The sequence below is a fragment of the Olea europaea genome, unplaced genomic scaffold, assembly GCF_002742605.1.
Source record: "Olea europaea var. sylvestris unplaced genomic scaffold, O_europaea_v1 scaffold1054, whole genome shotgun sequence".
Classification (NCBI taxonomy): domain Eukaryota; kingdom Viridiplantae; phylum Streptophyta; class Magnoliopsida; order Lamiales; family Oleaceae; genus Olea; species Olea europaea.
Genome location: NW_019227883.1, coordinates 77,907 through 149,995, shown reverse-complemented (window position 1 = coordinate 149,995; position 72,089 = coordinate 77,907). Strand labels below are relative to the sequence as shown.

General features: G+C 32.6%; 1 protein-coding gene across 1 annotated transcript; it reads left to right on the top strand.

Annotated features, from left to right (window-relative positions):
* The first annotated feature begins 40,946 nt into the window (after nt 1-40,946).
* LOC111372939 (cysteine-rich receptor-like protein kinase 8) lies at nt 40,947-41,439 on the top strand. Its single transcript, XM_022995367.1, has 2 exons — nt 40,947-41,072; nt 41,155-41,439. The coding sequence occupies exons 1-2, from the start codon at nt 40,947-40,949 to the stop codon at nt 41,437-41,439; spliced, it is 411 nt and encodes a 136-aa protein (XP_022851135.1).
* The last annotated feature ends 30,650 nt before the right edge of the window (nt 41,440-72,089 follow it).

Below are 72,089 nucleotides of genomic sequence, written 5' to 3'. Positions count from 1 at the left end.
GTCGAATTCATGAAAAAAAAATATCAATCAAACGACACAAAAGTAAGAATTTATTAAAATGCTTTGACAGGCTAGCTTGATCGTGACCTCGGCACAGGCAACATACACACATACTCTCACATCCTAGGAATAGCTTGCGGAGAATTACGCATATTTCCCTATAATTTTCTAACAACAGGCCAACAAAAAGCAGAATACTGATTTTAGCTTTAACTCAAAATCATCATTAACTCATTTAATTAAACCAAATACCAACAATTTAGAGCACACATTTCGTATTAGAGAACTAAACTTGAAATCAAGGAAAAAGTTTAATCAAGAAATCTTTAATGCAAAAAACAAAGAACAAAAAACCAACTACTTTCAAATTTCTAAAAAACCACGCAAAAGTTACACCTTTAAGTGAGAAATTGAACAATCAAAAGCAAAAAAAAAAAAAAAAAAAAAAATGAGCTTAAAGCTCACACCTCTTGAGACATGTTTTCTCCAAATGACTTGTAGACATTCCTACATTCAATAAGCACGTCTGACTCATTCTCAAGCTCCTTTCCCACACTCATTGAGCAAAATATTGTTGGATCTACCACATCTAGCACATAATCTTGCAAAATATGAGTAAACGAAAAGGTGGACAAAAGGGGACGGGAAAGAAGACAAAATAATATTTTATAAAACAAGTAGTGCGAAGATTTATGCAACCCCTATATCTAAAGAAGTGATTGTGGCAGCCAATATAAAACAGAAAGCACAAGATGGAAAGTGACACTTATGGATGGAAACCACATATGCCACAAATATATAAAAAATTTGACATCACTTGCAACGGCTTTACCGCAACACATTGTCTGAATTATTGCACCTGGTCCTCCCAAAAGATGTACAACCAATTAATTACCAAGTCTACACAGGCACCAAAGAAAGGGGTGGGAATGAGTTGAGAAAATTAACCTTATATCATAACCATTTTGTAAAAGATGGTGCTTTGCATATAGAAATAAATGGTACACTGATTCAACAGTTACACTTACAAACATAGTTGATGACCATGCGCAAATTCAATAGCTTCTGAATAAGCATTCCACAGGACAAATCCAAGGAAATTTCTTTCAAAATTTGAGATAGATCGCTGAATCTATGAGAAATCCGTCGAGAGATTTGAAGGAAAACTTAAGTAGACAAGAAAACCAAAAGATGTTAAGAATGTCCTAGACATGGCGTACGATCACAACCAAACCTAAGAGAATCCAATCGAAGCCAAAAACCATTCAAATCTGTCGAGATTTCTTGCCACTCACAAAATAATTGAGGGCTATATTAAATCTAAGAAAAAAAGAGCAAAACATAAATGATGAATCACATGGATACAATAAAAAGATTAAAGATGAAGCATCTCCGCTGAGTTTTAATTCTCTTGACATGCATCCTATATCAGCATAATAGGAACACTTCTCCGTCTGACCTACCCAATCCAAAGAAAATGGTGAAAACTTTGTCCAATCAAGTTGTTCAGTATGATGAACGAGATTTGGTTTCATAATGATAATATATCTTTTAAAATGTTTATAGAGAGTACACTAAAAATGAAGTACATATTAATTGTGCATTCATGCATATCATTGCTTAGGTTTCTTGGTTCTGTACAATAGTCATTTCCGTGAGCTTGAATTTACGGATCATGAGTTTTAACTTCTATTTTATGCATGACTAATTGATTATGTTATGTCTGTGCTTTAATAATCAATAAGCACCATGTGTGGTAAAATATTTGAGCGCAGATCCACTATCTCAAGATGGCAAGGACCTGGGGGACAAAATATGATGGAAAAGCTAGAAATTTCAAATCAAGGAGCTTTTAACCGGGTAGAGTACCTGGATTCAATTCTCATAATGATCACTCAACTCCATAAACAAATTACTCGCCAAAATCAACATATCAGTCAATGGACCTCACAAATTACACAGTTCAAGCAATATGGTATGAGAAGGAACCCCTGAGAGCATATCCTAGTTCGTTAATGTTTACAGGGCTGATTATTAATTGAATTCTCTCAAGAGTCTGAAAGAGTAACAACTATGAACTGGATAGATTTAAGGAGATCTTCTCAAACAAGTAACTACTTCAACCCATATTCTGAAAAATATATTATATCATTTTGCTCATCACCTTGTTGGTACAGTTCTGTACAACTCAAGGTGCTTGAAATCAGACAGATTTCTAGAGAAATTGAGACTTGATACTGTCAAGTAAGAGGTGTTCTGAATCAATCAATGAAGTTCATTTCTCATCAGAAAATGTTTTTTGAAACAGTTGAGTATCCCTATCAATAATTATCTAGGAAAGAGTGATATTCTATATATGAAAAAACTCCCGATGGGGAGTTGGATCGAGATGTGATGATATCAGAGGCTTGTGAACTTTCTTAAGCTCAAATTATGGAGAAGGCTTTAGCAGCTCATCAGTTGGAGTAATAAATTGTTAATGCACAATAAATCGATGCCTACTGAAACACAGTCAAGCAAGGACCAAAGTCAAGAATGGAACTTGGATCGGATGATCAAAAATAAACTTTAACATCTCAAAGATTTGATCATAGTTCAAGACAGCATCATTTGAACACTAGGTAGAGAATAAGTATGCCTGTCTTCTGCAAATTTTAATGGTTGATTTTTGTAAGCCTTGGAAACTAATGTCACTGATGTCTGGTGGCTATTACAGGAGATCATAGGCATACAATAGTAATAATTTGGGCTGGAATAATAACTTGGGTATGAGAAAATAAGGATATTCCTTTTCTTTGATAGGATTATTGAAGCCAGAAATATTAATCCAAGATATGTTCAATTTATACAACCAAAACCATACATAGTAGATTTACAGAAAACCTAAACCACAGGATCAAGATTTAGATCTTTATTTAGGCTCAGACCATATACCATTTTGAACCATCACTGAGCCACCAAACTCAGAAACACGAGCCCTCACAACCCCAAACACCAAGTCGCTTCACTGGAATCGAAAATGGACAGACAACTTCCAACAGTTTACTCACATAAAGGAGACTAACACAAGGACACGATTATCACAAAGATAATCAACAGAAAATCTCACACAGAGAAGAAGAAAGAGTCACAAAGACGAAGCCCTTGAAGGTTCCAGAAGACGTAGAGAAAAACAGAGAGCAGAAAATGACCATCCGACTCCCAAACAAAGCATAAGGGTTGTATTTATAGTAAAACCCATCCACCGTTGATTAAGCGGGTTAATCCAACGGTCCAAGAGTGACTAGGATATATGGGCTGAATATTGGGCTCGGTTTAAGTAGGCCTTCTAGGTATATTAATAATGGACCATCTATTGATTCCATATTGGGCCTTTTTTCATCACTGCCTATTAGTTGGATTGATCAAATGGCATCACAGCCCAACAGATCTCCACCTTGATGCCAGTGATCATACAAGAAGCCTAATAAATGCAAAACGCAATTTAAATGTCCTTCTCAAGAAGACAACTTCCCAGTATTCTCAACAAGCATCAACCTTAGTACCTGTACAGAACAAAACACTTAACCAGCATCAATGTTCAAAATTTGTAAACAAGACTTAAACTTGTTTAAAGGTATTACCTTAGTACCTACATCAGCTGGATTAAATTGAGTTGCAATTTTCTCAAGTAAAATAAGTTCTTTAAAAACAACATCTCTAATAAAATGCAACTTAACATCAATGTGTTTGGTTCTTTCATGAAAAATAGGGTTTTTACATAGGTGAATTGTACTTTGACTATCTGAATATAAGACAACAGGGTTACTCAATTCATTTATTTCAGATAACAAGCCTTAAGCCATAAGGCTTCTTTTATTGCTTCAGTTGTAGCAACATACTCAGCTTCAGTAGTAGATAAAGCAACAATAGGTTGAAGTTGAGATTTCCAACTAATACATGTATTACACAAAGTAAACATATAAGAAGTAGTAGATTTCCTATTGTCTCTATCTCCGACAAAATCTGAATCTACAAAACCTTTAAGCACAACACCTTCATTACAGGCACTAAAAATCAAACCAACATGTGAAGATCCTTTTAAGTATCTCAACAGCCATTTTAGAGCAACCCAATGGTCAGGTCCTGGATTGGCCATAAATCTACTAAGTGTGCTAATGGAATGAGCTACATCAGGCCTAGTACATACCATAGTGTACATAACAGAACCTACAGCATTAGCATAGGGTACATTTTCCATTTGTCTAATGTCAAATTCATCTACAGGACATTGCTCCTTACTAAGTTTAAAATGGCTGGCCAATGGAAGTGAAATAGATTTAGAGTTATGCATGGCAAACTTAGTCAACATTTTTTCAATATATGCAGTTTGCTTCAAGTACAGTAACTTATGGTGCCTTTTCCTAGTGATTTCCATACCTAGAATTCTCTTTCCATGTCCTAGGTCTTTCATTTCAAATTCAGCACTTAAAGACCGTTTTATCTGATTAATAACATGCATATTCTGACCAATCAGCAACATATCATCTACATAAAGAAGTATAAAAGCAACAATAGCATTTTCATCATTTCTTTTAAAATAAAGACAATGATCATATTCACTTCTTATGAAACCAATAGCAGATACAAAATTATCAAACCTTTTAAACCATTGTCGTGGAGATTGCTTTAAACCATATAATGATCTCTTTAACAAACACACATGATCAGAATTAGTTTCATCAATAAAACCAGGTGGCTGCTCATATAAATCACTTCATCAAGGTCACCATGTAAGAAAGCAATTTTCACGTCCATTTGTTCAAGTTAAAGATCATAATGAGCAATAAGAGCAAGCATAACTCTAATAGTTGTATACTTTATCACAGGTGAAAATATCTAATTATAATCTATGACCTCTTTTTACGTAAATCCTTTTGCTACAAGTCTAGCCTTAAATCTTATGGGCATCTTTTCAGTAATTCCCTCCTTAACACTAAACATCCACTTGCAATCAACAAGGGTCTTACCTGCAGGTTTAGGAACTAAAGTCCAAGTCTCATTTTTCATTAAGGAGTCCATCTCATCTATCATAGCAGCATGCCATTTCTCAGACTGCTTGCTTCTCATTGCCTCTTCATAAGATTTTGATTCTTTAAACACTAAGTCTTGATAGGACAAAACAGCAAGTGAAAGGTAATCCCCATACCTAACAGGCTCTCTTACTTCTCTCCTAGTCCTATCTCTAGCTAATTGGTAATCTCCCAATTCATCAGGCTGACTTTCCAGATTTTCTTGAACACTTTCCTCTTCATTTTCTAGAGGACCACAAGCTATTTCAGCTTCTTTATCCACCTATTCATCACTAACAGGTTCAGTAGGTAAGCCAAGCTCCACCTGCAGCTTGGTATTATCACCCCTTTCATCACCTGATAGCCCTTTTGGCTCCTTATTTTCCAAACAAGGCATTTTTGACTCATCAAAAATAACATCTCTGCTGGTGATTATTCTAAAGCTTTTTACCTCTTTGCTCCATAGCCTATAACCTTTAACCCCATCGGGATATCCCAAGAAAACACATTTCTGGGCCCTAGGTTCAAGTTTTCCTATACTCTGATGGGAATAGGCGGCACAACCAAAGATTCTTAAATGAGAATAATTAGGAACATGTCCTGTCCATAGCTCTTCTGGGGTTTTATCACCTAGAGCACTTGAGGGGGTCCTATTAACAATATATGAAGCTGTCATTATAGCTTCACCCCATAATACCTTAGGGACACCTGAGCCTATCAACATGCACCTAACCTTATCTAGCAAGGTTCTATTCATCCTCTCAGCCACTCCATTCTGCTGAGGCGTATAAGGTACTATTTTATGCCTTTTAATGCCAGATTCTTTGCACAACTGATCAAATTCAGCATTGCAAAACTCAAGGCCATTATCTGTCCTAAGGATCTTAATTTCTTCCCAATCTCATTTTCAACCAGAATCTTCCAAGTTCTAAATTTCTTAATGGTTTCAGATTTGTGTTTCAATAAATAAACCCAAACCTTCCTAGAATAGTCATCAATCAAGGACAAGAAATATCTATTTCCTCCTTGAGTGATAGTGGATGAAGGACCTCATAAATCAGCATGTATATACTCAAGGATAGAGGTGGTTCTATGTTTTCCTGTGTTAAAATACAGCCTATGCTGCTTTCCTAAAGTGCAGTTTTCACAAAAAGATACCTTAGATATAGAGTCCTTCCCAAACACACCTTCCTTATAAAGGATGTGTAGGCCCTTTTCATCGACATGGGCCAATCTCTTGTGCCACTTTAAGGTAGCATCAACTTCTACACTAGAAGACTCACCTATGTGATCAAACACTGTACTAGCTTTGGTCACATAAATCTCATTTCTTTTAACACCTTTAAAAATAACAAGTGATCCTTTTATCACTTTTAAGAAACCATATCCTATTTTTCCTTGCAATCCCATATCATCTAGATTTTCCATGGAAATTCGATTCCTATTTAATTCAGGAACATACCTCACCCTTTTAAGAGTGTAAATGTATCCATTATCGAATTTCAAAGTGACATTCCTAACTCCCTCAACTCTGCAGGCTACATTATTGCCCATAACCACTTATCCTCCATCAATTTTCTTAAAATTGTCTAAATACTTCTTAAAGGTAATATGGAAGGTACAACCAGAATCCAAGATCCATTCTTGGTTCTGATTCTCATCAACAACATTTGCAGAGCTAGGTAAATTTTCAATCACAGCATATACATCAACTGTGGCAGGACCTTCAGATTCTACCACATTACCTTCATCAACACCCTTAAGTTTCTGTTCATTTTTCTTCTTATAACAGTCTTTAATAAAATGTCCAGATTTCCCACACCCATAACACTTTTTAGTCCTAGTCCTTGACTTAGACCTGCCTCTACTTTTAAACTTTCTCCTACTATTGTTTTCCTGATTATTATGGCTTTCCTGAGTACCACTAGGCCTACTTAAAGTCCTCCCTCTAGCAAATAAGTTTTCATGGCCACCATTACCTCTCTCAGACTTAAGTTCAAGTTCCTTACTCCTTAAAGAGTCTATGACAATATCAGGTGTAAGAGTATCTCTACCATACTTTATGGTGGCTTTAACCTCTTTGTAGGCTTCAGGTATAGCATTAAGTAGTACTACAGCCTTATACTCATCAGAAGCTTTCTCACCTGTATTAATAATGTCTTGAACTAACTTATTAAAAATGTCTAAGCTGTCTTCTAAATCTCTAGTTGGATCTATCCTAAAGTTGAAAAATTTCTCTAACAGAAACAACTTATTAGGCAAAGACTTAGGTAGGTAAAGTTTCTCTAATTCATCCCATAGGGCTTAGCAGTATCATGTTTGCCTACTTTTCTTAAAACTTGATCAGGCAAATGCAAAATAATAGAGGTATAAGCAAGTTCATCAGATTCTTCCTTTTGATCATCTGTTACGGTATCAGAAAATTCATCTGTTATTGCTTTAGAAACTTTTTGCTGAACTAAAACACCTCGCATTTTTTGTTGCCAAATGGGAAAATCCCATTTTTCATCAAAAACACCAAGTTCAAAAGATTTTGTCATGTTTTATTGTGAAAAACTAACATAGTATTTTTTTTCACAAATTAAAACAGAACAGATGATCAACTTTTGAAAAAATCAGTTGAATTTGACCTTCACAAAAAATTTATGTTTTATGTTACAAAAAAAAAATGCAGTCAAATGAATGAGCCACAATTATTTTTAATCACAAATAATTTCAATCAACAACAAGATCAGTAGATATTCTAATGTAAACACCACAAGAACCAGAAAATACAACAATGCAAGCAAGAACCATATCTTAGCATTAAGAATCAATATTTGCAGGACCTAGGGTTGATCAAATTCACCAGGATTCCGTGAGAATCAAGTTCTCACGTCAACGCTCAATTTGAATCACCCAAACTTTAACGATCACAGGCAAATACAACGAGATATCACTAACTAATGTAACAAGTTACAATATACAGCAATTAAACATATCAACATAGAGGCATATACTCATAAATGCAGTGTTAAGTGTGTGCGTAGTCGTGTAGGTTTCAAGAAGTGCAAACCGAGGGTGGTTAAATAGTTAACCACCAGCTGAAATCAGGAATAGGTTATCGCAGCAGTTGATAAGTGCTCTGCAGGTCACCAAATTACAAGTCAAGCCCTTACAGCTTCGAGTTCTTCCAATCAATTTCGAAGTTAGGGTTCTAGCTCAAGAACGAACCCACAGGAACTCATTTTTTAAGGTTCTTTCATAGATCAAGGCGAGGAGTCACAGAAACTCTCTCATATTTCACATTCCAGTAATGAATCAGCTCCACAGGCCACTAGGTCGACTCAAATCAAAACCTAGGGTTTCGCGATCTACAGTCGAACACCTAGAAATTAATTTTCCAGTGTTCAAACCTTTGATCGAAGACTTAAGAATGAACATACAAAGCTCTGATACCACTATTAATCCAAGATCTGTTCAATTTATACAACCAAAACCATACACAGTAGATTTACAGAAAACCTAAACCACTGGATCAAGATTTAGATCTTTATTTAGGCTCAGACCATACGCCCTTTTGAACCATCACTGAGGCACCGAACTCAGAAACACGAGCCCTCACAACCCCAAACACCAAGTCGCTTCACTGGAATCGAAAATGGACAGACCACTTCCAATAGTTTACTCACACAAAGGAGACTAACACAAGGACACGATTATCACAAAGATAATCAACAGAAAATCTCACACAGAGAAGAAGAAAGAGTCACAAAGACGAAGCCCTTGAAGGTTCCAGAAGACGTAGAGAAAAATAGAGAACAAAAAATGACCATCCGACTCCCAAACAAAGCATAAGGGTTGTATTTATAGTAAAACCCATCCACCGTTGATTAAGCGGGTTAATCCAATGGTCCAAGAGCGACTAGGATATATGGGCTGAATATTGGGCTCGGTTTAAGTAGGCCTTCTAGGTATATTAATAATGGACCATCTATTGATTCCATATTGGGCCTTTTTTCATCACTGCCTATTAGTTGGACTGATCAAATGGCATCACAGCCCAACATATCTCAACTGGGATAAGCTGAGCATGTCACTAATGAGGTTCAGTTCGATGGATAGGTCATTATTTCAACTGGGATGAGATGTAATTAATGAGGAGACCATATGTGAGGAATTATGATTATGTGGCCTGCATACACAAAGCATGACATTCTATGTGAAGAATAATACATTGGTAAATGATATCGATTCGTTCATGGCACGTTCATGCATTTACATGATTCAGAAACAGCAGCATAATAAAGCTCAAGTAATGTATTAATATATATATATATGAGAAATGTTCTTATTCCCTTCACTATAGCACCCTTAAGGCACAATGAAATGCATGTGACATGTTATAATGTGATCGTAGAGGGTGGAGGGGAAATTTTCTTGTGAGGAAGTTGATTGGAGAGACTATATGGTGATGCTGGAATTTCATACAGTACAACAATAGAGACTCTTTATGAACAATATAACGTGGGTAGAGTACTTGATAGATTACAGAGGTGATATAGGAGGCTCTATGGTGATATCAGGGATTGATGGTTGATTAAGCACTCGAGTAGGACCAATTGTGATAAAGATAAGATGGTTCATAATTCTAATTCATAAAGAGTGGAAGAGTAAATGAGGCCTAAAAGAAAGAGATGATACCATCAAGCTGTTAGATATAATGAACAAGATATTATTCATAGAAACGAGATAAATACCTTTTTAAGGTTTTAGGATGTACATTAGAGATCATTCATATGCATGCATGCATGCCTTTGCTTATTGAATCATTAGCTCACTTAGTCTCATATAGGTTAATACGTACACCTTGCAAGCCAAGGGCTCCAAAAAACTTGGTTATTTGTGATAGTCGAACTCCCAAGGATCTCAAAGCTTTGTGTACACAAGAATATGCTTGAAGTTCTTTGTTGTCCTATTTTAGGTTCTGTAACTCTGTTCTGAAAACATAATTCAGCTTAACTGTCTTGATGCTGGAAGCCTAACATTTCATGCGATGGGTATAATCTTTCAAAATGCAAGGTACTTTGAGCTATCTTTAGCTGGAGAGTAAATTGCATCAACAAAGATAGCCGCATGACTTGCATCTATAATTAGGATTTTATGTTTCAAAATCTGTTTAAACTCCATACACATTTGAAGCACAATGTAGCTTTAGGCAAGTCTTTAGCAACAAAGGATAAAAATCATTAACTAAAGTAAAACTGTGTACGTAATTTCACTTAAACTTTCTTAGACGCTGTTCATTGCCAGAAAAATGTACAACCATCAAAGCACAAAGTGCAAAAGCAAGTCTTTAGCAGCAAGAGAAGAAAAAAATAACCAAAGTAGAACTACCCAGGCAATTTCACTTGAACTTTCTCAAACACTAAATTTTCGGATCAAGGTACAACCATCAAGCACGAGGTACAATGGCACATGTTTTTCAGCCATTAAAAGTACAAAAAATTTAAAAGAAAATACAACTAGGTTCCGAGTATATACATGAGGAAGTGGAGAGGAGAAGAGTGAGAAATATGGAGAATGGAAGGGGCATTGAAAAGATGCTTAAAATCGGGGAAATTACAGAATGGATAAAAGAGGGGTCGAATGAATTTGGTGGAGGAGACGACTATTGAGAATAGAAAAAGAATTGGCATCGAAGATTTGGAATGTAATGAAGAGTGGTCATTGATCGAAATCTAGAGCACAATCTCTGCATCTCGTAGTCTTCGTGAAAGAGAGTGGGTCGAAAGTGGTCGGGGGTCTCCTTGATTGTTTGTGATTTAGAAACCCTATAATATGAGACTGATGATACACCACTTTTGATTTTACTAGTGTGGAACTGTGGATAACATGCGTTGCACGATTGGTTAATGTTGAAAACAAATGCACGTAAATTTTGGAGAAATTCATTCAAAAATATGAAATCTAATCATGAATTAATTCAAATAAATTTACTTGTAATCTATTTTCTTTGTCTATTTTCTATTCTTCATTTGAACATTTACTATTAATTTTATTGGATTTTTTATCATGAATGTATTCTTAACTAAATCTAAGCAATCAATTGATGATTACCTATCATTCCACAATGGCAAAGTGTTGTTAGTCAACAATTCTTTCTCAAAATTCTTCTCATAGTTCTGCAGGCCAAAGATGCTCAGCGTGGATCTTGTTTTCAAATAGTTCATATATTCATTTGGTGGTTGTGGGAACTTTTATCCTAGCTGCAACAACCAATAAATTTTCGGAACATTTGAAAATAGAGATATTCAAAAGAAATATATATTATTGCGATCATCTGCAAAAAAATCCACTATCCTTCTCAAGATCTTATTTCCATGTCAAAAGTTGGTACAAGATCATTGAACAGAAATTTTCAAAATGAAGCAATTTTTTTTTACAAGATTTAGCATGTTTTCACCCTAGATTATATTTAGCAAATTTTGGGGGGCATAATTTCAATTAAAAGTGAGGATGTCCTCCACTTAACAATCACCTGGAAAAGTCCGCATTGAACGTGTACAAAGAAAAGATTAGAAGTAACAGCATTTGTTGCCTCATTTGGCCCCCGCAAGAACTTCTAACTTACACTTTGCTGGATGAAATGCTAGAAAACATCTCTTCAAATTTTACTCTAAATCTCCATTGAACTATCACTCTCCTCAAACTACGTCACAGTACATAAAATTGAAAAATCAAGCGAGAACATGCTATTAAATTATGAATTTAACCCCTCTTCAATACCTAGGCTGGTGGTGATTTTATAAGGAGATAGTAAGTATTAATTGGAAACCATGTTACCAATGTTACAGGAAACTGCTTTTTGTATGGAAATTTGATTGGATATAGAATCGTGAAAACCTATAAAGTAAAATTCACTAAATGGGACCATGTATTGCTGAGATCTCTTCTAGTTAATGTTATTGTTGGTAGATTTTAAGAATCTAAGGTGTTCATCAGATTATACATAATATAAACATGAATACTATCTGCAGTTAGTGTATATCAAAAGAACTCTATGGCCATTAGGAGATAGAAAGGTTGAAATGAAGAAAATGAAACACTTACAAGTATGTCACCCCAACCCAAAGTGAAAAATAATACGAAGTGATACAATTGAAACTTAAATAAGTAAAATTGTAATGCATCTTTGCTTTGAAAAGGTTGCAAAGAGCCAAAGGATATCTAACCAGGTAGAAGAAAGTGCTAAATTAATTGAATCATGTGTTCGAAAAAATGAAATAAGTTCAAATATAATGTATTCTTGAGTTTTCCTAGTTAATATTGACAATAGGTACATGTAAAGCATATTCAATGTAGAAAAAGGATTTTCAAATAGCCCATATAATAAACAGCAGGCACAAAGGAATTTAAACAAAATCACTTTAAAAACTTTGGTTTGTAATAAGATACTAACCATAGAAATATCCTTTTCCACATTTTCTTTGTTACATCCCCAATTGTCCTTTCAGCATTCTAATGCATCCCTAAGCTTCTTCAAAAAAACATGTCCCTCCAATGAAGGCATCTCTCTCAGTTTTGCCTAAAGTAAAGAATCTAACAACTCATCGAATCATCAATTCTCATCCAACAAGAAATGAAATGATAGAAGAAACAGAAACTGAGTTCCTATCTATTTAGCAACTATCTAGATTAAACGATTATATAGACAACGACATTTAGCAGCTAAAAGGAACTGATTTTTGCATATGTGATTTTAGAACTTCAATAACAATATAAATAAAAAATAAAAATTCTTTAAAACCTCTACAGGCAATTTTGCAGTAAAAGATAAATTCTTGTCGAATTTGCTCGTCATGTCGCGAACTGAAAGCCTCTTCCATTGCTCCATTAGTTGGTTCATTTCTTCAACCACCACCTTGTTCGAGCTGAATTGCTGTGATGTAAAGGAGCTCCTTGTATTCAAAGGGAAAAATGAGTCCACTTATTTTAAAAAGGATCCAAAAGAATATACAGCGTAAAAAACAAAATAATGAATGCTTTGATAAAACGACAAATAAGCCATAATAATACTGGAAGGATACATAATTACTTTTATTCTTCCTCTTTGCTCATAAAAATTCCATCAAAATTTGGGTAAAAATCTCAAGATTACTTCCCTAAAATTAAAAAGAAAAGAAAAGAATTCATACTGTAAAAAATTGGAAATTCTTGCCCCTCTTGAACATGCAAACAACCATATGATATTGGAAAAATAAATTAAATACATTTTAGCCAGAAGAACATAATATTTACCTCAATTTCGATCTCAATTGTTGAACTATCATTTCCTCTATATTCTTGAAATCATCACCAAGAAGCCCACTCTCCTTAACAATGTCCTATATTCCAAGGAAAACCCATCATGTACAATATAATAATTTCTCACAACCATTCTAACCAAACCAACGCAACAATGCCAAAATAAGGGGAAAAATAGTCTTTTGGATTTTGATGCAACAATATTTAAATGATTACTCACAGCTAATTGTAAGAAAATTGACCAGGATCTTTAAGAACCCATTAATTCTAATTTCACAGAAAATGGACCTTTAAATTTCAAGCTGCTATAATTTCCTACACAAAAGCTATGACAATCAAAATTATATTCACAAAATATGAGCCTTGACCATCAATATCAACTGTATTAACGTTAAAAATATATTCACAAAATAATTATAACACTCACCAAACGAATGTCATGGCTTAACGAAGGTGTGATAACTCGAAAGAAATGGTGTGGTAGATCGATTTCGCACAACATAATATTTCTACTACAACAGTAAATGTATTTATTAAACTCTTAGAAGAAATTGTAAATTAATTTTTTCCATATTAATCATTGTCTAAAAATGTAAAATCACATTGTAAAGTAACGTAGTTCGAGAGAATAAAACTCAAATGGCTTAACTAACTGAAATTTGTTAGGCATATAGATATTTGGTAGCTAAAAATTAAGTCTCCGAAATTTGTTAGGCATATAATTAAATGTATTATACTTGATCTAGAAATGTAGATATCAAAATTTTCATAATTGCAGAAATCTTAAAATAATAAAAAATTCCAATACAAATTCTTAAGATATCCAAAAATTGAAAAAAATAATAAAGAGCAAATTCTATACACATGACAAATAATAATAATAATAATAATAATAATAATAATAATAATAATAATAATAATAACAACAAAAATTAGCAAAACACAAAGCTTGCAAATGGGAAAATTTCCTATCAGAAAATGGTACACTGTGTTAAAAAAAAATAATAATAAATAAAATTAGATACTTTGGAAATTGGAAAAAACTTTCTAGATCATTTACACGGGTTAAAATAGATGCAACTCGTGACGTCGTTTCAAGAGAAAAGTGGTGTTTGTGTAGTAGGAAAAATCTGACGCTATAGGAGTATTTGTCGCTTGCTTTTTGATTGATGAAGAGATTAAAAGGAGAGAAAATGACAAAAAAAAGTGGGGTTTGTTGAAAAATGAAGGGGACCACTAAAACCTTTATAAATTAATTAATGTTAGAAACCTATAAATTAATGAAGGGGGCCATTAAAACCTTTGAAAAAATTGGGATTTTTTTAGTTGATTAATTAATGTTAGAAATAAGTGTTTGTAAATTTTCTAGAAATTCATTTGTAAATGTGAAAGACATTTTGAAACTGGTGTAAAAAATAAAAATGAACATTTTATTTATAAAGAATTAAGTTCAACTTTTATTAGTGAGTCATTTATCTACATTAATGAAATACTGTTATTAGACAATATTTTGTTTGAATATGAAACTTGATATTATATTTTGTATGTCCTAAATGACTTTTAAGACAATATTTTGTATTTCCTAAATGATTTAAATCTGATCTCTTGGTATTTGGATACTATCTATATTAAAAAAAAAATAAGGGGCCCAAAACAAAAGCCACTACTAAAAAATAAAAAAAAATTAAAAATTAAAAGTGAGGGGAGCATCCCCTCAAATGGAGCTATTGCTTCGTGCGTTCGCTTCCATTTGTTTTTCTTTCTTTTTTTTATTTATTATTTATTATTTTTGCTTTTTGTTTAAAAAAATATCTATATTATTTTTTTCCTTTTTTTTTTGGCCTGCGCACTACGGAGTTCTACTTCGTAGCCCAGCAACATGGTGCAGTTTCTACATCACTCGATCTACATATTTTCTCCATCCAATTTCATCTACTTAGATTTGAACAAAAAAAAAAAATTACAAACATAATCCAATAAGTTTTCAGCAAAAATCAATTAAGCACCTCATAAATCTAAAAAAAGTCAAGATAAATTACTCGAAAACATTGCCAATATAAATTGCTTAGCAGCTTTACAAAAGAGAAACATAAACTTTCCATTGTAATGAGGAAATATCATATTACATCAACAAGTTAAGCTCAAATGCATAGATTCCATACCCAAAAGAAGGAATACTCCATGCCAACATACCTTTTACTTCTTGAACCAAGAACACTTCTTGACTTTAGCTGATCAAAGAAAACCCCCATCATCTGCAAAATGAACCAAGAATACTTTTACTTGGGTAAAACAACGGTAAATTTAAATCTATAAGTTAATTAGCTCTGCCAATTGGAAGCTGCATATTAGCCTTCCATTGGAGTAACTCAGCTAGGGTAACCCAAACATTTACCATAAAAAGCACGTAGTATTTTTTTACAAAATTCTCATTTTCGAAAAGTAAAAACTTGCACGGTTGGGATCTTAGAAAAAATTATGCAAACTCAGTATCAAGAGATTCCTACCTCCTTCCTCTGTAGAAATTGCCTAAGATTTTGTAACAATCAATTCAATCCCAACTTACTTGCAACAAGGATTCAAAATATTTCCTTTTTGTGCAACCATGTAATCAAGTATTATTAACTTAACAGCAGTGAACATGAAAGGAGGAGCAATTAAATTCCATAATTCTCCACAAAAATTACTGCTACCTCGTCCAAATTAGCCATCAGTAATAAGTCCGAACAATGCAATAATTATCACTTAATCAAACCAGCAATGCTTCAATTTGAGACCAATCATAGAACTTGAATTTAATAACTCACAAGACATAAAAATGAAGTCAAATCCAGAAGAATTCAAACTGAAAAGAACATAAACAATAAGAATAAATCATTCAAATTGAGTTAAAAAGCAAAATTGTATGGGTAAAAACTCTCAAATCGGCCAAAAAAGCTCTACTATATCTACAACAAACTCTTCTAAAAGATCGAACAGAATCTGAAATTCACGGCTAGAGAAGCATGTATATGTCAAAAATAATTTGTAGGAAATGGGTGAAATGGGCAATTGTGTGGGAGAAATTGAGGAGAAGTAAAGAGGTATGGCGGATAACGTGGGAAAATGGAGAAAGAAATGGAGGAGAAGGAAAGAGGTACAGCCGATAGCATGGGAAAATGGAGAAACGTTGAAATGGAAAAAAAAGAAAAAAAAAGAAAAAGGATACAGGACGATGTATATCACAACACGTGTCCCGCCCATACTTCACTCTTTTATATATGTGGGAATTACTTATGAAGTTAAAATATTACCTTCAACTATAAATACTTTGTAAATTGTAGAAGCTATAAAATAAATGATTACTACTTCATGTAAAAAATTCCAATAGCCGTAAAACCATACATAAAAATCAATTCATCTATGTAAGATGTGTTTGTTGTGAAATTATAACTAAAATAAGCTACGTATGCAATTATGAGTGAATTAACTAAACTGAATGTAAATAATGTTAAATAAAAGTTGATGTGTTCTAGTGAATGACAAATGCACTCGGATCGTGAATTCCCATATAATAATCATTAATTTTCCTATTTTATTCAACAATCTCTCACGAGTTATGTTAAACCTACTTTCATATATGACCAGACTATATTTCTATGACGAATTCGAACATACAAGAGTGTATGAATTTTTATGAACACTTAAATATTCACATAAGGCATAGCGGTATATCTATCCCTTATTGGATCTTACGACGATTTATACTATGTTGAAACTATTTCTCTTCTTTCGAATGTATAAAATCAGCCATCACATTTACTTAACTACCATGCACAAAAATTGTGGAGAAAAAAATCATATAAATCATTCAATATGGAAAATTAAAGATCGAAAACTCATATTATACGGTTCATCATTCTACTAGTACAAAGAAATCTAGCCTAGCATGTTAGGAAGAGGAAAACAAAAGAAATATTAAAGAATCGATATCACCCAAATAAATATTGAATTAAATCATCAAATATTGGAATTGATCTTAGGCATTGTTTCATTGTTGGTTTTTTTTTTTTTTCCATGGAAAATGGAATTTGGTTGCAATTTTCCAACTTTTGCTTGTTTGATATGCTTATTTTTTCCAGGAATTGAAGTTCCCCATTTTCTTGAAGTTTGTTATTTTCTTGGATTTCCTAGAATTCCAGTTCTCACAAAAAATTGGAATTCTCGGTTACTAAAGCACATTTTTTATTTTTTTCGCCTTTTTTTTTGGGTAATGGAAACAAATTCTAAGAATTACTGTAGAAAAATATTTCTCTTTAATTGTTAATTTCCATATAAAACAAGTCAAACGAACACCAAAAGATAAATGATTTTCTTAATTTTTTTTATTAGCAATAGAAACAAATTTCATCCCCAATACCAATAAATTCTATCCCTTTAATTGACAATTTTCATGTAAAACAAAGTAAAATGAACACCTAAAAAACTTTTATTTTAACATTTTCTACATGGAAAATTATACCAATCAAACATAATAATTTACAATTCTCAGGAAAATAATTTTTAGGCAATTCAATTTCCTGGAATTCATTTTCTTTCCACCAAAATTCTATCTTTGCAATCAAACAGATCCTATTTTTAATTGTATCCTTCTATGTTCGCAAAATCTCTTAGAATGTGCTGTAATGCGTTGTCTTCATCCGGAAATGTACTATGTTAACTGCCATAGCATAGTTCAATGAAACTCAGCCATGGAACTCATTAAAGCTAACCATGTGACCGCATGGTATATTACACTATGCGACCGTATAGTGTAGATGAAAATCCAAAATTTGTATTTTAGTTCTCGAACTCCTCGTTTTGTGATCTTTTTTCTCGCTTTTTCTTCTTCCAACACTTCATTCCTTCGCTAAATTGGGTTTTCGACTATTTCACATCTCAATTTCTTCTGCTAGGCCATCTTTTTACTATTTACACTTTGGTCCCTGAACTTTGATTTTCTTCCATTTTAGTCCCATTTTCATTTTTTTTCTCCTAAATTCCACTATGTCCATCAATGTTATCATACAAAATATAATTTATATAGAATTAGGCCATATTACAATATAGTTGCCAACAATTATTTGTGTTTTATGGTCTAGATAAGTATGTAAAATGCACTTATTGCTGGTTTTTCACCACCATGTTTATCTATCTAAAAATGTTTTATAACAATAACCAAATAAAGTTCCTTCCCAACAGTACAAACCCAATTAGATAATGAATTTCGACTATGAAATACCTACATTAAGTATAAAAAAGACTATAATTAAAAAATCTGTGCCAAGAGTGGAGTATTAATTGGAAATCTAGCGGGGACATTTGCATCCACTGGACCTAAGTAAGTCCGTTCTTGAATGCATCACATCAGAGAGAAAAATTCTTCTTTATAATTCGGAACGAATAATGTTATTACAATCCAGGAGTATCAATTCAGGCTGAACACAAACTGCTAGATTTGGACCACACTTCTATCCTAAATATTTTCTACAAAGAAAGTTGCTCTCTCACCATATATTAAATATTCTGTGAAAACAACTAGCTTCAGAATTCCACGTCCTTTAAAGCTCTGTTATCTTTTCTAAAATTAACAGAAGCAAAATAAATTTTTTATCACGAATTTAAAAGGATAGATGTTGTATAAGAAGAAAATTGCAGTAAACACAAAATTCTTGCCTTGACTTTAGAGAATTCATTCGGCTCAATCTCAAAATGGAGCTGTCATCCTTTGGAAAGTCATCTGCAACTATGACAAGACGATTTTCCTCAACATAATGTAGATCCGGTTTCATCATGAACTAAAATAAGCGAGGAAAAAAAAATTATACACTGTCATGGAGGAACACAAAAGTCGTCGACAGAATAGCTATGGCATGACTGTGAGGGAAAAGAAAGAAAAAAACTAGATTTATGACTTTTGTGGAACAATAAATTATTTGATGTAGCAAATATATTAACACCCTATTTATGTAATTTTACTACAAATTGTAGCGTCACTAACAAAATTCGTAGTGGTAATATAATTAACCGACAAGTTTTTATTGGATTTTCTTATTAGTGACATCTATGGGAATGACCCAATAGAATAGATGTAGAAAAACCAACAGATGTTTACATGAAATATTCCAAAAATAGGAGAAACTATGAGCTATCAAAGCTTAGATATTACGCTACGTGAAAAATCATTTCAATCATGTATATCTTTATCGTCCAAACTTTTAAGTATCGAAGAAAAAGTAACCTAGCTAGGATTTACCACATTCACAATTTTCCACCATTTGTACAAACCACAATGACAAAAAAAATAAATTCCTTGATGATAGACCTAATTTTTTCTTTCTGACTTCTACGGACAACACTAGTAAAACACATCAATATATAGAGAGAAGTGGCTAAATATTTATACAAAAAATTACACCAATATTTGGAGGTCACAATATAATAAATTTTCCAACTTTCCTTTCCAATTGCTCAACAATGCATCTTCCATCATCAAATTTTCAAGGAATTGTCCACCTTAGTTCTTCCTATAAAGAATTCATGCCAGTATTATAAATTTGGCATGTTTTGAGGCAGTTTTCCCATCAAACCATAGGACTAGAAGAAATTGGTATCTTAAATCATGGTTTGGCAAGAGCAATCCAGATTCAGTAGCTTTTGCGCTTGAAAGATAATATTACAACTATCATTTTATTCTGACATAATTTTTCTTCGTTAACATTTAAGTTTACGTTTTAATTATTTTACTTACTGACGTGAAAGAAATTTTTTCTGATCTAATCAATTGAAGATATATAAAGCTATTTGTTGATTAATTAAAGAACTCCCCTCTCTCTTCCGTTCTTCAAGTCCACAGAAATATTTCGTTCCTGCAATAAAATACATTCATTATAATCAAATGATATATGCAAGGAGTGAAAAGTACATGAATTACACGATTTTGATAATTATAGTAGCTTTCCTTTCGTTGGAAGATGCATGGTTTATCCTCCCACAAATCAAACAAGGTATGGTCATTTGAAGTGTGTATTGGACATATCCCCTTGATTAGGTATAGCTTATCTAGGTGATTAACTGACTATAGACTATAGGCTATAGTCATTTGCAGAGGGAAAAGCGGGTTGTGGGGGACTAAGGCTCCCCCTTAAGATTCTTGTTATGCCTCATTCAACGAGTTTCCAAACATTACCTAAGTGACAACCAGCAAACAAATAAATTCAGGTCCACATTTGTGTCACTATCCTATCTGGCCTAGTCGAGGCCATCAAACATCATTAGTCGAAATGATGCCTCGCCTCGACCAAGGGTTATGTAGAGATCTATAAGTATTATGCCCTAGGTCCAATCAATCTTGGACATAAATACTTTTGATTTATAATTAATGTAATTTAATGGCAGACATATTATTTAATTAATAGACAATTAAATAAATAATAGAGTCCATAGATTCAAATCTTCGTAATTTATTAATCACAAAGAGTTGTGATTGTAAGATACAAATTACATATGATTGACTTTTAAATCGTCCGTGGTCGTAAGTAATAACAAGATACGAATATCGTTATTACGGATAGACCATCACGTGTGTCATTTCTTACTTGTGAAGTAAGTAGCTGATTTCACAAGCTAAAGTGTGGTGACACTTAAATGAACACGTGGATGTTTTGTTATAGAACAAAACATTGGAGACCTACCGAGAGATTCCACATGAATAACTATCTGAGTGTCAGTGGTTAATCTCTAATGTTCGGTAATGGGATTGGTCCTTTGACTTGATGTCGTCATAGTATCTTATATGAGGACAGTCAAGTTTTGACCGTGTTGGATGTTGCTCTGCCAAGAGCTGCTAATACATCATCGTTTAGGTTTGTCAAGAATCGTATGAAGGTTGTGAATGACCAATAAAGGATTCGTCCCTCTTAGATAGTAGAAGATTATGATTTGCGTTTCATTCAATTAAGTCGATAATGAAATCCTTGGCCAAGGTGTACTCATAAGTCGAAAATTGATTCAATAGTGGAGTGAAAGATATGATCGATATTCGGGATTGACACACTTCCATATCTCGTAATTGATCGGATCATATTGACGAAGAGATTATAGTTTCAAGGTAAACGAACGAGTTTGGTTTTGTCATACCACATGACATTTCTCGTCACATTTATTGCCCTCACACATTGCTAGATGTCAATCCTGGGACGGCAAGTGTGAATTGGTGATAAATTAAAACGGTGTTTTAATTTATCAATTTTGATTAGATCAAAATAATATTTCACGTCATTAGGCATCGTGATCGGGAACCTGATGGATCGCACACAAAAGAGAATTGGAAGATTGCAATTTGTCAACTAATTAATTTAACAATCGTTGGATAAATTAATTAATTGGGTTGGTTATTTATAGGCCCGAATTAATTAATTAGATTAATTAATTCACGGACTGAATTTAATTAAATAGATTAATTAAATATTGAACCGGACCAGGCCAGGCCCATTTAGGCTTATATAAATACATGGCTAGAGTTTTCAATCCATATAGTTTTCTCATAATTTCTAGCTAGCACAAGAGGAGAAAACCTTGGTAGCTGCAATCTGTTCTCTATGTGAACTACCGTTGGAGGTTGGACAATTAGACAGCTGTGGTTGACAGATCAAGGTCGTTGGAACGCAAGTAAAGCAAATGAGTTTGCATATGTAGAAAATGTATGATTTTTATCACAATTTCTATCTAAACACAAAGGTGATTCTTGGTGGGAATCGAAAAATGTTTTATTTCTGCTATGTATGTTAAGTAGGTTCCCAACAATGGTATCTGAGCCTACTTTGTGTTTGTTTGAAATTGTCTTGAATATGTAAAAAATCAAAAGTTGATTTTATTCTGTTTCTAGTTTCTAGCAATTAGAAATTTATTTTCATCTTCAAAATCTGTTTTGAACTAGAAAATAATTTTTGGGCCAAAAAAAGGGGCAAATATGAGTCGGCAACCACCGCCGCCGCCGTCGCCATCGCCGCCAACGCCGGGCGCTGCTACAATGGCACCAACACTCGACGGTTTATTGCAACAGCGTGCGACGCTTCTGCAACCGAACATGGCTGTAGCGCTGCAAGGAAACGATGCCGATCATTACCAGTGTTACTAAGAGAAGAAGAAAAAAATTTTCTTAGGGTTTTTAGATCGTGGTGAGAAATGGTGGAGGTGGGGGCTTCTACTGCAATTAGTGTAATTGCGAGCCCCCATTGCAATTAAAGAATAAAGGGGTGATTTTGCAATTTTAAATAAAGGGCTGCTCTGCAACTTTTGAAATTTGGAGGGCCACTTGCAATTAAGGGAAATGGGGTCAGTTTGCAAAATTTTAAAAGGGGACTTGTTCTACAACTTTTTAAATTGGAAGGGTCCGGTTATAATTTCGAACTTGGGTCAATTTGCAAATTTCAAAATGGTTTTGAATTTGAATTTTAAAATGGTTTTCAAATTATATTTTAAATGGGTTTGACCCATAATTTTAATTTTGACCCAAATTAACATTTTATTTAAAATTGACGACTTTCAATATTTTCGTTAAAATATTATTTTAACTTAAATATTAAATTTTGACCCTAAATTTGATTTTTTATTTATTTATTTAGGAGTGTTATACTGGATCAAAATACTAATTCAGTTTAAATTAGAGCTGGATTCTAATTTAGTACTTAATTAAAATATGATTTTAATTAATTACTCACCCGAATATATTCTAGAAATTAGAATTGGATTCTAATTTAACATTTAATTAAAATTTAATTTTAATTAAATTGTCTTACCCTAAAATTTTCCTTGGAATTAGAGTTGGACTCTAATTCAGTATTTAATTAAAATTTAATTTTATTTAAATAATTCACCCTAGCGTTTCTTCATTTTAGAATTGAATTCTAATTTGACATTTAATTAAAATTTGATTTTAATTAAATTGTCTCGCCCTAAATTTCTTCTTGGAATTAGAGTTGGACTTTAATTTGGTATTTAATTAAAATATGATTCTAACTTTTTTTATTTAATTAGAATTTGATTTCAATTAAATTCAACAGCCTTAAGTTTTGAAATTAGAGTTAGACTATAATTTGATATTTAATTGAAATTTGATTTTAATTAAATAATCCCGCCTTATAATTGTGGAATTTGAGTTGGACTCTAATTCGATATTTAATTAAAATTTAATTTTAATTAAATATGCCCGCTAATTAAATTAATTGATTAATATGATTGATTAGTTATTTAATTGTTTTGATCCATTTGTCTAAAAGAGTTTAGACGAACTTGATTGCTGGAAACTTGAAACATGTTTGCTTATAATATTAGATATTATATAAGAGTACATTTATGTGATAAATGCATTATTAGTGGACGATTATGGACTCGACCATATGGATGTGTTAAATGGTTAATTTTACTCTTGTTGTTTTGTGGGCCTGCGAGCTCTTAGTTGTTTTGGGCTTGTGAGCCAGTTATTATTTTGGACCTGCAAGTTCGTTATTGCTATTGTAACTATGGGCCTACGAGTCCAATTTTATCTAGGCCTGCGTGCTAACTAGTATAGGATATATGTTGCAGTTAGACTAATTGAAGACACACGGAGAGGAGAAAACCATGAAGATGGTGCATTGATACTGATCAATGCGATAACCCCTAGGAATTGACCAACTAGTCTTTCTTATGGCTCGGGAAGACTAGATAGTAAAGTCCATAATCGTACACACTATTACATTATATTATATATGTGTTTATTTGCATGGTAGATATGTAATATAACATATACGATTGTTACAATATGACTTTTAAATGCAAAACCCCTCAACAATATATTAAGTCACATTTATAATTGCCTTCCATCATTATAGTGAAAAATCAGAGTCTCAAATCATCTTAACTTGTTGAGTACACTCAAGGCTGGTCTATTAGGGATATGTTTGATGCTATGAAATATTGGATATTTCTGAATGATGGGTTCGACTTAACTAAAATTTATCTTTTGTTGAGTACACTCAAGGAGATAAATTTTAGAGGCATATTAAACTAACATATAAGATGTGTGAAGATAAAGAGTTGTCGACTTAATGATCTGGGAGTTGTATGAAAATACAATTGATAATAGTATCTATCCAAATACTTTATTAAAACTTGTTGAGTATACTCAAGGTCTTAATATAACAGATGGGCTCCCAGCCCACTGGGAGTCAAGTATGGACTCCATAAATTTATGTGAGAGGGTCATGAATTTAAGTTAAACAGTGGAAGCATAATTAATTTAATAAAAGTCCATGTTAAATTAATTGATACATTTTATATATTATTCTTTTTCTTTTTATCATTTATACTTATTGAATCGTGAGTAACCATGTATATTTGAGTGGCATACTGGATGCCAACAACCAAATCAAATCAAACCTTCTTGATTGGCACCGTAATTTGAGAATTGTCCTCATGCATGAGAAAATTGGTTGCGTCCTTGAGTAGTCCTTTCTAGAGACACCTGCTGATGACTCAACTAAGGAAAATGTGGCTACTGTAATAAACACTGTGATAACGATAGTACTGCAACATGTGTGATGTTTGCATTATGTCACCTGAGTTACAAAAGCAACTTGAGAGTATAGATGCTAACGCATGATTTTTCATTTCAAAGAGTTGTATGATAATAATCATGTGTGAAAGGATATGAGACTTCAAAGCAACTATACCGATATAAAATAACAGAGTAATCTTCAATCGATGCTTAGACACTGAAGATGATTGATGTTGAGAATTGTCTCAATGAGGTTCAGTCATAAACTACGAACTAAGTATTGATTTAGCTTTGCAATCTCTGTCAGTGAGTTATTCATACTAATTATGAATTATGATATGAATAAGCTTGAATGCACACACATTAAGCTACCGAACATGCTTAACACTATTGAGCCCAATATCAAAGTTAATAGTGGGCAAGCCATTGATCCCTCTAAAGATATTAAGAGGAAATTTAAAGGAGCTTTAAGAAAGCATCCAATATGGCTTAGACGGTCAATGTAAAGGACAAATACCAAACCTAATGACCTTTGTTTTTATTATAGAATGAAAGGTCATTGGAAGATATTACATAAGTTACGTCTACTTCACGTGTTTCTTAAGTATTTGATACCAAATGTTGATCTCATGTTTAAACAAATATGGAGAAACTAAATAGCAGTAGACCACTGTGAAAGGAAGAAGTTGACTTACACGGAGTTGACTTACACGTTGAAGATGAGCAAAGGTTGCTGCATTGCCTGTAAGAGCATACTTCTTGCCGTTGCCTTTTTGACTTAGTATTGGAATTAGAGAAATGTTGTTTTGAACCCACCATAGCCAGAACATTAAATGAATTTCACGTTTGGACATTAACTATTTTAATGTTAAGAACAATTGTTGTTTGTGCCTATCTTGATTAAGATCTTAATAGTTATGGTAAGCTACAATGAGTATAGAAGTTAAAAGGCATAAAAGTGATAATCTGAATAATATCCAAATCTGTCATTGCAGACTTGGTCATATAGATGAAATACAATTTCAAAATTATATAGAGATGTATACGTAGAGTCAATTGATTTTGAATCATTTGACAAGTGCAAAACATACATGTTTGGCACAATGACCAAATCTCCTTTTACTTGAAAAGGAATAAGTTTGCATAAATATTGGTATAATACATAGTGATGTATGTAGACCCATGTCAATTAATGTTAGATGAAGTTTCTCTTATGTCATCAATTATCATGTATACTTGATGAAATTCAAGCATGAAGTTCTTGAAAGGTTCAAAGAATTCAAGCTAGAGTACAGAAACAAATAGGAAAAGTTAAAATTTAGATTATCTGAGAGAGAATGAGATTTTCTTACAATGAACTCCTCCATATATACTGCAACATTGTGGTGTATTTGAACGGAGAAATCGTAAACTATTAGATATAGTCCAATTGATAACAAGCTAGGCAAATCTCCCAAAACCATTTTTGGGGTCATACACTAATTGTAGTGTGTTACACACTAAATCATGTCTTATCTAAATTGGTTAACTCAATTCCATACGAGTTATGGAAAGGCAATAGTCCCAATTTACCATATATGAAAGTTTGGGACTGTGACGCTTATTTGAAGCACATTGAATCGGATAAGTTTGAGACTAAATATGATAAATACTTATTTGTGGAATATTCAAAGCAGACATTTGGATATCAATTCTATTAACCTATTAAGAAGAATGTCTTCGTCCCACGACATATCGTCCTCTTAGAGAAAATGTTTACTCTACGGGAGGACAGTGGGAGCAAAATAGAAATTGAAAGAGCTCAAGAGTCCACACAGATATAGTTAACCAAGTAGATGAATCTAAATTTTATCCCATATCTAATATGGGACATACTCTTGATCAGGAAGTAAATACTCATGAGGACATGTCAGCTCTATATGAATCTAGTAGGATCATTCAACCTTTAGGAAGGTACGAATCCATGATTACTAATCAGGTATTATTAATCCAGGATGATGAACCTACTAGTTGCACAAAAATAAAGTCAAGTGTTGACTTAAAAAGAGATAGAAAGAGGCCATGAAACCCGAGATGAACTCGACGTATGTGAACAAGTTTTGGACCTTGGTCAACCCTTCTGATGGGATAAAATCCATAGGCTGTAAATGGTTTACAATAAAAGGTTGACATGGATGGGAATATCCATACATACAATGCAAGGCTAGTAGCAATAGGTAACAAACAAAGACGATGTGTTGACGACTTTAAAGAAACCTTTCGCCTGTAGTCATGCTAAGGTCCATTCGAATTTTAGTTGCAATAGTTACATACCGTGACTGTGGGTTAAAACAAATCTATTGGAGCTGAAATCTTCGATTTGAGGAAAAAAATCAAAATGTTTAATTTTATCAAATATGAAGACGAATTGTGTGTTTACAAGAAGATAATGGGAGTATTGTCACATTCCTAATATTATAGGAAACAACATCCCTATATTTCAATCATTGAAATAATGGTTGTTAAAGGAATTTATTCGTGAACGATATGGGAAGCAACTTGATCTATAGAGATAGATCTAGAAGATTGCTTAGCTCATCCCAATCTATATAAAATATTGAGAAGATTTTATATGGAGAAATTGGTTTACTCTTAAACGGTGTGTTGGAAGGGTTCAGAAGTAGCAAAGAGTTACAATGTGGATCATGATGTTCATAAATGAACTTGGAGTAATTCCTGATATTGTTGATCATATACCATTGTATTGTGATAACAATAAAGCCATTGCGAATGCGTAGGAACTAAGGTCTCATCAATAATCCAAACATGTATTAAGGCGCTATAATCTCATCAGAGAGATAATACATAGAAATGACGTAAAGAGAACAGATTTTCACATTTAACAATATTGCAGATCCACTGACAAAGAGTTGTTGTAGCATAAACATGATCGTCATGTAGACTCTTACGATATTAGATACATAAGTGATTGGATCTAGTGCAAGTGGGAGTTTCCAAGTGTTATGCCCTAGGTCCAATTAATCTTGGACATAAATAGTTTTGATATATAATTAATGGAATTTAATGGCAGATCTATTATTTTATTAATAGACAATTAAATAAATAATAGGGTCCATAGATTCAAATCTTCGTAATTTGTTAATCACAAGGAGTTGTGATTGTAAGATACAAATTACATATGATTAAATCTTAAATCGTCCGTGGTCATAAGTAATAACGAGATACGAATATCGTTATTACGGATAGACTATCACGTGTGACATTTCTTAATTGTGAAGTAAGTAGCTGATCTCACAAGTTAAAGTGTGGTGACACTTAAATGAACACGTGAATGTTTTGTTATAGAACAAAATATTGGAGACCTAACGAGAGATTTCACATGGATAACTATTTGAGTGTGAGTGGTTAGTCTTTAATATTCAGTAGTGGGATTGGTCCTTTGACTTGAGGTCGTCATAGTATCTTATATGAGGACAATCATGCTTTGACGTTGTTGGATGTTGCTCTGCCAAGGGCCAATAATACGGCATCGTTTGGGTATGTCAAGAATCGTATGAAGGTTGTGAACGACTAATAGAGGATTCGTCACTCTTAGATAGTAGGAGATTATGATCTGTGTTTCATTCAATTAAGTCGATAAAGAAATTCTTGGCCAAGGTGTACTCATAAGTCGAAAATTGATTTAATAGTGGAGTGAAAGATATGATTGATATTTGGGATTGACACACTTCCATATCTCGTAATTGATTGGATCATATTGACGAAGGGATTATAGTTTCATGATAAACGAATGAGTTTGGTTTTGTCATACCACATGACATTCCCCGTCACTTGTATTGCCCTGACATATTGCTAGATCTCAATCTGAGACGGCGAGTGTGAATTGGTGATAAATTAAAATGGTGTTTTAATTTATCAATTTTGATTAGATCAAAGTAATATTTCACGTCATTAGGTATCGTGATTGGGAACCTGATGGGTCGCACACAAAAGAGAATTGGAAGATTGCAATTTGTCAATTAATTAATTTAACAATCGTCGGATAAATTAATTAATTGGGTTGGTTATTTATAGGCTCGAATTAATTAATTGGATTTTTACAGGCCGAATTTAATTAAATGGATTAATTAAATACTGAACCGGACCGGATCAAGCCCATTTGGACTTATATAAATACATGGCTAGGGTTTTCAATCCATATAGTTTTCTCATAATTTCTTGCTAGCACAAGAGAAGAAATCTTTGGTAGCTGCAATATGTTCTCTGTGTGGATTACCGTTGGAGGCTAGATAATTGCACAACAGTGATTGAAAGATCAAGGTCGTTGGAATGCAAGTAAAGCAAAGGAGTTTGCAGATGTAAAAAATGTATGATTTTTATCACAATTTCTATCTAAATACAAAGACGATTCCTGGTGGGAATCGAAAATTGTTTTATTTCCGCTGTGCATGTTAAGTAGATTCCCAACAAGATCAACCCTCAGCCTAGGCAAAGTGCTACAAACTACTGCAGTACAAATCCAATGAAAGTAGTCTTTAAAATACATGAATTAATCTTCTCGCCTTGCCTCTTCCAAGAGATCTTCCACATAAGAACTTTCTCAACTGATTGATGCGGCCCTTTTGCAACAAGTGCCTCTCAATCAACTTGTTAGTCTACTTTACAAATATCAAACCTAGATTGTGGCCAATTTTTTAAATAATTAAATGTCCTTGAACCTATGACTGCAAGAAGTAATACCAAGGAAGGGATGCAAGACCGTTAAGATAAAGCCACATATCATTTTATTCAACGTAACTACTTTTCATCTTCTACTATAAAAGTTCACATTTAGTGTCATTTGAAGGTAATGCAATTTTACAATCTCAATAGCATTATTGCTCACTCTCATTATTTTTTCTCTATAATCCGATGTCTACAGGCACTCTTGTGGCTCACATCTTTCGTTCATTCACACTCAAATATACATATATAAGTTGACTAACTTGATTATCAGAGTTCTCATGACTGTAATCTCTACCACCAAAGAAGGCCATGTGCTTCTAACAATTTTTCAAGTGTGCAAGAGCATTACATGTGGATGTGAATGGTGGCCATGTCACTAGGTCAAAAAGATCAATAATTTTTCTTATTATTACTATTATTTGCTTTTAATTTTCCCGAAAGATTTTTTTTCTATCTTATTATTATTATTTTTTGATTGCATCAAAAGTTCGACATATTTTTATATTTACTTATACGAATTAAACAAGTCAAATTGATGTGACGTAAATGAAATTAGAATATTAAATATAGTTTTAAAATTTTTCTTTACTTTTTATTTTAAATTCCCCATTCAAAAAATTTCAATATGAAAGAACCTATCCTACTCACGAGTGAAGAACGTAGAAATAAAATAAGCTAAATGGTGATGATAAATGGGAATTAAATGATAAAAAATCAAATTATTAAATTCATTTCTAGCAATCATTTGGACTCATCATTCTGAATATCTTGTTTATCGAATTTTAATCTGGAAGATGAGTTACGAAATTTGCAATGATTTTTCTGGCATGATACCAAGATCTTGTCTGACGAGGTAAAGAACATAGTTAAAAAATAAGTCAAAAGAGGTGACTTAAAATTAGAATTAAAAGATAAAAAATGAGATTCTAAATTAATTTCTACTTGTTATTTTGTATTTGTCGCTTAACAAATTTTTAATCTGAAAGATGCTAGCAAGAAACCAAGCCTTCAAAATTCCCGACACTGCTACTGACTAATGCACCAAAAATTGGTGAACACGCTAGAATTGTGCCTAAGGTCCAGTAAACTAGGCTTGCATGCGTGGTCCAGTTATATAACAACATTTTTTGGGAAGTTTTAAAGGTTTAACTTGTAAATACGTAAAAATGAGTGATAAACAAGTGAATAAAATTGAGTTTCCTCAAAATATATGGATAAAATGTGGCTTGAAAATTAATTTATACACATAAGTGAAACGTAGCCTAAGATTTAAAATAAGAATACTTTTATTATTTAATTATCCAGGTAATAAAAAATTATAAAACATGAGTAGATATTTGCTTTAAGAGAAATTATTTGAAGTGGAATGCATAGTTAAAAGTAAAGAAAAATTATGGGTGCAAGTGAAAATTTATTTTATTGAAAGAATTTGAGGAAAAAACATTTTCAAATAAGCTGTGCCATTAAAATGCTAAATTGAAACTAACATAGTCTCTTATAAATATTGATCTTATTTTCTATAGATCCAACTATAAATAGTATGAATTGTAAACAAAATGCTTAAATATTTGATGGAAAGAAGGTCCAATTTATTGTAATGTTATTCATGTTGTTTTACAAATTGGAAAATTCATAACTTTGAGAATAGGATTATTCTACACAACTAACTCGGAAATTTCAATGTTCACAATTCACACAACTTGACCATGAAAGATAGACCTAAATTACTCCGTAATTTCATCAATTCTTGGCTTGCCATAGCATATTTCAGTCACAAGTCACACGTGTGATTGATTTTCGTAATTTAAGACAAAATATAAGATCAAAAACAAAGCTTGTAGAAAGTTTATTGCTAAATTTTATGTTGATCAATATATTTTATTTCAAGTTTACTAGTGAATTCTACTTTTTCTTTTTTTAACACTACTTTGATTTAGTCTTTTAATTTGATTCATAGTAAAGATAATTTGATGATCTAGTGAACAAAAATTATGTCAATACAGGTGAATCATCGAACCCGCTATATAAATTAACCTTGCCAATCACGTTAGTAATTAAATTTCCCGTAATGCATCAATGAGTTTACAGTTCCATCTACCCTTAGAAAGGGAACATAATAATTTTATAACGTGTCAAATTTTCTAACGACTATTTATTTAAACAGAAATTTCAAGCAGGTCATTAAACATTTTATGGTAACTTCTAAGATATTGAATTAATAATTTGAACTTATGATTTTGTTACTTGCACTCTCTATGTATGTTAGTAAAATTAGGGTTAAACACGGCTCGATTTGGACGTTTTGTGGCTAATTTTTAAACCAAACCATTTAAAGTAGTTGAATTTTTCTAGAGCAAACCAAACCTCTTCATCTTCTAAACCGAACCCAAACAAATTTTTTCGATTTGAATTGATTTAAAACCACGATTTAGTGTGTGTATATATATATATATATATATCACATTAAAACATAAAATTAGTATCATTATGAATATTTTAAACGAAAGTTCACTTGTAATCATTGCAATGCAACAAAATGATAGTAACAATTTAGTTCTAACACCTTAATCATACTAATTAGGCCAACATCTTTAGTTAAAAACTGTGATTCATTCTAGCATAAAGATAAGAATTTAACGAATGTATTCATTAATTTGTGAGTTAATATAACAAATGTATTCATTAATTTAGGAGACAATCTTGCACTTATTTTCATTCAATTTTCACTAAAATAATATGTCGTAATGCTCATTGGTGAATCTTCACAACACTCTTTTAATAATCCATCAAATCATTCTTTTCGGCTTGAGCTTCGCGCATAAATCCAGTGTTAAAAATTTAGGGAATTTGATTGGAAATTCTAATGTAGTTTTTGATGGACTTGGGCTTCCAGGTTGAGTAGCATTCTTAAATGGAGTTAGTGGTAGAATCATCATTTCCTTATAGCATTCATATAACCGGTGAAGTGTGTTTTCAACTTTCTTTAACAACATGTTTGTGATTTGTATATTATAAATACGTTCATGCCCAACTTTAAGCAATTCCGACTTGCATCTGGGGTCAAGAACTGTTGCAATGAATAACAACTGATTAAACTTTTCAAGATTGCTTTATCAAATATCATATTTTCTTTTCATGCCAACTATCATGGATCCTATTAGACTATTTCTCTCTTTAGCTAATTCTTTCAACTCTCTACGAATTTCACATATTTCTTGAAAGAAGGTGTTTGACGTTATGTGTAAAGAGCCACTAATTTTCAAAGTCATATCATAAAAAGTCTTCAAACCAACAAATACGTCTACTTGGTCCCAATTGGGATGTGTTGGTTATCATCTATATTTCTTCCTATAGATCTTTCTTCATCAAAGTATTTTGTATAGTTTGCACCAATTTCCAAAACATGAAATGCCTTTTTAAACTTCATTTCACCTTGTAACATCATGTAGGCAGTATTCCATTTAGTTGACACGTCCAAACATAACAAACTTCGTGACTCAATATTTGCATCATTGCAACTCTCTCAAAATCTTTTTAGTCAGGATGGGGAAGATCTAGCATACCTTATAGCATTATTGATAGATGAAATAAAATTGCAAATTTCATTTAAACCATCACAAACTATAAGAGTGAGAATGTGAGCACACCACTTCATATGAAGCATTTCTTCCCCAAGAACTACACCATTCTTCTTTTCTTGAAAATCACTCTTCAATTTCATTATTGCTACGTCATTGGTTGTTGCACCATTGTGAACAATTTCAATGCTATTCACAGAGAATATTGAAATGTACAGAAGCATTCACACACTTTACAGTTAGAAAATTTCTTCATTTTGATTCCTTTTCCATGGTTCTAGACTCATAATTTTAAAATAACTACTATATTCTTGAATTTCAATTTTTTTCATTACTTTCTGGCAAAATTAAAGCAACAAGTTTAGCAATTATGGCCGGAGTAGCATTCGATATTTATGTAATTTAGCACTCTATATTGTATTATTTAGAAATTTTATTTATATCGTACGTTATTATTAAAATCAAACAAAGTTAGGTAATGAACTCTATATACACAAATCTTTGATTTGGGTACATGCATGGTGGATAGAAGTCATTTTCTTGCATGCATTTATTAACATTACCTAATCAGCAAACCTAAATTCTCAAAATGAAGAATTAAAGTTAATTAATTAATGATTTTTTATTTCACTTTCCGTTATGGAGTGATTGATTATATGGACAAGTGTTTTTATGGAGTGATTGATTATATGATAAGTTACAACGTTTTATAAACTCTTTATTATAGCTATCAAATTAAACTTTACTAATAAAAAGGTCACACGGAAAATTTTATTAATTCTCCAATCATGAAGGCAAGATATAAACTCCTTACCTACAATATCACCCTTATGGCTAGGGACTTGGATGAGATTTAGGATTCTTTTTGCAGTCTCGAATCATTAGCAATCGAATGAGTAGTCTAATACAATTAATTTACTCTTGGTATAGATATCCAACAATCAATAGTCAAACATACTCGATATTTAATCAATTCTTTCCTCAATTTCGTCTTCTCATCAAGGAACAAACGATATATATCCCTAGCAACTGTCATCCTCAAAGGAATATAAAAATTTGGGAAAATACCTTTTTAAAATTGAAAACCTTAGTCTTCCATGTATCGAAAAGGTAACTCATATAATATAAAGTACTTAGTAATTTGTTCTCTCACCAATTCCTATGTAAACTTGACAAGGTTTTCGCCACAACAAAAACTATATAAAACCTCATCATTCTTAGAGTTACAATAAAAATTCAAAGTGTTTTGCCTTTTGTCTTGAATCCTATACGGATACTTTTTACGTAAACCCTTGATATGATTTCGCAATGTACTAGTCCCACCTTTAAATTGATGCTTACACACTTGTCCATAGCAGCTGAGTCAACACTCGACGAGGCTGCCTGTGTTGCCTCTGCTGAAATTTACAAGTTACTAGTTTGAAATTGGAACCCAGCTCATAATTATAAATTTTTAGATGTGCCAGAAGGCATATATGCTTATCTACTTCTACTTCACTGAAAATACCTTGATTCATATTTTCTATTTCTTAATCCAATACCACCTTGAACTACAACTTTTAAATAGGGATTCCAATGAGGTGGGCCCTGTCCATCCCCCACTCTGTCTAGTGTTTTGGGGATCTGAGACTATGGCGAGAACGTTCATTTATAATCATGTTTATTTAATTTTTTTATTTTTTAAAAAAAATCTGATATAAATTTTAAAGTATAAAATAATAAAAGATAAAAACCGGGCTAGGTTTGGGATCACGTAAGGACCATATCCCTTCTCTCCTCCCTTTACCCAGCAGGTCAAGGAGGGACATGCCATTTTCTCATTCTTAGTTTAAAACTTTAAGTTATTGGAAAGAAATTTTATTTATTTATTTATATTTTAACTTTAAAGATGATATATCGTCGCACATTGCTAAAAAAACATGATACACAAGCCATTAACTCTAAATGCTTTTACAATTTTTTTAATTAGCTATCAGGCGGGCAGAACCTGTCTGATGGTTAGCTATATAGTCTAGATAGCTATCCGAACCTAGGTGCCACACCCTTCCTTGTCATAAACTATCTAAATAGAAAATAATCCAAATTTATGTCAGATAATTAATTATTTAATTAACAAGTTAACTAATTATTCTAATTAGACCAGCTTAAATTTAAAAAGCAAAACGCATTCCTTGACCAGCTTAAATACAAATTAGTGGGCCTCACCACTGTGGAGGAAAAAAAAAATAATAAACTAATAAACCAGTGGTGCAAAAGACATGAGTAAGGTAGTCTCAACCTTGCTGGCCGCCGCAGTATGAGAGTTCGATTCCTGAAATATGAAATTGGACTCTTTGTGGGCATCAGTGTATGGGCAAGCTCTTGTTCCCTGACCTACTGGGACACATCTTGCGATTTACCTCCTTCGGGTGGTGGGGGGCCCTCAAAGTTGGGGTTCAACCTTTTAGTGGGCTTACCACTGCGGAGAAAAAAAAAATAATAATAAACTAATAAACCAGTTTTCTGCTACTTTATTAAATTCAATTCACATAATTAACATAACCAATGTGGCAACATTATTACCCTAGGTAGAAAATTCAGATTCTGGTGTTTGATGTGGGGGAAAAGGGATTTTGGACAGATACGAAATTATTCTAAGGAATTGTTATAAGGTAAGAATTTTGACTCCAAACCCTAAGGGCGGATACGAAATTAATGTAAGGAATTGTTATAAGGTAAGAATTTTGACTCCAAACTCTAACGACGTCCAATTTTGTTGGGGGTGAGTGTGTATTAATTAATTTTTACATTTTTAAGCTATTGTTTGGCGATCTGAAATGACTCACAATAATTTTAACCTATTCCAAGTTGCTTTTTGGGTCAAAACCAAAACGTTGAATGATCCACGTGGATTTAAATCAACAGTTCAAAAAAGTGGTTTTCGTTGAGTTCAACTGATTTGTTGTTCATCCCTAAGTAAAACTAATGAAAAATTCATTTGCAAACTTTAACTCTCAACTATCATTTGAAGTGAATGAACTTATTTATTTGAATGGTTGTAATTTTAAGTTAAATATGCTTTTAATTGTTGACTTTTATTTTAGTCAAAAATTTCCCCCACTTTTCACAATGCCTCATAAAATGTAGAATTTGTTTTTATATTAGTTTCAGCAAATTATCCTCAAATTTGTTGTAAAATTTAATGAATAATGGATTTTGTTGTGTGGAAATTATTTGGTTTTCCATTTAAGAAAGTGTGTGTTTGATTACATTTATTTTCCGTGAAAAATATCAGTTTTTCACCCAAATTCCTACTTGAGTGTTTAATTGCTATTTTTTCCATTGAAAATATTTTCCAACTTTTGAAAATATGCCTAATTTTCTTTGTTTTTAAGGAAAATATTTTTTTTGGGGGGGGGGGGGGAGGTGGTTTTTGTTTTCGTCAAAATAAGGAAAACGTTTTCTTTTCTAGGCGATATTTTTCCAAGCCAATCAAACAAACTTTAAGGTCATGTTTGATTGGTTCGAATTCCATGTAAAATGGAATTCAAATTCCACTTTCTTCCAATTTTGTGTGTTTGATAGTTATTTTTTTCCCATGGAATTTGGTTTTCTTGCTGTTCTTGGAAGTTGGAATTTTCTTGGTTTTCTAGGGCACTATTATGGTTTGTTTCTTTGCAATGGAAACAAATTCTATTCGTAATTGTAAATAAATATTTTCTTTTAATTCACAATTTACATGTAAAACAAAGTCAAACAAATATCAAAAGATAGATGAATTTTTTTTTGGCAATGGAAACAAATTTTATCCCCAAAATCAGTAAATTCTATCCCTTTAATTGACAATTTTCATGTAAAATAAAGTCAAACGAATACAAAAAATACTTTTATTCCAACATTTTCCACGTGAAAAAGTATACCGATCAAATACAATAATTGAAAATTCTCAGTAAAACAATTTCTAGGCAATTCAATTCCCTGAAATTTGTTTTCTTTCCACCCAAATTTAATCTTTACAATCAAACGGACCCTAAGTGTTTTATTTTATTATTTTTCATTTATTTCGGCAATTTTACTTTTTCCTGTTGTTATATTTGTACTTTTTTTAATTTCCTTTTTCATAAACATAATTTTAATGGAATGTAGCAAATTTGCAATTCAAAGATGGGTAGATAGGAGTAATAAGGCTCAACAGGATTACTTGTTGCTTAAATTCAAATCTCGATATGTTTGGCAGCTGGGAAGTATTAGTTATGGAATATGGGCAATTATTTAATTATGTTTTGTACTTTTAAGTATTGTCGTCGTCTGATTAATGAATAAATACTCATGAGTACATTGTATTGAGGCGTGAGTTTTTAGCTGTATTTGAAATAGAAATCATTTCCATTGATATTATTGTTGATTAGCACTGGAAAAAAAAACCTTTTGCAACATGTAAAAGATAACATTCATTAATTGCATGTTGCTAAAAGCGGTCTATTGCAACATTCAGCAAGTGTATGTTGCTAAGACAACATTTTTTTAATAAATGTTGCTAATACACCAGTTTGCAACATTCGGTATCTGTCGTCATTAAAATTTTTTTGCAGCGTGCAATACGCGTTGCTATTAATGTTTTAGCAACGTACAATGTGTGTATCATGATATCTTGCATAATTTTTTACAGTTGGCCCAAAAATTTTAGAATTTATTCTTGGAAGGTTTAGAAAAAATGCACTTTGAAAAAGTCAAAGGAAAGACTCGGAAGACTAAAAAATGTAGACAAGCTAGAAACTTGAAAAATATATATCTATAAAAAAAAATGATGAAGAAGACTTGAAAGACTTTAGGAAGATGGTGTCGATTTGGGGAAAAAGAGATTTTGGGAGGAGACAAAATTATTGTAAGGAATTGTTATAAGGTAAGAATTTTGACTCCAAACCCTAATGAAGTCCAATTTTCACATTTTAAGTGTTTGATGGTCTGAAACGACCCACAAAATTGAAACTTATACCAAATTGCTTTTTGGGTCAAAATCAAAACGTTGAAGGATCCACGTGATTGAACTTATTTATTTGAATGGTTATAATTTTAAGTTAAATATGCTTTAATTGTTCGCTTTTAGTTTAGTAAAAAAAAAAAATTAATTTTTTTCCCCATTTGTGACAATGCCTCATAAAATGTAGAATTTGTTTTTATACTAGTTTGTGCAAATTATCCCTGAACTTGTCTGAAAATTTTGATGAATAATGGATTTTGACTCGTGGAAATTACTCGATATACTTTTTCCTGTTGTTATTTTTGTTCTTTTTTAATTTCCTATTCCATAAACATAATTTTAATGGAATGTAGCGAATTTGCAATTCAGAGATGGGCAGATAGGAGTATTAAGGCTCGATAAGCTTACTTGTTGCTTAAATTAAAAATCTCGATATGTTTGGCAATTGGAAAGTATTAGATATGAAATATGGGCAATTATTTAATTATATTTTGTACTTTTTAAGCATTGTTATTGTTTGATTAATGAATACTTGTAAGTAACTTAATTGTATTGAGGCATGAGTTTTTCCCTATATTTGGCATTCAAATCACTTCTATTGAGGCGTGGTTCACATGTTGAGAGTTAGTTGTGCAATACTAGACAAATTGGTCCAAACGTGTCCGACCCCACATGAGTGAAGAAATTGTGGAATATGGCCCACAATAGAACAAGGCCGAATTTTGTGGTAATTTAAATTCAATTCAGAACTCTCACATGCAATAAGGCCCACCCTGAATTGACAGGAAAAAAAATGCATTTGTGAAAGGAACATGGGGTTCAAACGGGGCTGAGCAAAAGTATTCCTTGACAAGCTTAAATACAAATTAGTGGGCCTTACCGCTGGTGAGGAAAAATAAAAAAAATAAAAAAATAAAAAATAAAAAGCCAGTTTTTTGCTACTTTATTCACTTGGATTAAACAAAAACAAGAAGCTAATGATGATGCTCAGGAATTTAAATTCAATTCACATAAACATAAACAATGTGGTAATTCTAATGTTGATGCAAGGAAAAAAGGGATTTTCGACGATGACGAAATTATTGTAAGGAATTGATATGAGTCAAGAATTTTTGACTCCAAACCCTAATGATGTTCAATTTTGTTTGTGTGTGTATGTGTATATATATATATATCACATTTTATTTTTTTCCATTTATTTTGGTAATTTTCATTTTTCCTGTTGTTATATTTGTTCTTTTCTAACTTCGTTTCTCATAAGCATAATTTTAATGAAATGTAGCAAATTTGAGATTCAGAGATGGGCAGGTAGAAGTAATAGGGCTCGACAGGCTTACTTGTTGCTTAAATTCAAAATCTTGATATGTTTGGCAGTTGGAAAGTGTTAGTTATGGAATATGGGCAATTATTTAATTATGTTTTGTACTTTTAAGTATTGTTATTGTTTGATTAATGAATAAATACTTGTAAGTAACTAAATTGTATTGAGGCGTGAGTTTTTCCCTTTATTTGAAATATAGATCACTTCCATTGATATTATTGGTGATGAGGAAATTTTACCACGCCTATTTATTAACTTTTTATCTGAATAGTCAAATACAAAGATTTTTCTTTCAAAAATCAGGTGCACCTCACATCCACATCGACGCCTACACTCAATCTTTCGAATAATATGTGATACTCTCTCTCTCTCTCTCTCTCTCTCTACACTTTCTCTCTTTATCTACAATGCGGATATGAGGCGTCTCCACCATCGACCCCCGCCACCTTTACAAAAATAACTATTGTACTACCCTAACACCCCACCCCACCTCATGCAACCTCCATTTGTCATTTAATCCATTTTTTCCTATTTTTCAAATCTACCATCTACCTTCCACCTTCATCCACCAACGATCGCATGTCCTCATTGCCATCACCATTCACAACATCACCTCTGGAGGCACTCAACAACACGAAGATTGAGAGCATTGGGTCAAACATCTGAGTAATGGAGGGATGTTTGGTTAGTAAGTAAATTATCGACCGAAATTATGGTGTACACATCGTTCGCATCTGAGTATTATGATGGTGAATCGAACTGCCCTAACGATGAAGCTGTCTATTAATGATGGTTGCTCGTGGCGTTTTACAGAGATATGTAGATTTGTGATTGATTCTTTAGGGTTGAAAAGGGAAGTTTTCAAATGAAATGGCTACGGCGATGAACACGTGTTGTTCGTAGTGTTGCAGTGTTCTATACAAAGTGGTAATGATGGTTGTGCGTAGGAGGTGGAGGTGAAGGTCAAGGTGAAGTTTGGTGGTTGTGATTGAGGATTGTGGATTTGGGGTGGCAACGACAATTTGGTAGTCGTGAAGTGGGTGGAGTCAGGGTGAAGAGTCATAATGATTAGTTAATTGGATAATTTGTGGCCGATTAGAATATGTGATTGTGACCGAAATACATGATTCTGATCAACAAAATGTGTCTTTGTGATCGTGATCTCATATAATTTGTAACTCGTATGTGATCATGATTATAAATTACATGTCTATTGTGATAGTGATCATAAATTACAAACTTTTTACAGTTGGCCAAAAATATCTGATTTTGGAATGGCAACAATCTTCAAGCAGAATGTGATAGAAGCAAATACAAATAAGTGTGCTAGAACATAGTGAGTAACAAATAATATTTCTTTTTCATATTGTCTGCTAATAACACACACACACATACACACTCAAGGCTCATTACTAGCGAATTAATGCTTTCGTGATTTCACAGTGGTTACATGGCTCCTGAGTATGCGATGCAGGGCACTTACTCTATGAAATCAGATGTCTATAGCTTTCGAGTTTTAGTACTTGAGATTGTGAGTGGTCGAAAAAACAATAGGTTCCAAAATGAAGAAGGTCCTCTCAATCTAGTAGAATTTGTAAGTTAACTTATGATCAATTTTTAGATTCATCTCATTTAAGTTTTTCTTGGTACTTAGATTTAGAGTAAAATTATTGTAGGCTTGGGAACTTTGGAGTAACAATGCTGTAATCAAGGTCATGGATCCGATGTTGAAAAATTCATGCAACTGTACAGATCAATTGAAAAGATGCATTCATATTGGTCTTTTATGCGTGGAAAATCGCGCAACTGATCGCCCTGAAATTGAGGATGTTATATCCATGTTAAAAAATGAAATGATGCATTTACCAATGCCAAACTATCCAGCATTTGTCACCAGAAATAGTACAGTCTATGAACTTGAGAATGGCAATTTTGAAAAGTTTTCAGCTAATGAACTCTAAATGTCTGCAATCGATGGAAGATAGTTAAACTCGAGAGCTACTATTATTTGTTATTCTGAGTATTCCATGATATTTCAAGTTATTAATAAAATATGTAGCTCTTGAAAAATTCTATTTTTGCTATGCATTAAAGATATTTGTGTCCAATGTAATTATTGGTTTTCATTTGTGATGCAGACACAAGTTAGAAAAGAGTAATACGTGATTACAGTTCATTGGTTCGTGTGCAATAATCAAGAAGTAATCAATAATTTATTCAAAAAGCTCCAAGTATATTATTTAATAAAAATAACCAAGATCACATTGAAACCATAAGTCCCTATTTGTGCAAATAAATCCTAGAAAAGTAAAAAGAAGCTAATTACTACTTTATCTTTACTCAATAAATGAAGCTAGAGGTTAATCGGTGTTGAAAGAAGATGTGAGGATACACGAGGCAACATACAACTGAAATTTTGGGTGAAGGTACCATTGATTTTGAAAAGAAGAATGATTTAGTGCAATATTATTAATACCAGCGGACTAGAGTGGAATTGGAATTGTGGAACAAAGAGCTTGATGCATTGAATTTGAGATAATGTCATTTATTATGTTGCTAAAGGAGTTAACACTATCATGTTTCACGTAGGGTTGAAGTGCTCAGTTAAATTAGGTATGGATGGGGAACATATTTAGAAGTCGAGTATGGATTATGGGAAAATAAAAGTTTGGATACCTATAAGAAATATCTAGTTAAATTAGATATGGATGAGAAACATATTTAAAGATCGAGTATGTATTGGAGAAATTAAAAGTTTGTATTCCTACAAAAAACGCAATTGAAAGTTTATGTCTCATTTGGGCTTTTTATTAAACCTAAAAGACTACCGAAGCTGGAGAAAAAATATAAAAATGTAAAATTATTCTCGTTGACCCCATTTTTTGCAATCACAACGTTGATAATAGATGTCGGACCACTTGTGTCCACGTAAGCAAATTCCAACACATTTTTACCTTAAATATGGTTGGAGAATCATGGTGATAATGGACATGGGAGATGCTCAACGATACAAAATGCAAGCATTCCTTGACCTCTCGCTCGAGCGTCAATGTCTAAATATTTATAGAGAATTTTTTGCTCGCCTATCGCTAGCTTGTCACTCAAGCGATACGCGAGCAACAGAGTTAGGCAATTTTCTAGGCCTATTTTTCTCTATTTTCTTTCCAACTTTGGACCACAATTTCTCATTTATCCGAAATTGGTTTTGAGTTTTCAAATATAAAACGACACTACTCAACGCATAAAACAAGTTGGTCTATTTACATTTGTAATTTAACCATTGAACGCCACTTTTCCACATTTATACTTAATCGAATTTTCTCAATTTAAAAACCAATCTCCAACATGCTACAATATATAAAATGCGTATAAACTTTGCATAACTATACATAATCGAGGTTTGGATATTTGCCGAATCATTTATCTGAGAATACCCTCCTTTCAAAATTTCTCTATCTTTTCGATCACATAATCCTTTGCATTTGCGTGCAATATTTAGTAGAGAGTATAATTTGAGAGAGTGTATATGTATATGTTATCTCTACACTTGGACACACACATTAGAGGCACAAACCATGGCTCCAAGGAAAAAAGGAGGGAACAATCTTATGCATTCCAACCTCAGGTCAAATATTGGACACTAAATTTGACATGGAAGAAACATGAAGAAAAGAGAAATGTAGTCAAGTTTATATTTCTAGAGTAAGAGTTACCAATTTGTGATTAACTTCAAACGAACAATGTGTGAGTATTTATAGGCAAAACAAAAGATGTGTAACTAGGGTTCTCAGAATGCTTGACATTGGTCTCATTCCAACAACTCATATATCAAAACTCAATGGTGTCACATTAGAGCCATCATATGTATTGCGACATTCGCACGAAAATTACGGGATTTGATTATTAATCACCTTTGTAAAAATGTTACATCAATCAAATTGCACGCGATTCAAGATGTCTGAATGCAACTTGCTCAAGGCATTAGGGCTCTAACTTCAACACCTCGAAATCAAGAAACTCATTTGGTGTGGCTAGGGGTTGGTCCCATCTAATAGCCCTAGAGCATCGAGGTGACATGTTTGCTCAAAGCTATGTTAGAGAGAGCTTTGTCGAGGTATTGAGGCTGTGCTCTCAACACCTTAAAAATGAGGGTGGATTAGATGATGGAATATGATCTCATTGCCTTGGCCAAGAAGATAGAAGAGGCGATATGCTCAAATACATTCGCATTGAAGGAGAAGGTGCTAGCATAGCATTTTGATTAAATGGCAAAGTGGAGGTTTCTACAGAAAGTCCTTTTGGTTCTAGCATGTGGTAGAGGCCTAACAATTAATGTTTTTAAGTTTAATTTCTTTTTTTGCTCTTTTTTTTTTGTTCTAATTTATTTTTTTTTCTCATTGTACAATTGATTATGCTTAGTAAGTTGTAATTGTATTTGATTGATGAATAAATACTAAGCACCTGTTTGGTGTGGTAAAAATCAAATTTTTATTAGATTTTGATAAAAAATTTGATGATATACATGGTTGAAAAATTGTGAATCCCATAAAATATATGGTAAAAAATGATTGTTAACTTTGACTTAGATTAAAATTCAGATTAAAATCACTAGGACCAAGTAATAAAACTGCATTATGTTGATTTTCTTTCTTCTAAATCAAACAAAAAATAACCACATTGAGGATTTGATCCCTGTGAAATCTTGCTTGTTATTAGTGTGCCATGAAGTGTATAAACTCTTATTTGATATATCCATTATAGGATATTTTAAAATAACACAGACTTCCATTCATATCTTATTGCTTGATTTTTTAAAATTTTATCATTTCGTCAAGAAATTTGAAAATTAAATGTTGGTAGCGAAAGTTTAGATTATCGATTTATTTAGACCCAACTTGTGAAATTACGCAATTAAAAGCAACAAGTCATTTTTATATTGTTTCTAGCTGATTATGTCAAACAAGTTAATTTATCCTAATTTTAAATACTAGAGTTTGTAATTAAAGCAATAAAGAACATCAAAGAAGATCACGGAGAAAACATTTAGCAAAGGATGGAAAACTCTAAGCACTTTGCCAGTTAACAATCCAATATAAATGATGAGACTTACATATAGTCCAAACTCAACTAACTCTTTTTCCTCTCTGACTTTTTTCCTGTAATCATGTTGGCCCTACCAGACTACATACTCCTTACATCAACTTCCGTCGAACCCATGGTATTGTTTATCTTCTGTGGATCTCCAAGAACAAACCTCGTTCTTCCAACAGAACCTTGTTTCGCTTTGCCTGATCTCCTAGCCTCTTTCCAAAACTCTAGTTACTTTGAAGGCTAATTGGCAAAGGTAGGTTTGGTGTTTGATCAACGATCTTGTGTGTTTTGATCTATAGTTTAATATGAATGTTTATAGCTTGATCAACAATTCTATTATTTGATGAAATCTATGAATCAAATAATATGGTGGTCAAATCTTGAAATCAATGAACGTTATTTGGATGTTCAAAGGAATGATGATCTCTATGAAATAATTATAATTCAACACACTTTTGGGTGTTCATACTGTAGAATATATATAGGAAAAAGTGTTTGGGATAAAAAAGCGGTTCAAAATAAAGTTTTTGAAGCAAAACAAGATAGTTGGACGTTGACCTTTGCTCGAGTGCTAGGTGAGTTTAGCTAAGAAGTCATCAGTGTGTTCATCATAGCTTTCTCTCCTAATTTCAGACTGAGGCGATTCAAAGTGAGTTGAAAAGATTTCTCGAAGGGATACAATTCTTCTAGAGTAGTGTTCTCCAAATTCGAAAGTCTTCTAATTGCATCCTTGATCATATATGATCTTCTTGGACAGTTTTGACATCTTGGACTCCTTCATGACCTATACTATCAATCTTGAAATATTTTGACTTTGATTATAATTCTATAACTCCTAATACAACTCAACTAGAATTTGTTTTGATTTAGGAAATTGCCAATTACAATTTGGACTTAACATTTCCCCCTTCAGCATTCCGTGACAAAATAATTTATTTCAAAGTCAAAAGTCCACCACAATCTACATAATAGACACTTTTCAAACTATACTACAACAACTTGTCAACTTGCTTCCTGAAACACATGGAAACCTGAAACACAAGGAAACCACAGTGCCACGTGAAATGCAAGAGAAAACTGCCAAAGCCAAAATCGCTAAATATGTTAAATGAAACAACGTAATAAAACATGTGTAACACTGAAGTATGCAATATAATATGAATAATAAACTTAGAAATAAACAATAGAATTTTATATTAATATAGACAAAGCAAAACACTATATCAATAATGAAATTCCAGAAAAAATATCAAATGACTCTCCCTAAGCCATCTATCAATAAAAAATATTAAAATTTTAAAGTTCTCCCCTAATTTATATAATCAATTCTGAAATAAATACGCATCTCTCCCATTTTTCTCACGAATAACAAAGGAAAGCCAAATAGCAATCATTTAAAACGCTGAGAGAAATTAGTAAAAAAATGTGTATATGTATAATGATGCAAAGATTACGCAACAACATATGATGTGAGAATAAAAATTTCCAATTTTGACACTAACTTTTCTTTTTTGAAATTTTCATGGATTTTCATCTTGAAAAGTTATTTACTTACTTATGCATGCATAGTTCATAAAAAGTAAACTTTTCCCACATAACTTATTTTAAACCTAAATGGAGTAAATTGTATAAGCTACACGTGTGATGTGTGCAACTAAAAACAAGTCTTAACTTAAAATTTTAAACCAATGAGAAACGACGTTAAAATTCACCTGTTGGTGAATATATCCTTCAACTTATGAAGTCAAACCTAATGTTGCTAGGACCTTTTAAGTAAAAGCTCATATTGATTTTTTCAATGTATAACTTTTCTTCATCCCCCTAACAATAAGCGCACACACGCATACACACACATATTTTTTCCACTCATTTTTCTTTTATATTTTATGTCCAATCTCTTCTCCATTAAGCGACTAAGCTGACCCTGTAATGAGCATTGGACCGAAGACTCCAAGTTAGTTGACCATAGGAAATCAGGTTATGAGAAACCTCTCAGACTTAATCAAGTCAAATATGCCCCGAAGAAGACTATGAGATGAATCTCACTTTTTCATTTATTTCAAAATTTTTGAATCTCAATCATCTTTTTCTTTTAAGGAGAATACACTAGAACTTTAGGTCAATCTAGTTAAGGCCAATCCATATTCAAAGTCAATTACCACGCAAATGACCGCCATCCCAAATCTCAAACATGCAGTTAAAACCTACTTACAAAAGTCTAATGGGTATAGCGCATAAGATACATGTGATAACCTATATCAGGTACTCCAAACAAGTTCTAAATAAGTTAATGGAAATTTAATTTATCATACATATGAACTTTACTAGTACTTGATCACAAAATAACATGTCAAATAAAAAAATCTCCTTTTTTTTATAAAGTAAACATGCAAAAAGAAAACTCTTAATATATAATAAGTGAATGTGCATGCATGAATACATAGATATCATGAAAAATCCTTATGCATGCATATAAGTGCATAATCAATGAGGCACACAAGTACACTTACCATGAAGAGCAACATGAGGAACATCGCAATTATCAATATCATTTAGATTTGTGAGTTCACTCTTCTTGACCCTAATCTTCTTGGAAGAAGATGTAATCTGAGTCAAATGAGCCACTAGTTTAGTCAAGTGATTCACTTGATCAGTCAAGAAACTAACATGAGTAGTTAGATCTTGATTGTTGTACCTAACCAAGGACTTGCAACAACTAGGTCTAATGTGACCTAAAAAACTACAATTGTGATATATGGGAGCAAATTTAGGATCAATCCTAGGTTTTCTATTTTGAACCTTAGGTGGAGGAAATCTATGTGGTACAGATAATTTCAGTCCTCGGACACCTACATTCTTGGTCTTTTTCCTATTCAAAAGCTACGACACTTAGGTCTTATGTGTCCTACCTTACCATAATGATGTCACATGGGGATGAACTAGGAGCAACTTTAGGTTTCAAGTTTTAAACCCTTAGGTTTTGAGGTAGGTACAAACATATTGTTAGAAGCTGAAGTAGTTTGAGAATTTGGTTCTTTATAACCTAAATTTTCCCTATTCCTATCTATTTTATCCAAATATATCATATTATCGATCTTCTTAGATCCGATAGAAAAGATTGAAGTTGGGTGTTAGATTTTTCAAGATCATTTATAAGAGTTTTAACCTTAATTTCTAACGAATCTTTCTCAACCCTTAATTCAATCAATCCTTTGGTAGACTCCTCAAGTTTAATTCCAAGATTCTCTTTTTCTAATTCAGGTTTATTCAATTTTTCAAAAACTGATCTATTGACCTTATGCAACTTAAGACTCTCTTTATACAGCTGATCATAAGCTTCATGAATATCAATATCATCCTCAGATACTACATTAGAATGTGATCGACTCATCTAGACAATTTTTAGGTCAAGGATGCAATTAAGCTCTGATACCACTTGAAAGCTTTGATTATCGATTTATTCAGACCCAAAATTCGGGATTACACAATTAAAAATGACAAGTCATTTTTTAATTATTTCTATATGATTAGGTCAAATAAGTCAATTTGTCCTAAGTTTGAATACCACAGTTTGTAATTAAAGCAATAAAGAACACCAAAGATGATCATAGAGAAAACCCTTCGGAAGGGATAAAAAACTTCGAGCATTTTCCTAGTCAACAATCTACAATAAATGATGAGACTTACAGTATGTTCCAGACTCAACTAACTTTTAATCTCCTCTAACCTTCTTCCTCTAATCACCATATATGCTCTTCACACTAGCTCCCGACCCCTAGTATCATTTATCTTCGGTGGATCTCCAAGAACGAACCTCGTTCCAAAGCATTGGAACTCTTAGCGTCTCTTTCTAAAACTCTAGTTACCCTAAAGGTTAATTAGCAAATGTAGGCTTGGTGTTTGGACAATGATCTTGTGTGTTTTGATCTGTAGTTAATATAAATGTTTATAGTTCAATCAACAAATCTAATTTTAGATGAATCTCTTAATCAAATCAAGGTTTTGAAGCAAAACAAGATTGCTGGACGTTGACCTTAGCTGGAGCTCTAGGCTAGTGCTAGGCGAGATACAGCTAAGATGTCGTCATAACTTTCTCTTCCAATATTAGATTGAGGTGATTCAAAGTGCGTTGGAAAGATAACTCAAAGGGCTACAATTTGTCTAAATTAGCATTCTTCAAATTCGAAGTCTTCTATGTGAAAAATGGGTTGCAATCTATGACTAAGAACTTGGAGTATAACTTGTGCAACTCTTTGACACCCTTTAAATTTTTAATTGCATTCTCTTGATCATATGATATCTTTTTGGACATCTTTGACATCTTGGATTCCTTCAAGACCTATACTACCAATCTCTAAATATTTTGACTTTGATAAAAACTCAATAAGCTCCTAATACAATTCAAATAGGACTCTATTTTGAATTAGAAAATTGCCAATTACAATTTGGACTTAACATGGAGGATTAGATTATCATATACTATGCGAGAGCTTTCCATATTTAACTAGTAAAATTATTCCTACCCCAAAAGAAAGAATGAAAATCAATAGTAAAAATCAATATTTCTTTCCTGCTTTCTGATATCTGCAATTTAAACTCAAATCACAACTCCATATTACATTCCTGTAGCAAGGATTGAATAATTACTTATCATGCAAATTTAGAGAGCGGTAAGCATAACCATACCAATCTTCCTTTAGCTTTGATAATCTATTGTTCTATGTCCCATGTTTCATCAGGGGTCAACTGAAAGTTCGTTTACTATCTGATCTAGTTTGACCTTACATGCAAAATTAATCCATTAAAAGCAACAAGTCATGTTTTAATAGTTTCTAGATGATTCAGCATACAAGTCCAATTCCCTTCATTTGAATATCACAGTTTGTGATATGGAAACAATAAATAACACCAATATAATGACAGAAAAGCCCAAACTGGGGAAATTTCGGGACCGAGCTAGTTACCTCCATTATAGACAATGACTATTACAGTTAGATGCTGTCTAGCCAACTCCACTAGACTTCTCAATCTATTTCCTGTAATCTCCAAGATACTGCTGTCTCTTCCAACTTCCCGATCTTATACAATTGTCTATTCCAAGTGGAATTCCAAGAATCATCAATTCTTGTACTTTCCAATGCTTGTAGTCCATTTCTCCCAATACCCAACTGAGAGAGTACCTTTCTTACGATGTTAGAAAGTAAGGTATTTTGAATTTAAGGATTGGATGTTTTCCCAAATATGTGGTTGCTAGATCTTAAGAATCAAAAGGTTGAATCAATGTTTCAATATGGTCTTGGATCTCCAAAATAATGATATGAATATGATATGCATATGAAGCACAATGAGCAACCACCCTTCTAGACACATATATATACCTTGGCCAAGGATTTCGTTATTGACTTAATTGAACGAAATGCAGATCACAATCTCTTACTATCTAAGAGTGATGAATCCTCTATTAGTCATTCCCAACCTTCATATAGTTCTTGACATACCTGAACGATGTCGTATTAGCGGCCCTTTACAGAGCAACATCCAACACCGCCAAAGTATGACTGTCCTCATACAAGGTACTATGATAACCTCAAGTCATAGGACCAATTCTACTACCGAACGTTAGAGATTAACCACTGACATTTAGATAGCTATCCATGTAGAATCTCTTAGCGGGTCTCCAATGTTTTGTTCTATAACAAAACATCCATGTGTTCATTTAAGTGTCACCACACTTTATCTCGTGATATCAGCTGCTTACTTCACAAGTAAGAAATGCCACACGTGATGGTGTGTGTGTATATATATATATATATATATCGAGGAGCTAGCGATGGGCGAGTGACAACTGAGTAATTGTCAGTATTTTAATCAGACATTTCTCTTCCGACATCCAATTAAGGAGATTCAAAATGCATTAGAAAGCTAACTCAAAGGGATACAATTCTTATAGAAGTATCCTTGTCCAAATTCTAATGTTTTTTGTATGAAAAATGTGGTGCAAATTATGACTATGAATTTTGAACATAACTTGTACGACTCTTCGATATCCTTTGGAGTTTTAATTGCATTCCAATGATCATATGTGATCGTCTTTGATATCTTGGACTCCTTTGAGGACTATGCTACCAACTCCAACACTTTTTGTATAATTAGGTCTTAATAATTTAACTTTGATCTCAACATCTCAGCAGACTCCTTAATATATTAATCTTTTTGTCGAAATAATTGTCAATACAATAGTAACCTAACAAACTCCCCCTTTGGCATTCTGTGACAAAAATATACAATAAAGTCAAAGAAATAAAAATAAAAAACTAATCTACCTAAACTCAAGCTGAATGATTGTCTCATGCATTTCTTGTTAAATGTGTTTCCGGAAATCAAAAACTCAAATACTCAGTGTAATAGCATGTGATATAGGGAAGATAAAAATTGAAGTTCATAATCATAAATAAGCATGCTAGTTTGAGATGTGACATTAATGTCAATAAAAACACCAACCGAAATATTAACATCACAAAATACCAAAACTCAAGCAGCTATGCATTATGATATGGAATGCAATGCAAGCACACTTTCCCTTACCGCAAACTCTCAACATTTTTATGTAGTATTAAAATTATCTATGACTCTCTCCAATGACCCGTAGACATAAAAATGCCAAATGTCAATGTATCTCCCTTTGTATATGCCCTCTCCCCCTTTTTTGTCACAAATGATGAAGTGAGCAATTTTAAACTCAATTTTAGCAACACATTGTTACAACTTAAAAATGCAGTTGATAGCATGTACAAGTATAATAAATGATTGATAAACTTTCCCACATACTCGTTTTAAGTTAAAATGGAGTAAATTATATAAGTAATCAGTGTGTGTAAAGTGTCATTAATCCTTTGTAAGCAAGTTCCAAACCTTAATTTTCTGAGAAAGAATATGTAAAACATCACTGCCAATAAGTTTATTCTCCTATTTGTGAAAATCAAACCATTTAAAGTACATTAGGACCTTTATATGAAACTCTTTTTGCGTATATTAAACTTTTCTTTTCTCCTCTAGCTTTGAGCATACATAAAATTTTCCCATTTTTTTCAACATTTTAAGCTCATCATTTTTTACATCTTAAGTGCGGATTTTTCTCCATTAAGCGACTAAGATGATCCTTGTAGCAAACTTTAGGCCTATTAACCCAAGTCAGTTGACCATAGGCACCAGGTTATGAGAACCCCGCAAGCTTAATTGCTCAAATCAAATAGGTCCTGAAAAAGAGCATAAGATATTGAATTTTTTATTATAATGAGATATACTTGAGCTTAGGTCTAATAAATAAGGTCAGTTCATGTTCAAATTTACCTTAATAGCATGTGACAGTCATCCTAAATCTCACATGCACGGTTAAATCCCATTTATAATATCATAGTGTTTACAATGCAGATGGTACATGAAGACATCTATACTAAATACTCCATAACAACCTAAGCATGTAATGGAAAATATGCTATAGCTCATCAATTAAGCTCATACATGATCACAACATACAAGTTCAAGTATGATATATGTCATGCTGTAGTCAAATTTTCTTTTTGTATTTTTCAATTTTGCATTTTTTTTTGTTTTTTAAACATGAACGCTTCAAGCATACAAAAAAATAAAAATAAAAAATAAGGTCACGACTTGTATTTGGCTCTGATACCATTTGAGAGTTCGTTTACTATCTGATTTAGTTTGACCTTATGTATAGAATTAATCTATTAAAAGTAACAAGTTATTTTTTAATAGCTTCTAGATGATTAAGCATACAAGTCCAATTCAGTACGTTTGATTACCAAAGTTTGTGATATGGAAGCAATAAATAACACCACTATAATGACAGAGAAACCCCAACTGGGTTAAAACTCTGGGACCAAGCCAGTTACCTCCACTATAGACAATGACTGTTACAGTTAGATGATGTCTAGCCAACTCCACCAGACTTCCTGATCTACTTTCTGTACTCTCCAAGATACTACTGTTTCCTTGAACTTCCCAATCTTGTACACTTAGCTCTTCCAAGTGGAATTCTAAGAATCACCAATTCTTGTGCTTTTCCTGTGCTTGCAATCCACCTTTCCCAATGCCTAACTGAGAGAGTATCTTTCTTATGGTGTTAAGGAAGTTAGGTGTTTTGAATTCAAGGATTGGATGTTTTCCCAAATATATGGTTGCTGGATCTCAAAAATAAAGTTTTGAATTATTGTTTGAATATGGTTTTGGATCTCCAAAAGAATGATATAAATATAACATGTTTATGAGGTGCAATGAACAACCACCCTTTTAGACGTTTATAGGATAGGATACATATAGGGAAAAGTGTTTGGGATGAAAAGGGATTGAAAAATCAAGTGTTTGAAGCAAAATAGAAATCTGAACGTCAACCTATCACTCGAGCGAGGAGAGAGCAACAGGCGAGCGACAGCTAAGTAGCCATCAATATTTCAATCATATCCTTTTTATCTCGTTGTCCTATTGAGGTGATTCAAAATATATTAGAAAGCTAACTCAAAGGCTAAAATTCTTCGAGAATAGTATTGTCCACATTCCAATGTTTTCTTTATGAAAAATATGTTGCAAGTTAGGATGGATAATTTGGAACATAACTTATGTGGCTCTTTAATATTCTTTAAACTTCTAAAGGCATTCCAATGATCATATGTGATCTTCTTGGACATCATGGACTCCTTTAAGGACTATACAACCAACTCCAACTCTTTTGCTATAATTAGGACTCAATAATTTAACTTTGATTACAACATCTCAGCAGACTCCTTGACTTTTACAACTCAATTATATTAATCCTTTTGTCTAAATAATTGTAAATACAATAGAAACCTAACTACAACCATAGGACATAAAGAAATTGATCAATTACATCATGGTTTTCTCAGAGTAATCCCATTGTGGGAGCTTTTGCGCTTGAATGTGATCCATTCAGACACAGATTGATCATAAGTCCATGAGGGGTGGCTTATTGTACCAGTGGAGAAATGAACAATAATATTGATGAGGATAGGCCACATTTGAAATTTAAGAAATTTCAGAATATAGGCTATGGATATGATCCCATATAATTTCATTTACAATTTTGTCAATGTCACAAATCATGATGAGGATTATATGATCTACTTCCTTGAAATAGACCCGGTTCTCACCCCCAATTAACTAAAATCCACATAACTTGTATTTAATTTGCACAACCTTGATGGTTCGGAAGTTAGAAAACATGTTCTCATCTCTAAGCCAACAATGAAAGGTAAGTTCATAAATTTTATTCCAGCTTTCCTAGAAAACTATCATCATCCCTTTTTAACTGATAGCCAAGGAAATACCATCTCAAAATCCACATAACTTGCATTTAATTTGGATTATAAAAAGCCATTTGATATAAATTCATTTATATGTAAAATCCCATTTCTTTTGCAATATCATATTTGAGATTTATAAATAAGTTTGATGGTCAAATTATAAGTTATTTTTCTTCTAAGAGGAGGAATAAAATAACATGGCTGAAGTATAATGTTCATATATTTGTAATGCATTGTATGTCGAATAATAGGTTCCACTCTTCTACCCTTTCCCATAAGTTGATAGCTGTTCATAGCTGCTACCTTGACACCAAAGAAGAGTTCAACCCAACTCTTTACTTTTGTCCTAGTTGATATCTTGCTTTGACATAGAACTATATTGATTTTTTCCCAATAACTAATTTCATCCATAAATCCTTTTTCTTCCCTATGAGTAGCTCTATCCTGATCCCCTTCATATGTTGAAGCCAGAGGTCAAATAATATTTGATTGCTTTTAATCGGATGATGAATGGTGATATAGGTTGTACTGTATTATTGAACCTATTTGTAAAATTCCTCTAGTTAATATCCAAGAAAAAAAAATAATCATTCTAATTCGCTTTAAGAAAATGATAAATGACGGGAAAGAAGAAGAAGATTTGTATAATCATTGTTGTGGCAATTACGGTATTTTTACTATAGTTGGGCAGTTCATGGTTCATCATGTGTAAAATTAAACAAGGCATATTTCTGATAACTCTTATATTTTCCGTGTTTAAACTATATTCATTGCCATTGTTATGTTGATATTTTGGCAATCATCTTATCCTATAGGGAAATTGGAGGAAGAACTTGAAAAAATGATAACCCTAGAGGAATATGCAGACATAGATGAACTGGACAACGATGGAAGAAAAGGACATGATCTCAGACTGTTTACATATTTATCTATCCTGGTTGCTACGAATAGCTTTTCATCAGAAAACAAACTGAGCGAAGGTGTTTTCGGCTCTATTTATAAGATAATTTTGAATAAAAATCATTCTTCATTTTGTAGCTATTTTAAGGGCTATTTTTCATGCTGAATCTTGGATAGTCGATTTACTGTCAGGATCAAGTGCCCTTGACTTAGAGGGCCACAAACTGAGCGAAGGCGGTTTCAGCTCTATTTATAAGATAATTTTGAACGAAAATCATTCTTCCTTTTGGACTTCTTTCTCTTTCTTAAGTAGCATCTATTTCGAACAATTCATTCTTTTATGCTTTCGAGAACATAGGCAACACTTGAATAAGATCATAGATACTGACAATCATTAGTTTTTGCACCAATTACAAACGGTTTTTAAGTTTTCGTAATTAAGAAATGTCAATAAGATGCCAATTAATATATTTTTAGATGTGATGACATGTAGAGCATTATCACAATTAGAACACAGACTATGTGATTTAAGTTGGGAAGACCTTAGGACTGGCATCCTTTGCAAGAGGAGTACTTGCAAAAATCTAAAATTTTAATTATAAATTTGTGATTTGCATTGAATGATGTTCATGACAGATCCAGCAAAGGAGCTCTTAAACTGGGATACACGTTTCAATATCATCAAAGGGATTGCTCAAGGACTGCTCTACAAATATTCACAATTAAGGATAATTCACAGAGATTTAAAAGTCAGTAACATATTACTTGACGAGAACTGATTTTGGATTCGCAAAAATCTTCAATCAGAATGTGATAGAAACAAATAAAAATAGGCGTGTGGAGACATAGTAAGTAACAAAGAATATTTCATTTTCATATTGTCTGCCAATGGTGTGTATATATATTATCAAGGCTCTCAACATTATCACCAAGAGTTGTTCATTGTTCATTTTACGGTGGTTACGTGGCTCCTGAGTACGCAATGCAGGGTACTTTAGCAAATCGGACATCAATAGTTTTGGAGTTTTAATGCTTGAGAATGTGAGTGTTCAAAAAGACAATAACTTCTACAATTAAGAAGGTCCTTTCAATCTAGTGGAATATGCAAGTTACTAGTATGACATATTTAAATTTTTTTCTCCTTTTTGTTACTTTTCTTTTTATTTAGATTCTTTTCAGCTCTATTTATAAGATAATTTTGAACGAAAATCATTCTTCCTTTTGGACTTCTTTCTCTTTCTTAAGTAGCATCTATTTCGAACAATTCATTCTTTTATGCTTTCGAGAACATAGGCAACACTTGAATAAGATCATAGATACTGACAATCATTAGTTTTTGCACCAATTACAAACGGTTTTTAAGTTTTCGTAATTAAGAAATGTCAATAAGATGCCAATTAATATATTTTTAGATGTGATGACATGTAGAGCATTATCACAATTAGAACACAGACTATGTGATTTAAGTTGGGAAGACCTTAGGACTGGCATCCTTTGCAAGAGGAGTACTTGCAAAAATCTAAAATTTTAATTATAAATTTGTGATTTGCATTGAATGATGTTCATGACAGATCCAGCAAAGGAGCTCTTAAACTGGGATACACGTTTCAATATCATCAAAGGGATTGCTCAAGGACTGCTCTACAAATATTCACAATTAAGGATAATTCACAGAGATTTAAAAGTCAGTAACATATTACTTGACGAGAACTGATTTTGGATTCGCAAAAATCTTCAATCAGAATGTGATAGAAACAAATAAAAATAGGCGTGTGGAGACATAGTAAGTAACAAAGAATATTTCATTTTCATATTGTCTGCCAATGGTGTGTATATATATTATCAAGGCTCTCAACATTATCACCAAGAGTTGTTCATTGTTCATTTTACGGTGGTTACGTGGCTCCTGAGTACGCAATGCAGGGTACTTTAGCAAATCGGACATCAATAGTTTTGGAGTTTTAATGCTTGAGAATGTGAGTGTTCAAAAAGACAATAACTTCTACAATTAAGAAGGTCCTTTCAATCTAGTGGAATATGCAAGTTACTAGTATGACATATTTAAATTTTTTTCTCCTTTTTGTTACTTTTCTTTTTATTTAGATTCTTTTCAGCTCTATTTATAAGATAATTTTGAACGAAAATCATTCTTCCTTTTGGACTTCTTTCTCTTTCTTAAGTAGCATCTATTTCGAACAATTCATTCTTTTATGCTTTCGAGAACATAGGCAACACTTGAATAAGATCATAGATACTGACAATCATTAGTTTTTGCACCAATTACAAACGGTTTTTAAGTTTTCGTAATTAAGAAATGTCAATAAGATGCCAATTAATATATTTTTAGATGTGATGACATGTAGAGCATTATCACAATTAGAACACAGACTATGTGATTTAAGTTGGGAAGACCTTAGGACTGGCATCCTTTGCAAGAGGAGTACTTGCAAAAATCTAAAATTTTAATTATAAATTTGTGATTTGCATTGAATGATGTTCATGACAGATCCAGCAAAGGAGCTCTTAAACTGGGATACACGTTTCAATATCATCAAAGGGATTGCTCAAGGACTGCTCTACAAATATTCACAATTAAGGATAATTCACAGAGATTTAAAAGTCAGTAACATATTACTTGACGAGAACTGATTTTGGATTCGCAAAAATCTTCAATCAGAATGTGATAGAAACAAATAAAAATAGGCGTGTGGAGACATAGTAAGTAACAAAGAATATTTCATTTTCATATTGTCTGCCAATGGTGTGTATATATATTATCAAGGCTCTCAACATTATCACCAAGAGTTGTTCATTGTTCATTTTACGGTGGTTACGTGGCTCCTGAGTACGCAATGCAGGGTACTTTAGCAAATCGGACATCAATAGTTTTGGAGTTTTAATGCTTGAGAATGTGAGTGTTCAAAAAGACAATAACTTCTACAATTAAGAAGGTCCTTTCAATCTAGTGGAATATGCAAGTTACTAGTATGACATATTTAAATTTTTTTCTCCTTTTTGTTACTTTTCTTTTTATTTAGATTCTTTTCAGCTCTATTTATAAGATAATTTTGAACGAAAATCATTCTTCCTTTTGGACTTCTTTCTCTTTCTTAAGTAGCATCTATTTCGAACAATTCATTCTTTTATGCTTTCGAGAACATAGGCAACACTTGAATAAGATCATAGATACTGACAATCATTAGTTTTTGCACCAATTACAAACGGTTTTTAAGTTTTCGTAATTAAGAAATGTCAATAAGATGCCAATTAATATATTTTTAGATGTGATGACATGTAGAGCATTATCACAATTAGAACACAGACTATGTGATTTAAGTTGGGAAGACCTTAGGACTGGCATCCTTTGCAAGAGGAGTACTTGCAAAAATCTAAAATTTTAATTATAAATTTGTGATTTGCATTGAATGATGTTCATGACAGATCCAGCAAAGGAGCTCTTAAACTGGGATACACGTTTCAATATCATCAAAGGGATTGCTCAAGGACTGCTCTACAAATATTCACAATTAAGGATAATTCACAGAGATTTAAAAGTCAGTAACATATTACTTGACGAGAACTGATTTTGGATTCGCAAAAATCTTCAATCAGAATGTGATAGAAACAAATAAAAATAGGCGTGTGGAGACATAGTAAGTAACAAAGAATATTTCATTTTCATATTGTCTGCCAATGGTGTGTATATATATTATCAAGGCTCTCAACATTATCACCAAGAGTTGTTCATTGTTCATTTTACGGTGGTTACGTGGCTCCTGAGTACGCAATGCAGGGTACTTTAGCAAATCGGACATCAATAGTTTTGGAGTTTTAATGCTTGAGAATGTGAGTGTTCAAAAAGACAATAACTTCTACAATTAAGAAGGTCCTTTCAATCTAGTGGAATATGCAAGTTACTAGTATGACATATTTAAATTTTTTTCTCCTTTTTGTTACTTTTCTTTTTATTTAGATTCTTTTCAGCTCTATTTATAAGATAATTTTGAACGAAAATCATTCTTCCTTTTGGACTTCTTTCTCTTTCTTAAGTAGCATCTATTTCGAACAATTCATTCTTTTATGCTTTCGAGAACATAGGCAACACTTGAATAAGATCATAGATACTGACAATCATTAGTTTTTGCACCAATTACAAACGGTTTTTAAGTTTTCGTAATTAAGAAATGTCAATAAGATGCCAATTAATATATTTTTAGATGTGATGACATGTAGAGCATTATCACAATTAGAACACAGACTATGTGATTTAAGTTGGGAAGACCTTAGGACTGGCATCCTTTGCAAGAGGAGTACTTGCAAAAATCTAAAATTTTAATTATAAATTTGTGATTTGCATTGAATGATGTTCATGACAGATCCAGCAAAGGAGCTCTTAAACTGGGATACACGTTTCAATATCATCAAAGGGATTGCTCAAGGACTGCTCTACAAATATTCACAATTAAGGATAATTCACAGAGATTTAAAAGTCAGTAACATATTACTTGACGAGAACTGATTTTGGATTCGCAAAAATCTTCAATCAGAATGTGATAGAAACAAATAAAAATAGGCGTGTGGAGACATAGTAAGTAACAAAGAATATTTCATTTTCATATTGTCTGCCAATGGTGTGTATATATATTATCAAGGCTCTCAACATTATCACCAAGAGTTGTTCATTGTTCATTTTACGGTGGTTACGTGGCTCCTGAGTACGCAATGCAGGGTACTTTAGCAAATCGGACATCAATAGTTTTGGAGTTTTAATGCTTGAGAATGTGAGTGTTCAAAAAGACAATAACTTCTACAATTAAGAAGGTCCTTTCAATCTAGTGGAATATGCAAGTTACTAGTATGACATATTTAAATTTTTTTCTCCTTTTTGTTACTTTTCTTTTTATTTAGATTCTTTTCAGCTCTATTTATAAGATAATTTTGAACGAAAATCATTCTTCCTTTTGGACTTCTTTCTCTTTCTTAAGTAGCATCTATTTCGAACAATTCATTCTTTTATGCTTTCGAGAACATAGGCAACACTTGAATAAGATCATAGATACTGACAATCATTAGTTTTTGCACCAATTACAAACGGTTTTTAAGTTTTCGTAATTAAGAAATGTCAATAAGATGCCAATTAATATATTTTTAGATGTGATGACATGTAGAGCATTATCACAATTAGAACACAGACTATGTGATTTAAGTTGGGAAGACCTTAGGACTGGCATCCTTTGCAAGAGGAGTACTTGCAAAAATCTAAAATTTTAATTATAAATTTGTGATTTGCATTGAATGATGTTCATGACAGATCCAGCAAAGGAGCTCTTAAACTGGGATACACGTTTCAATATCATCAAAGGGATTGCTCAAGGACTGCTCTACAAATATTCACAATTAAGGATAATTCACAGAGATTTAAAAGTCAGTAACATATTACTTGACGAGAACTGATTTTGGATTCGCAAAAATCTTCAATCAGAATGTGATAGAAACAAATAAAAATAGGCGTGTGGAGACATAGTAAGTAACAAAGAATATTTCATTTTCATATTGTCTGCCAATGGTGTGTATATATATTATCAAGGCTCTCAACATTATCACCAAGAGTTGTTCATTGTTCATTTTACGGTGGTTACGTGGCTCCTGAGTACGCAATGCAGGGTACTTTAGCAAATCGGACATCAATAGTTTTGGAGTTTTAATGCTTGAGAATGTGAGTGTTCAAAAAGACAATAACTTCTACAATTAAGAAGGTCCTTTCAATCTAGTGGAATATGCAAGTTACTAGTATGACATATTTAAATTTTTTTCTCCTTTTTGTTACTTTTCTTTTTATTTAGATTCTTTTCAGCTCTATTTATAAGATAATTTTGAACGAAAATCATTCTTCCTTTTGGACTTCTTTCTCTTTCTTAAGTAGCATCTATTTCGAACAATTCATTCTTTTATGCTTTCGAGAACATAGGCAACACTTGAATAAGATCATAGATACTGACAATCATTAGTTTTTGCACCAATTACAAACGGTTTTTAAGTTTTCGTAATTAAGAAATGTCAATAAGATGCCAATTAATATATTTTTAGATGTGATGACATGTAGAGCATTATCACAATTAGAACACAGACTATGTGATTTAAGTTGGGAAGACCTTAGGACTGGCATCCTTTGCAAGAGGAGTACTTGCAAAAATCTAAAATTTTAATTATAAATTTGTGATTTGCATTGAATGATGTTCATGACAGATCCAGCAAAGGAGCTCTTAAACTGGGATACACGTTTCAATATCATCAAAGGGATTGCTCAAGGACTGCTCTACAAATATTCACAATTAAGGATAATTCACAGAGATTTAAAAGTCAGTAACATATTACTTGACGAGAACTGATTTTGGATTCGCAAAAATCTTCAATCAGAATGTGATAGAAACAAATAAAAATAGGCGTGTGGAGACATAGTAAGTAACAAAGAATATTTCATTTTCATATTGTCTGCCAATGGTGTGTATATATATTATCAAGGCTCTCAACATTATCACCAAGAGTTGTTCATTGTTCATTTTACGGTGGTTACGTGGCTCCTGAGTACGCAATGCAGGGTACTTTAGCAAATCGGACATCAATAGTTTTGGAGTTTTAATGCTTGAGAATGTGAGTGTTCAAAAAGACAATAACTTCTACAATTAAGAAGGTCCTTTCAATCTAGTGGAATATGCAAGTTACTAGTATGACATATTTAAATTTTTTTCTCCTTTTTGTTACTTTTCTTTTTATTTAGATTCTTTTCAGCTCTATTTATAAGATAATTTTGAACGAAAATCATTCTTCCTTTTGGACTTCTTTCTCTTTCTTAAGTAGCATCTATTTCGAACAATTCATTCTTTTATGCTTTCGAGAACATAGGCAACACTTGAATAAGATCATAGATACTGACAATCATTAGTTTTTGCACCAATTACAAACGGTTTTTAAGTTTTCGTAATTAAGAAATGTCAATAAGATGCCAATTAATATATTTTTAGATGTGATGACATGTAGAGCATTATCACAATTAGAACACAGACTATGTGATTTAAGTTGGGAAGACCTTAGGACTGGCATCCTTTGCAAGAGGAGTACTTGCAAAAATCTAAAATTTTAATTATAAATTTGTGATTTGCATTGAATGATGTTCATGACAGATCCAGCAAAGGAGCTCTTAAACTGGGATACACGTTTCAATATCATCAAAGGGATTGCTCAAGGACTGCTCTACAAATATTCACAATTAAGGATAATTCACAGAGATTTAAAAGTCAGTAACATATTACTTGACGAGAACTGATTTTGGATTCGCAAAAATCTTCAATCAGAATGTGATAGAAACAAATAAAAATAGGCGTGTGGAGACATAGTAAGTAACAAAGAATATTTCATTTTCATATTGTCTGCCAATGGTGTGTATATATATTATCAAGGCTCTCAACATTATCACCAAGAGTTGTTCATTGTTCATTTTACGGTGGTTACGTGGCTCCTGAGTACGCAATGCAGGGTACTTTAGCAAATCGGACATCAATAGTTTTGGAGTTTTAATGCTTGAGAATGTGAGTGTTCAAAAAGACAATAACTTCTACAATTAAGAAGGTCCTTTCAATCTAGTGGAATATGCAAGTTACTAGTATGACATATTTAAATTTTTTTCTCCTTTTTGTTACTTTTCTTTTTATTTAGATTCTTTTCAGCTCTATTTATAAGATAATTTTGAACGAAAATCATTCTTCCTTTTGGACTTCTTTCTCTTTCTTAAGTAGCATCTATTTCGAACAATTCATTCTTTTATGCTTTCGAGAACATAGGCAACACTTGAATAAGATCATAGATACTGACAATCATTAGTTTTTGCACCAATTACAAACGGTTTTTAAGTTTTCGTAATTAAGAAATGTCAATAAGATGCCAATTAATATATTTTTAGATGTGATGACATGTAGAGCATTATCACAATTAGAACACAGACTATGTGATTTAAGTTGGGAAGACCTTAGGACTGGCATCCTTTGCAAGAGGAGTACTTGCAAAAATCTAAAATTTTAATTATAAATTTGTGATTTGCATTGAATGATGTTCATGACAGATCCAGCAAAGGAGCTCTTAAACTGGGATACACGTTTCAATATCATCAAAGGGATTGCTCAAGGACTGCTCTACAAATATTCACAATTAAGGATAATTCACAGAGATTTAAAAGTCAGTAACATATTACTTGACGAGAACTGATTTTGGATTCGCAAAAATCTTCAATCAGAATGTGATAGAAACAAATAAAAATAGGCGTGTGGAGACATAGTAAGTAACAAAGAATATTTCATTTTCATATTGTCTGCCAATGGTGTGTATATATATTATCAAGGCTCTCAACATTATCACCAAGAGTTGTTCATTGTTCATTTTACGGTGGTTACGTGGCTCCTGAGTACGCAATGCAGGGTACTTTAGCAAATCGGACATCAATAGTTTTGGAGTTTTAATGCTTGAGAATGTGAGTGTTCAAAAAGACAATAACTTCTACAATTAAGAAGGTCCTTTCAATCTAGTGGAATATGCAAGTTACTAGTATGACATATTTAAATTTTTTTCTCCTTTTTGTTACTTTTCTTTTTATTTAGATTCTTTTCAGCTCTATTTATAAGATAATTTTGAACGAAAATCATTCTTCCTTTTGGACTTCTTTCTCTTTCTTAAGTAGCATCTATTTCGAACAATTCATTCTTTTATGCTTTCGAGAACATAGGCAACACTTGAATAAGATCATAGATACTGACAATCATTAGTTTTTGCACCAATTACAAACGGTTTTTAAGTTTTCGTAATTAAGAAATGTCAATAAGATGCCAATTAATATATTTTTAGATGTGATGACATGTAGAGCATTATCACAATTAGAACACAGACTATGTGATTTAAGTTGGGAAGACCTTAGGACTGGCATCCTTTGCAAGAGGAGTACTTGCAAAAATCTAAAATTTTAATTATAAATTTGTGATTTGCATTGAATGATGTTCATGACAGATCCAGCAAAGGAGCTCTTAAACTGGGATACACGTTTCAATATCATCAAAGGGATTGCTCAAGGACTGCTCTACAAATATTCACAATTAAGGATAATTCACAGAGATTTAAAAGTCAGTAACATATTACTTGACGAGAACTGATTTTGGATTCGCAAAAATCTTCAATCAGAATGTGATAGAAACAAATAAAAATAGGCGTGTGGAGACATAGTAAGTAACAAAGAATATTTCATTTTCATATTGTCTGCCAATGGTGTGTATATATATTATCAAGGCTCTCAACATTATCACCAAGAGTTGTTCATTGTTCATTTTACGGTGGTTACGTGGCTCCTGAGTACGCAATGCAGGGTACTTTAGCAAATCGGACATCAATAGTTTTGGAGTTTTAATGCTTGAGAATGTGAGTGTTCAAAAAGACAATAACTTCTACAATTAAGAAGGTCCTTTCAATCTAGTGGAATATGCAAGTTACTAGTATGACATATTTAAATTTTTTTCTCCTTTTTGTTACTTTTCTTTTTATTTAGATTCTTTTCAGCTCTATTTATAAGATAATTTTGAACGAAAATCATTCTTCCTTTTGGACTTCTTTCTCTTTCTTAAGTAGCATCTATTTCGAACAATTCATTCTTTTATGCTTTCGAGAACATAGGCAACACTTGAATAAGATCATAGATACTGACAATCATTAGTTTTTGCACCAATTACAAACGGTTTTTAAGTTTTCGTAATTAAGAAATGTCAATAAGATGCCAATTAATATATTTTTAGATGTGATGACATGTAGAGCATTATCACAATTAGAACACAGACTATGTGATTTAAGTTGGGAAGACCTTAGGACTGGCATCCTTTGCAAGAGGAGTACTTGCAAAAATCTAAAATTTTAATTATAAATTTGTGATTTGCATTGAATGATGTTCATGACAGATCCAGCAAAGGAGCTCTTAAACTGGGATACACGTTTCAATATCATCAAAGGGATTGCTCAAGGACTGCTCTACAAATATTCACAATTAAGGATAATTCACAGAGATTTAAAAGTCAGTAACATATTACTTGACGAGAACTGATTTTGGATTCGCAAAAATCTTCAATCAGAATGTGATAGAAACAAATAAAAATAGGCGTGTGGAGACATAGTAAGTAACAAAGAATATTTCATTTTCATATTGTCTGCCAATGGTGTGTATATATATTATCAAGGCTCTCAACATTATCACCAAGAGTTGTTCATTGTTCATTTTACGGTGGTTACGTGGCTCCTGAGTACGCAATGCAGGGTACTTTAGCAAATCGGACATCAATAGTTTTGGAGTTTTAATGCTTGAGAATGTGAGTGTTCAAAAAGACAATAACTTCTACAATTAAGAAGGTCCTTTCAATCTAGTGGAATATGCAAGTTACTAGTATGACATATTTAAATTTTTTCTCCTTTTTGTTACTTTTCTTTTTATTTAGATTCTTGTAAACAATTGTAGGCCTGGGAACTATGGAGCAAAGATGCTGCATTAGAGTTCATGGATCCGTCATGGATCCGACACTAAAAAGTTCATGCAGCCATATAGATCAATTATAAAAGTGCATTCATGTCAGTCTTTTATGCTTGGAAAGTCATTCAACTGATCTCCCTACAATTGAGGATGTTCTATCCATGTTAAAACTGAAACGAAGCTTTTGCCAATGCCAAAATGCCCAGCATTCATCACAAGTAGTGTAGTTTATGAACTTGAAAATGGCAAGTCAAAGAAGTTTTCGGCTAATGGACTCTCAGTGTCGTCAATGGATGGAAAATAATAGATTTTGAGATCTACTATTCTTTGAGTGGAGGGTGGTCATTTTCAACAACTGTTACTCTCTTCTACCCTTGTTTACACTGTCTTCATTTCTTCCTTTATTTTTGTGTTTTCACTATTCATGTTTTCAAATCATTTTTCCCCCATTTTTACAATGTCGATTTATATAATGAAATATAGAACTGGTTTTATATTTTCCTGTATAAATTAGCTTTCATCTTGTTCATAAAACTCGATTAAAATTTTGCTTCTGAAAAATGAATGTCCATTTGCGGAAATAAGCGTTTTAATTTTTTTTTACTTTTTCAATTATTCATAAATATAATTTTAATCAAAAGTAGAAAAAATGTGTTAAACTAGAAGAAATCTCATTGTTCAATGTATCAAAACAACTACAAAAGGACTATAAATCTAATCGGCTTAACAATACAAGGACTACTCAAAATAAATTCAAAATTTTTATCTGTTCACAAGGCTTCAATTCAATCGAAACCCAAAGCACCAATTTGAACATGTCTAACTTGCCAAAAAAGCTTTATGAAATGGCGATCTTAATGAAACCATTTACATTAAACAACCAAAAGGTTTAGAAATAAATATGAAATCTGATATAGTATGCCTTCTTAAAAAGTCTCTTTATTGCTTCAAACATGCTCCAAGACAATGGCACAAGAGATTTAATACTTTGTACTTGGACTTAGCTTTAAGAAAAGTAATTTTGGCATCTATCTTTTTTGTAAAGAAAGTGGTAGAGAAGATTCACTTTATATACTTCATTATGTTGATGACATGCTTTTGGTTGTCATGACATAAAAGAAATAGAAGTGATAAAAACAAATCAAAAGCTGAATTTGAAATGAAGGACTTAGGTCCTAGTATAAAAATTTTGGGCATTGAAAGTAAGAAAAAAGAGAAAACATATTAAGTCGAAGTCAGAAACCTTACATGTTGAAACTGTTGGAAAATTTTGCAATGTCCAACTCTAAAAGTATCAGTTTCTTTTAGCGAATCATCTCAAACTTTCAAACCATCAATGTCCTAAATCTAAAGAAAAAATGAGAGAATGGCAAGTGTCATACTTTAATGCAGTTGGGTTTGTAAGGTACTTATTGGTATGTTTCAGACTTGAATTGCCATAATCTAAAAGTGTATTAAGTAGATATATGTCTAATCCAGGTGAAGCACACTAGAAAGGTATGAAATGGCTTCTACAATATATCATGGGAACTTTTGATTTAGGAATTCAGTTTAGAAAACAATCTGAGGACACTTTTTTGAGAGGTTATATTGATTATGACTATACAAGTGTCAAATATAACAGAAAATCAACTTTTGCTTATATATATACATTGCGTAATTTATGTATAAGCTGGAAATCTCAGATTGTTGCCTTATCATCTACTAAGGCAGAATATATAGCTGCTGCAGATGTTATAAAAGAATGAATCTAGTTGAAAGGGTTATTACATGAATTTGGTTTTATTAAAGAAGTTGTTTTTTATTCAAATAGCCAATTTGCTTTACATTCGAGTAGAAATCCTGTTTTAAATATTAGATTTAAATATTTTGATGTCAGATTTCATTTTATTAAAGATATTATTTTTCAAGGGGTTATAAAACTTGAAAATATTTTTACTCATTTTAATCCTGCAAATGTAGATACTAAAGTGCTGCCTTTAAACAAGTATATGGACCGTTTAGGCTAGCTAAACATTAACAATTACTTACTGGTGTATCAGGTAAGAGAGCAAATGATGTCCACGTAGAAGAACCATTATAGAGGAAATTGGAACTATTGCATCAAGTTGGAGATTGTTGGAATTATGACACAATTGTCGACCTTGACCAGTATGACGAGGCTGCTGACTGGATTGCTTGACCAATTGACTGTTGACTAATGAAATTAAAACTTCAAGGGAAGCCTGTTTTTGCTTTAGCTTAAAGGTCAGTTATCATCTTACACCATTGTTAGTGGATGCAGTTGTTGGATGATGCCATGTATCACTTCCTGCACCGTAGGATTGGCAACCTTCTAGTGACTTCCTTGATACTCTCCAGGCTGTTATGGTGGGTGATAGATACATGATTTTGGCTCCCAATATTCTGTTGATATTTGGCTTTTGGGTTCTCTCATTCTCTTTCAAAAATGTTCATCTTTGTTAATCTTTAGAAGACATTTCATCTTCTAAGTCGTGTATCGCATTTGGATTCTTGAGTGTTAGTTTGTAAATCTAGTAAGAACTCTTGATTACACTATTCTTGAGTGAATAGTTAATGTGCAAGAGATGGTACTGTAAATCTTGAGTGATTTCTGTTCTTGGTTCCTTAAAGTTGAACCTTTGGTCAATTTAGTTCTGGTTAATGCAGTGGTTTCTTCTGGTGATGAAAGCTCAAAAGGGGATTATGAACTTTGTTCTGAACCTCTTGCCTTAAAGTGAAAATTCTTGAGTTCATTTTACTTTATGTACTTTATTTTTTGTTGTATTGTATTTGTTTAAAATCACCTAATAGTTGGATCTAATTGTAACATATATATTTTTAGAACTCAGGGACAGGGGCGCCATGCTATTGGAGGGGCGCCTGCCCCTGACCGACGCCCTTCCAATAGGGGGGCACCATGTGGTGCCCCCCTGTCTTTATATTTTTAACAATTTTTCATATAGGGTATCATCTGTGCTTTTGACAGCCCATAGTTATCCCCCTATATTTGATGATTTCCCTCATAAATAATTGTGTCGATTTTCTCCATCTACTCTATTTTAAGTCTTCTTAATGTTTATCCCGTGAATAAATTAAGGAATTAGTCTCAATTCCCGACATGGTTTGACTCCTAATTTCTTCTCAGAAAAATAGTATTTCTGGGATAATCAAACCTTTTTTTTTTTTTTGCAAACATTGTCCACTGATCCATTTATACTTATGTCTTTCACTACAAAATTTCCATAACTCAACAATGTGTAACAATGCTAAAAGAATTTGGAATTCAACAGGTTGTTAAAATAAATAATATTAATGTTAAGATACTTTGTGTAATAAGCGATATATCTTACATATTGGGATTGAGCTAGTTGGTTATCTCATCCTTTTGATGTGGAATGCACCTTCCTAAACAATTCAATATGTCCAACTGATTCTTTATTTGTACATTGAAAGTGGTGGAGAAAAGGCCACAATGTAGTCAAAATAGCAGCATATTGTTTATAACCTGAACATAATTAGACAAATGCTTGTGGTCGCACCATTTGTGAAGCTCTTCAGTGACCAATAGGGAGTGGCCACTAAACATGTAACCTCTGGCAACCACATCTTTTTTTTTTTTTTTTCTGATATCCAGGTATTCCAGCTTACACCAAAGTAAATTCTGGACCTCCAAGACCCATGCCCCTAGAACCTTGGAGGGGGTAAATCGCGGGTTATGTCTCAACTAGATCACAGGTTTCCCCCATTGACTGTACACTTCTATGGACAAGTGACCCTCCTCCACAGTGATTGCTCCATATCAAAATTTTTTGGCCGCAAATTCCCACCAGAAATCGAACTCTCCACCCTGCCGTTAGAAGCAAGCCAATGTTGATTGATCCACTAGTTGAGCTGTGCCTCGGGGGGCCTCTGGCAACCACATCTTGGTTGCCAAAGGTTTGGTTTTGGTGGCAGATGAAGTGAAAATTGGTTGATTTACCGTAGGTGAATGTCTTTTGCGACAATACGGGGCGGTTGCTAAAAGGGTTCCTTTTGGCCGCTCATAATAGTATAAAGTTAGTTGACTTTACCCTTTTGCAATCAAATTTGGTCAGCAAATAGATTAGAACAAAATATTTTGACAATGACAACAACCAATAATTGGTTAGTGAAGCTAATGAATAGCGACCAACATGTGGTAGGTGAATAATGGCCTTTCTTAAAAGGTTAAACCCTAACCTTAAGGGTCCCCCACCACCCCTGTCCTGGAGTATCGTGAGGGAGGTAAATCGCAAGTTATGCCTCCAAGGGTATAGGGTGGAAGGCTGCTTGTACACTTGCACTTACACAAGAGCCAAATCCATATTTCAAGATTCGAACCCTTGACGCAGCAGTCTCAAGCGAAGCTGAATTTTTCCACCCTTCCCTTTTACCAATTGGAGATGTGCCCTGGGGGCAAATAATGGCCTTTCTTAGATAGATCATTGGTAGCTGAAGGACAATGCAAGCATCAGCAACTAAAATCTTGGTCGGTGAATGACAATAATTTTTTTTTCCTATTTTTTTTTTTTTTGAATGACCATAATTTGGTTGCAAAAATAAATATTATCAAGCAATATGTGGTTGCTAGTTTTATGTATCGATGCTTTTATAATCAATAAAAAAAAAATTCTTGTTTTTCAATGACCATAATTTAGTTGCAAAATAAATATTATCCACTGATTAATAGCAAAAAACCCCCCAAAAATTTGCCCATGTGCGACATACCTCCTATCTATTGAAAATTGTAGAGAATACCCTAGTTTGAAACCATTTGTTCGAAATATCACCTTGCCGTCAAGATCCGATAGTTTAAGTATTAAAAATAATAAAAAAATGCCATAATTAAAGAGAAATAATTGCAATTATAGAACCCAAACTTTTTATTTTATTGTAAATTTTACCCAAATTTATTATATGTATAACCCACAACCCCAAATTTTTTAAACTTTGTTTTTTTCCCCAACTCGCCCCACTCCATCTTCTACCCCATTTTAGGCAGAGAAAAATGTTTCAAACAATCAATATTTCTTGAATTCATTGATAGCAATTCATAAATCTCTATTGGGGAGTCGACCACCAAAGTTCAATCCCCTGCTTTGGAAGGTCTTTTGATCCATTTCCCACTTGTCGATTTCGAGTTCCAGGTCCCGTAATTCTTGTTTGGCTTTGACACTTTTCACCATGTGGGATAACTTTTTGTAGGGCTCCAGTGGATGCTCTGGCTGAAAATCTTGAAAAAAAAAATCCAATAGTGACTGTCAATATTTTTCCAAAATCTGATGTTTATTTGGAGATCTAACACAAAAGTATTTCAGAATGCCTTAATAAGACTCCAATATTAATTTCTAAGTGGGTTTTTTGAATTGATGAAAGGAAAACTATGGATTTTTGTTTCTGTTCAGAAGATTTAGATCCAAAATTAAAGCATCTATGGGATACTTATGACTCGATTTAGATGGAAAGAAATAAGGTAATTAATTTCCAGCATTAACTTCAACCATGGAAGACCAATTTCATTCCCATTTTCCATTTCAACACTATATACAAGTGATTTTAGAAGAAGGTGGATGAGGGTAGAGGTTGAAATGGCGTTGCTGTCAGTTTTTTTCGATGGAGAGGAAGATGGGAGTGGATGTAGAATGGGATAGTAGTGTCATGGTGGCTGATTTTTTGTTTTGGGTGGGGGTGGGGGTTTTTATTATTTTTAATATTATAATTTTTTTTATTTATGAAAATACAAATATATTCAAATTGTGGAAGAATATAAATTTTTTAAAGGTTTGGATTGTGGTAGCATATATAAAAAATTTGGGTACAATTTGCAAAAGAACAAAAAGTTTGGGTTCTATAATAGCAATTATTTCTTTAATTTTGGCATTTTTTATTATAGTTTTTATTGGTTAAACTAACAGATTTTGACGATATTGAGGTATTTCAAACAAAAGATTTCAAATAGGGGTTTTATACAATTTTCAATAGGTAGTGGGACATATCGCATATGTATAAGTTTCTAGAGAGGTTTTCTGCTATTAATCCTATTATCAGCCAATATATGGTTGCTAGACGTATGTATCAATGCTTTTATAATCAATATTTTTTGCTCCTGCTAATATTTTGTTCAATATTTCAATTTTCAACCACTATAATTATTAAATTAGCAATATCAAACAATAATTAAAATTAACAAGAAACATGTCGTTACAAAAGAAAATTGTACTGTGCAGATAACAAGTACTAATAGTCAATATATAATCATAAGTGTCTAATATTTAACTACAAAATGATCAATTGTAACTTTAGTAATATAATCATAGTACTGCAGCACCAATTGATAGCGACGATGGAGACGATGGGAGCGAATCATTTGTCAGTCTTGTGGGAGGATGCTGACTTATATCAATCTATGCAATTAGACTCTATACACTTTGCAAACTTACCAATAGCGTTATCCTTCTCTTTACATCGTTTTGTAAGAATTTTCAATAATTATATGAATTTAGGAGGAATTGTGACTATGTTGCTGTATGATTTGCATGGAGCAGGTCCAATCTCAAAAATAGTCTGAGCACTCTTATCAAGAACTTGAACACATATCACTGCTTCATCCATGACAAATGCTTCATCTTCTAGCTCTGCTTGTGATTGTTGCAACTCTACCATTTCTTTCTATCATATTATATCAAAAGGTTGTTGAAAGAAATAATATTAA

Excerpts from the sequence above, each read along its gene's own strand:
- LOC111372939 (XM_022995367.1), top strand. The coding sequence starts at position 40,947 with ATGCAGGGCACTTACTCTATGAAATCAGATGTCTATAGCTTTCGAGTT. Across the intron at positions 41,073-41,154 it reads CTCTCAATCTAGTAGAATTT|GCTTGGGAACTTTGGAGTAA; the intron begins GTAAGTTAACTT and ends AAATTATTGTAG.